The following is a 72,089-nucleotide window of genomic DNA, read 5'->3' as shown; positions in this document are numbered from 1 at the left end:
TGTGACCCATGGGACCTCTGAAATTGTTTTCCTGCTAGCAGTACAGTGAGGCAGGGCAGAGGAAAACCAGGGTGGTCCTAGCAATGAGAGGGTCTTCTAGCTCCTCAGTCCAGATCACAATCCAGATACGAAATCTTTCCCCTCAAAGTGTCATGTTTCCTACCACTGGGCAGTTACTTTGAGGATGGCATGGGACAACTTTGATAGAAAGGTAAGGGGGAAAGAATTAGATACCACCTTCTCAACCCTGATTCCCCAGCTCAAGAACCCCCTCCCCTGAGCTGCTTTGAATTTTTAGTAAACTGTGGAAGATCTGAGATGGATTGAGAGATTAAAGCAACTCTGGATCAAGTAGACCCAAGCAGCCTGTGTAAAGCAAGCAACATGACAAGTTGGCTGAGCTTGGATCTGGGAGATGAAGACAATCGGGTCCTCCTGACCAGGATGGTCCAGGCAAGCAAGGTCAGCTGTGGTTAGTATTTGGATAGCAGAGCATCAAGGAAGTTCAGAGTTGCTATGCAGAGGCAGGCAATGGCAAGCCACCTGCGTGGGGACCAGTAGTCACTCTAACAGTGGTAGGGAACTGCGCAGAAGTTCTCTATCATTGAACAGCACGGAACGGCCTGCAACAGCTCTGCGAGAGCTCACCCTGCCAGTGGTTGCCCGATCTGCCCAGAACCCATATGGTGTCTGTGTGGCCATGCAGCCATGCAGCTTACAGGGAATATTGGTGGAGACCCTTGACCTTAATGTTTCTACTGTAGATGAAGACAATTGTTTTGCATGTATATACCAAAAATTGGGGGGACAGAATGGCAGTTATGCCTCCAGCACAACATTTTTCTATGGTACTTTGTTCTGCTTGCAGCAGTCAACAGTGGAGAGAACAGCAAGGGCCTTAATAGTTGACAGCTTTTTATCCCTGTGAGTGTGCCTGTTGCCTTCTTCTCTGCCAAAATCAATATAACATGATACTTAGTCCACAGTCAGAAGTGCTCTCATGTACAGAGTTCCTTGGTAAAATAACAAAGGAATACTCTACAAGGATAAATAACCGTTTCATATCCAGTGAACATTTTCATAGTCAGTTCTCTACCACCATGCATAGCAAAGGGCGAAGAGGGAGACAAGTGGAGCTTAAATCAGCAGCTGTTAACTGGAACAAAATGTTATCTAGGTAAAAGGTTACAATAATATAATCTGGCTGGGTTCCTTGAAAGAATGTTAATAGTTATCAGGGATCAGTTAACTATTCATATATGCCAGTGTGCCTGGAAGGGACAAACGGCCACCTGACCTCTTCTGATTGGTGGAGATAATCTGAGCTTAGAACTGGGGGAGGGAGCCAGAAAGAGACAAACTACAGGAGGTGATTTGGAATATAACGTTTCCTCTCCTTTTCTTGAGCGTCGGGTATGTGTGGCCAGGGAGCTGCCTTTACCGTTAAGGAAGTGCCTTTTACCCATTGAAAGGCCATGAAGTCTTCTCTTGGCAAAAATTCTGTTTGATTTCTTATTACTAATTGCTTATATCTTATCAAATCCTTAGACCAATAGGGGTCAACTGGCTCTTTAACTTAGCAGGGACTTGGCCACAGTCCTGGAGGGCCACTGGTGACCAGGAGCACTCAGCTAAGCTGGTATCAAGGGCTTGGCTCAAGTCAAGCAGCCTCTCTGATGTTGCCAGCACTTCTGGGGCCACTGGGCTCAGCTTGCTCCAGGGCTGTGTTTCAGTCCACTCCCGAATGCCATCAGAGGCAGAGCTGTGTCGTGTTAGAGTGTCACATTTGGCATCCAAGAGATGTAATTAGCCTAAAATAAAATATCCAACCCTGTAAGCTTCATGGGTACACAGCTGCACGGCCACCATACTGGTGCTGCACAGAAAAAGGGCTGTCCGACAGGGGAGGAATTATTGACCCCATCCCATTGTATATCTGACAATCTCAATCAAGATGGGGAAGGAGTGTGGGGGTGTATTGGGGTCCAGCCAAAGGAAAATGGATCCATGATTGCCTCAACCAAAGGCCCTGTGGAACATCTCTATTTTACAGGCCCTGCAGAACTGCTGGCTCTGATGTCAGCTGGGAGGGAGTTCCACAGGCCAGGGCCAGGGCTGAAAAGACCATGCTCTGGTTGAGGCCATTCAAATGTCCTTGGGACCAGAGATTATCAAAAGTTTACCACTGGAGAATTAGCATCCTCCAGGCAATATGGAGAGATGCAGTCCTGAAGATACGAGGATCTCTGACCACACAAGCATGATGCAAAGTGCAGACTGGGCCTCCTGTACACAATCATAAAACACCATTATAAAAGCCCTTTGGCTCTTTTGAGGTACCAAACAAGACAACCTAAGAGCAAAGTAGGGAAATCTCTGCATGCTTACCTAGAGAATGCTCTGAGAATGCTGTTCTATAGATCATCCCCTGCTCCTTGCCAAATATAGAGTTAGCAATGCAGAGAAGGAGGAAACTGTGGTATATTGATGTGGTTGTTTTAAGAACAACTCCCAGAAGATCTCTAGAATGAAGAGGTTCAGGTCTTGTGACTATAACTAGAGGAGTCACAGTTACCGAGCCCTAGCTGTGGCCTGGTTTGTTAGTTGGCTGTTGTGTTCCAACAACTACTTAACCACTACTGTCTCCAGAACTAATCCTTTCCTTCTATAAAGGCATAACAAGGACCTGGCAAGTGGAAGCCATGCAAGAATTGTTCATGAAACATCAGTTTATAAATGGATTATCAGGGGAGTTTCAAAACTTGCTGGTTAAAAAAAAAGTCCTTTCAGATAAACCAATGGACTCTGATCTGGAAGTGGAAATGGGTGTTTTCTCAAAGATACCTGCTTTTCATTCCAAATTCCAGGGTGATTCTTTTATGACACCTGAAGCATTCTGGGGACAATCTGCCACAGCAGTGGCTCAGCTGCTGGAGAAGGCTCAGGTACAAACAATGCACAAGCACGCTTGGGTGAATAAAACCAAATCCAATTTGCCAAAGAAGTGAAATTATTATTTGTCAATAATGTAGAAGAGCAAAGGAAAAATGAACCAGGGAAACCTGAAGTTGCAGGTACAGAGAACAACGTTCAGATTTTTCTTCTGATTGTAGGTATTAGCAAATTTGGACCTATGGAAGTAGCAAATCAGGCAGCTGGGAGGCCTAGGTCATACTACCACCATTATATAGTCAAATGTTAGAAAATTATTAACTATGCAATGCACATTTCAGCATCCAGAGTTTGTTCAATTTACCTTCATTTTTCTAGTAACTGCAAAGTTGGGCTGTTTGGAGGCTGCCTGCTTGTTCACGAATTCCTATTAAAATAACCATAACTCTGAGTATGGAACACTTTATCTTCTAAGGTGTAACAAACAAGGAACAGCTGCCCCACATAGTAGCTCAAAATAAAGCAGTTGTACAACTCAGACACCACATCCTGGTAACTCGGAAGGTACCTTGTGTTGAATGTGCAGGGAGGTCTCCAGTTGGAGCAGGAGACGTAACTGCCCTAATGAGCAGGAAGAGCAAAGACTGATAGCTTGCGGTGATCTGACATTAAGAGGAAACTACTGTTCAGCGACAAAACTAGAATGTTTGGCTATGGTGTAGGCTCTTTAAATTTTATTTGCTGAGTACAGGATTTATAGTGTACGTGACCACAGTGCTTTTCAGTGGCTGCTTATGATACAAGGATAGCACTTGACATATAAAGTGTCTTACCCTGGCACTTGTGTCAATAAGGATACCTGCTGTTTGCTACACATGAACTGATCTTTTTGAATTAAATTGTAATGTATGAGCATTAATCTTACTTCTTTCTTACTAGAGTTCTGTGTCTTTCCTCTAGTATATACCTAGTGTTGCCAACTTTCTGGAGTCAAAGTCCTGGCCCTTTAATGTAGACTTAATGGGATGTTATTTACTAGGTGTTTACCTCCATACCATGAAAAAGTTTCAAGTGCTCATTTCCACACATTAGGCGTCTAAGAGTAAGATATTTTTCTTCAAGTCCGTTGGCAACTGCAACGGACACCCCCTTCAATCTCCTATATCACCTAGGCAGGGAAACCACTCACTTTTATTTGTCCCGCCTTTTTCCTTCAGGGTCTGAGGTACTTCAGAAATAAGGTAGTGTTTGTTTGAAAACACTTTCCCTCAGCTCTGTTATCACACACCAGAAGACGAAGAATGTCTGCTGACTTTTATTTTTCTTTTCTTTTCTGAAAGGCACACTAAAATAAATACTTGAGGCAGATACAAACTTAAACAGTAACACAAATTTATTTAACAGGCAGGGGATGGTAAAGGTAGCAATATTAACTTGGAGATGGATGGATGGATGAGGCAAATAAGGCAAGAGGAATAAATTTATATTCAAAAGAAAGCTTGGAATAGAGATTTATAGTTTTTGTTTTTTTCAGCACAGCACTTAAAATTACTTAGTTCAGGTTAGCTTAGATGTTTCAAAGAGATTTCACAGTTTGTACAGTTCCTTTGCTTAGATGTTCTGGCTAATAGTTAATCACATACGGGGTCCTAACATAGGCTAGGTACAATAACTCAGTATTCTCCCACAGCCCTCACAGTTAGGTGAAACCCTCAAAACTAAAACATAAACTCTCTACTGAGGTAAACCAAAGCAAATCCTGATATGTCAAACCCATTGGCACACTAGAACATTTCTCTCCCTGGAAGACACTCCCAATCTAGTTTATAAAGGCTCTTCAGCTAGCCTATTAGTAAACGTTTCTCACCAGTACAGTTTGTCTGTGTATTTGATTGCTTTCACCCACCATGCAGGCTGACAACAATAGTTTCTGTTACACACTTTGACAGGACTATCCCCTCAGAGATGTTTAGTTTTCACTCAGTTAAGACAGACAAGTCTTAAAAGCACAAAGGATTCAGACCAAAAGCCTCTCAGCTTGTTGTAACAAGGAGTTTAACCTCCTCCCTTTCTCTGCATCATACTGTTACTTGCACCATCAGCATTCAGGAGGCCACAGCCAATCAGGTGGCTCCTCCTATTCTAGACCTTTCAACTTCACTCTGAAGGTAAACAATATTTCACTTTAACAGAACTGCTCTTCATAAACATTTCTACTGCAGTCTGTCACACCAGCCTACACTTTTTATCTCCATTGCAGCTCCATGGTGAATTGGCTTTTGTCTCTCATCTTGTGCCTGGGCAGGGTTAGAGTGGGGCTGACTTTCATCTGTCTCTGAAAATTACCAACTTATCTTTGGAAGGGCTACAGTGAACAATTACATGACTGGCTGACATTCATCAACTGCATGTTTTCCTCATAACGCAAGTGCCAAAAGAATAACTGCCATATAAAGTTGGTGACTCTCCCATTTTTCTAGGAATTCTCCCAGACTTTAGGAATTAAACTTTCAGCACCTTCTGATGATCTTATATATATATATAAACCTTTAATGGCATAATTAAAACAGCAACAATATACCAGAAAAATGGCGACCTCAGTGTAATGATACAATCTCCAGTACAGTTATAACCGTTTGCTGATGACAGAGCACAAAAAGTTAGCCAGCGCTTCCAATACACTTGCAGAACCACAATCCAACATCGTTACCACAATTGATAGATTAATATTATCAATGGGGGGTTTTAACCAACGGGTTTAGATATTTATTCCGCATAAACTGTGTAACGGGTAAGGTGTAATATCAATGCGTGGTTGGATTGATTCTTTCTCGTAAGCTGGAACTGCAGGGACAAAATCTTTCATTAAAAGTTGGCACTTTCTGGGTATTCCTGCCCCTGAGATGGTAGCTGAAGGGGAGAATATTGCACCTGGCAAGGCGGGTCAGGGGCTCGTCCGCGAATTTGGGTTCTAAGACCAAATGGAAATATCTCTTTGGTTGGCCATGGTATAGGGTTTTAAATGGTATACCTAAGTGCAAGGGAATAAGCAGCTGCTTATTAGCTTGCTGCATCAGGTGACTATACTCGAGATCATACAATCTCTTTCTGATAGTCAGCTTTAGCTCATTGGCATTCATTAAAACCAATGCATCCAAGGATAGACCCATTTTCATGGATTTTCACCAACAAAGGACCACCACTCGGTTTTGGCTATGAAAGAAAGAGCCCAGGTAAAAGCTTTTGTGACAGTTGTTAAAGCACAATCGTGACATCCAGAATTGGAAGGTCATGCACCATGCTCTTGTATGGAGTAGATGTTGGCCCACCTCCAAACAGACTCGCAGCATATGGGACTGGAGTGAGGTAAGCCGAGTATACCTATAGGAGAAAGCATGACTGAACTCCTTTCCATATCGCGAATGTATTCCATGCTTGTATCCACAGTGGGATTCCGTAGAGTAGTAATTGCATGCAGTGATTTTAGGCGATTAAAATGCCTTAATGGCTGCAGGTACAAATTCATGACCTTTGGTGCGTAAAATAATGGGCTAATGGCCTTGCAACTAAGTTTGTTTGATTCAATGGCCAATTTCCTTTTGGTAACTCCAAGAGGAGTTATAATTAAAGTGGAGACTCCAGGTATTTAAAAAATGTTTCGGACCTGTTCAAGCTGTTCATTATTTATTGGCCATAACTAAATGGTCTCCCAAGAACAAGCTGTAAAACCATTATTTCTTTGACTTTGCAAAAATTACGCTGCCAGGGTTATTATGACTTCACAATATTCAACACAGCGTGCCAGTACAAGCCGCTTCAAGCCAGCTTTTGTACCGGGAGAGTAATATAGCCATCAGCATACAAAAAGTAAAGGTATGGTCATATGATTCTGTTAAATGCAGGGCAGTAAGCGAGGAATCCCTCCATCAAAAAAAGGAAGCCAGGATCACTTAAAAAAAAAAGATTAAATAGGGTTGGGGCCAAAGTTCGACACCCTTGCTCTTTGACACTCCCCTGTTAATCGGTGGTGGTATATAAGGACTCAAGTATGTACTCATCAGGAGGAGCATTTCTCTGACTTTGACAGGGTAGTGTCATGATGTAAGGCCATTACTAGTGTAAGTAGCCTTCTGTCAATTCCTAGATTAACAAGTTTTCTCCACAGTAGATCTCTGGAGACAGGAGTCAAATGCCTTCCTTTTAAGTCCGCCAAAAAAAAGGCCACAAACAGGGATGATTTGCTTCCATTGGTGTATTTTGTGACGAGTCCCAAGGATCAAACATCAATGATCTAAAGTAGATTTCCCATGCTTGAAACTTCTATTTGTTCTGGGCCAATACCGATTTTGTTTTCTGTAATCCATGAAGAGAGTTTATTGTGCAAAATATTTTGCATATACTCTTGCCAGTGATGGACAATAAACTGATCGGACGGTAATTGGAAGGGAGCAAAAATCTCCCTTTTTAAAGACAGGAATTATAATCAAGTGATGGGTCCAATCTGATGGTACAAGAGCTGTTTGATTTAACGGATGTAAAGAGCTGCTAGTACCGGGGACCACCAGTCAACAAAGTTCTTAAATAACTCTGGGGAACCCGCCCGGGTCCTGGAGCCTTGTGGTCCTTTAATTTAATTTGGCACAATTTCACGCATTTCTTCTGCGTACAGACAGGGGCCACTCTGGACTGTCGCTTATGTAGGCAGAAACATGCAAATTAGGAAAATGGAAGGGTCTCATTAAAAAACGCCAAGGAAGTATTTCTGCCAGATATGACTGGGTATACTAAGCTGGGCGTGGAAAACTAAGTGAACTCTGAGTCATTGGATACAAGGGACCAAAAACTTCCTTTGGAGTCGCTACAGTTTCATTGCCTGTGTACAAGTTAGTTCCCAGTGATCATTTAGTAGTATCAATTTTTACGCTCTTTGGAGAATACTTCATGGAAGTTGGTTCTTTAGGGAGAAGTATGTAAATTCCAAGGTGTTACTACAGGAGGTAGGTCTCTAAAGATTGCATATGTCTCCCTGTGAAGAGTCTCTCTTTGCGATAGTATCTACCATTTAGTACTAGGGTCATGTCGACTTCTTGATTTGGTTCTTTTCCATACGATGACTGGTGGTCGTAGTAGTGGCACAATCTCCCGCGCTAGGCTCTTCAAATGTGCTGTGAAAACACAAACAGGATTAATTAGTTTGAAAGAGTGAGTGATCTTAGGGCCATGAGCTTCATGGGAATAAAGTATGGTGCTGACTTCCCAGTATTATTTTTAGGCCAACTCATTCTAACAATTTGTAACGGCTAGGCTGGTCGAAATTAGCCTCAGAAAAGGAGAGTGGTTTATTGATATGGTGGATAGTTAGTGGTAGATGATCGCCTTCATATGATTAAAACCAATCTGAAATTCTTTTAACATGTTTCCTGATCTTAGAGGATACTAGGACTCTTGTCAGGAGCACTGCACCCTTTGAGAGATATGTAAATTCACCTGATCCGCTAAAAAATTGGTCAAGTTTCATTTAAAATAGTCAGATTAAAAAACTGATACAAAATTTAAAACAAAATAAACTCCAGCTACATTAATTGTCTTGTCTTTAGATATCTCTAGGATAGACAGCAGCCCCTCTGGTAAGAACTCTGGGTCAACCCCAACAGCATCATATAGGCTCACCTGTTCATTTCCCCCAGTTCTGGCATTAAAATCTCCAGCTACTTAAGTGAAGTCAGCTGAGGGGAATTTCACCACTAACTCTCAAAAATAGTTACTAAAATCATCCCATTGTTTGGATAACTCGAGTCTATCTGTAAGTGGAGGTAAATATACATTTGTTAAAATTGTGTTAAAATGTTCATTAGTTAACAGAACAGATTGTGCAAATTTGGAAGCTGCTGGGAGAACCTTCCTTCATGGACATCAAAGTTAGAGTTTAATTAGTATTGATAGAACCTTGCTTTGGGCCCTTCCTTTTAAATTTGCTTTAAAGGCTGGGACACAATATGATAAAAAACCCGTGAGAAAGATCTGAGATGCAGACTCAAGTCTCCTGCAGCAAGATAACATCATAGTCTGCTAACATTTCCCTAAACTCAGGTCTTGCAACTTTGTTGTTCCAACCCGCAATGTTCCAGGATACTAAACTAATTTGGGAAGGGAAATTGGCATCGAGGCCTGGCGCCAGTCCAGTTCTATAAGTTTCTTCCAGGGATTTATATGGCATCTAAAAAAACGCAACAAAGTTATTTGTAGCACTTGGATCTGGAGTCTCCATTATTGTGCACTTCAATGATCTCCGCTCTTCTATATCTCCATCTGGTGAAGCATCTAATTCAAGAAGCTGAGGGGTGAGGTTTCTCCATCAGTTCACTCAGCCTCTTGGGCCTCCAGGTTTTTTCCCTTTGTATCCTGTTGAGATCCCAATTGCAAGTCTTTAAAGAGATGAAAGTCCAACTCATAATCCATCTGAGGTGTAACTCTAATGAATGTTGAGGAGCCAACTGAGAAGGGGATACATGAGGTCTCTCCATAACAGTGGGAGGCAGGCAGAGTCTTAGGAGGGCAAATGTATAGTTCTTGAGAGATTTTGTTCCCATAAGGCTCAGAAGGTGTTGTCTGTTCTAAATTAGTTTGTTCCAAATGCTGCATTCTTTCTGGTGTGGTCCCATTTCCCTGGGCTATGGTTAAGATCCTGTGCCATAGAATGAAGAGAGAGGGATCCTTTGGGTTGACTCCTCAAACTGAACTTCCATCAGTTTCCTGTTTGCAGATGTATCGGGCAATTCCAAATCAGGATTAAGTCTCCTTTTTGAGAGGTTTGGAACTAATGGAGACATCCCATATAATATTATGAAAAACCCGCGGAGGGGAGAATGCCTTTGCTCTTAAGAGAGTAATCCGACCGCTTCCACAGTTCTTTGTAATAACTGGTGAAACAAATGTTAGTAGTACTCTCTGATGGTCATTCAGGTAATTTGAAGCATTGATTGATTCTGACTCGAGATCAGATCTATCTCCTTGCTCTGGATTTTAAGTAACATTACTTCTAGGATGGCGCTTCTAGCTAGACTCAAAGAGTCTCCAGACAGGCAAGCAGCCATTATAGTAGAAAAAATATTGAGACAGATTTTATTGTTCTCAAGTATCAGTTGCTTTCGATAGTTAACATGCTGGGTATTAAAGGTACTCTGAAAATTGAGCCAGGATTTGTTTGCATTTAAGGTGAATGGTGCAGATGGTTCTGTCAACTTTAGTTCACACCTTTGTTCTCTTGGTCTCTGTGAGCTGAATCCATAGCATGTTGCTCAGAAGATTGTTTTACACAATGAGTCTAAGTTCATTTGGATCTTTTAATTTCACTGTACATGTTGCTAAGAGTTCTAGCAACAAGATTGCAAAGAGAGGCAGTGTCAGACACACTTCTCAGACATGCCTTGCATGTTATAATCTCCTTCCCTGAGGTGTGGGTTGTGATGTCAGAAAGCCTAAGCTCCTCTGAGTCTAAGCTAATGGGGCTCCTCGTGGTGTAAGCTCAAGCTCTGAGACAAAGCATTGTTAGTGACTCCCACTGTTCCACCCTTCATTTTCAGAGGGGCAGAGGGGTGTGTTTTCCTCCAGAGTCAAAGGGGAGAACCGATTTGATGTTGAAATAGTAAATGTAAGCGGAGTCTCACCCTGAGGTAACAGAAAATCGTCTATTTTTTGTTGCTTGGACGAGGGAGGGCTCAGCTCCTCTGTATTTCTTGTGGCGTTTCCTAGCTGCCATTAGCCCAGTCACTTATAGGCTCCACCTAGGTAGGATGGAAATCCTGTTAGTTGTTGAGTAATTGCTTTAAACACCCCGGCCTGTCTAGAGACCAAGAGAGCAAAGTGTGGGGGTCTCAAGCTGCAATCACTAACAGGCTGCCCACACACAATCTTTTAAAGACAGACACTCAATTAGGCTCCAAAATTCCACAGTTGTCCTTGACACAGATTCAAGCAGCTCACAACTGCAGGCACTTGTTAACTACACAGTCAAAATTATTTAAAACCATATATAACAGCAGCAGAATCAAGATAAATTTACGTTTTTTTCGTAGCAGCACAGCTAACGTCTTTCCCCAGTGTCGCCATCTTGGATCAGCTCAGTTAAGGCTATAGTTCTATGATGATCTTATAGATATCAAATGATTAAATGTGGAGAACTAGGGGCAGGGAAACCCCCTACTCCCTGCCTGCTTGTTGCAACAAGACAAAAAAGTGGCGGCAGCAGCAAGATTCTGCTTCTGGCACTAGTTGTTTCAGTAGCTTCTTTATGCAGGAAATGGCTTCTGCCTCTTCTGGCTCCTGCTGTGTTGCCAAGTCTAAACAGCTTCCTAGCATGTCATACATGGAGGGCTTGGGAGGACCAAAGGCAACACAAGTCAGTCTGAATTGTCGTCTGTCAGCCTCCAAAGTCAGAATCCTTGTACAGTACAGATGACTGTGAGACACCCTAACTCTGAGCCACCTCCTGTACCCTCTCTGTTACAATAACACCACAAAGCCTGATTGAACTGTGACAAGGGCAGGACAACAGAACTTATTAGGGCAACACTGAGTGGGTCCAGTCGTCCCATGTAATTCAGGTGGCTTCTGTGCAAAGCACTAATGCATGCTTAGGTAGTATGGCAGTGTTATTCCAACCAGGTTACCCATCTCTGGTGTTTAAACTCATGTAGTTGCTTTGTACAGGTAACAAGTTCAACTCAGTTTAAACAAGTCACTTGGTCTGTGCAAAATTGTATTGGAGACTTCTTTTGTGCCACTGGCACCAAATTTAAGATAGGATTAAGTCACTTAATTAGGGGAAACTGCTACAGGATAGCTCAGCTCTCCCAAGTTCCTTGGTGATTTTGTTTTAGGTGAATTTTGAGAAAAACACTAGTGAAACTGACGAAAATTTGGAAGGTGAACAATTATATGATGATATATAGACATGCTGGGAAAATCCTCTACTGGGGTGGGGAAGAGAGAATGTCAACATGGGTGCCATTTTGGGAAAGGTGCCTTTACCCTCATATATTAACACAGTTAAAGAGAAGTTCCCAAATCTGGCAGTTAACTAGGTTCAACCATAATTGTATTCAAAAATGCTGGTTTGTTTATGGTCTCAGAACAAAATTTTCAAAACCAGGGAATTAACTATCTACTCCTCAGAGGCAGGACTGATGGCAAATCTCCACATCCCTTCATGACTCTAATGAAGAGCCTGGTTGAAGATCAAAATATTATATGATATCCTCAGGATACTGGATCTGCTCCAACAGATTAGAAATTCTAATAAGCTTCTGCTTCACAGATGCTGAGCACAAGAAATGCAAAGGAGGAAAGGTCTTCTGAAACTTAAATAGCACCAATAATCAGGTGAAGTTTTCTCATTCTTAAGCTTATTTTATTTAAACTTTTTTAAGCCCACCTTTTCCCCAATGAAGTTGGAATCAAAGGCAGGTAAAACCAGAAAATAGTTAAACGCATATACCAGGAGATGCCAAACTTTTTTTTAAGATGAGAGTTACTACTAAGTAACTCTCAGTTCCTCAGTGTGATGTAGTAGTTAAGAGTTTCAGACTAATATCTGGAAGAGCCAAGTTCTAATCTGCACTTGTGTCCTGGAAGCTGTCTGACCTTGAGCCAGCTGCACTCTTTCAGCCTAACCTGCTTCATAGGGTTGTTGTGAGAATAAAATGGAGGAGGGAAGAATGATGTAAGTCAACTTGGGTCCCCATTGGTGGGAAAAGGTATATAAGGTATATAAGGTATATAAATAAATAAATCCCAAGATATTCCCCTCTTCCCAACAAGTTACTGAGTTTGGTTCTGCCCCAGAAACAGCACATGTACCTAGGAGGAATGCCAGAAATAAAACTATATAAAGGAGCCTAAAGGAAAAAATCCTATGAAATAAAAGTTATAAAATAGAGCAGATCTTCTTAGCCTTTTCCTGGGTTTTCTGCAACAGGTTATAAGCTAACTGTCCCCACCCCTTCAATTAATTAACTAGACACAGCTTTAACAAAGGCAAGTAAACACTACCAGCAGAGACCCAGAACAAAGAGATATTGATGCCATGGCAAAGATTTACATCAGTTGGGCATGTTGCTCCCACTTTTCCATGCAGTGACCTCCAAACTCAAATTCACCAGTCCTGCTAGTAACTCTTTTTATGCCAAACAGGTCCTGCCAAATCCACCTCTCTTCCTAATAATTAAAGACATGTTAACCCCATCTTTTCTTGCATTGGATCATCTCAGGAATAATCCTGATGTCCCAGGAGGGGGCTGGGCCAGGCCAGGCAAACCTCTCTGAATATCATTGGTGTTTGATATGGTTTGAGATGTTTTGTGGATATACAAGGCCAGTTTGAAGTATACAAGCTGTTGTGTGTCCAGGTTGTGGCCGAAGGTACAGTTTTTCTCACAGGCAACAGCCATTGAAGAAGCAGCAGTCAGATCACTTAAATAAAATAAGAGGCATCACCTGGATTTCTATTCAAATTACTAATTAGAACATTTTTTAATGCAGTGAAGCAGCTCCTAAGGTTTCCAGTTGTTCAGAATGGTAAACTGTCTTGGCATGCTGTCGTGCCTTTAGAAAAGTTTGTTCTGCAGAAATTAACAAGTGAAGCTTCTCACGCTTCACAGAAAAGCCCTTGCCACCTGCTGCAGCATATGCATCAAACTGCTGTTGAAGGCATAGCGACAAAGCTGGTTGAAAAGTTGGTGAAGTTGGCAAGCCAAGTACTTCCCAGCCTGCAAAACAGAAACCCTCTTACAGTTCTGGAGAATTCTTTTGAATATGAAACACAGAACTCTTTTTTTCCGGACTTGGACACTTCATCTCACAACAGCCCTGTGATATACTGTGTGGCCGATGGGCTTCCCTGGTAGAGTGGGTTTTGAACCTGTGTTTCCCAGATCCTCATCTGACACTCTTTGCCATGAGTTTTTAAAAACATAAATAGTAGAGAATCTGCTTTGCATGCCGAAGGTCACAGGTTCAGTCCTTTGCAACTGTAGTTTAAAACAGGATCAGTTAATAGGCAACTTGGAAGATCCTCTACTTGAGACCTTGGAGAGTCACTGTTGGTCAGAGTAGACAATATTGAGTTTGATAGGTCAGTGGTCTGACTCAGTATAAGGGAGCTTCATGTATGAAAGTCAACATTTGAAGCCAACATATTAAGGAGAAGTCCAACATCTGCACATTTAGCCACTCATCTACGTCAGTCCTGTGTGTGTGCAAGCGTATGCACACAAGCGCTTCACATGATTGAAAAGCTGCAAAAAGTCCCAGTCATGTGGAATAGCCCATACATAAAGACTGGAGCAGAATGGCTAAATCTATTGATTCTGAATTATGTATGGTGTTTGACATTACTGCAATATGCCTTGAGAGAAAAACAGATTACAAGTGCTCAAAATATGTCAAGTTTAGAGGTTATAGGTATCCTTAACATTCTAGCACATTATTCAAATTGCAATATTATAATTTTCCTCTCAGGCACAAATGATTAAAGCAGTACTCTGATGTAAACCACAACAGAAGACTTGCATTCGTGAGTCAGGGGGATATTAAGAATTCTGGAAACAAGTCAGTATTTGCCTGAATTATTCCATACAAGTGGGGACAAATTCCTCCAATACTACAATTTTTATTGTGGGATTGGCTCACAAGTGTAGTCCACTGGGGGGGGGGGGGAATCACAAAACATCAAAGGGCGCCCTTCGAGGTATTTGTGTTCTTTATTGAACATGTTGTCATTAAATAAGAAAGAAGTATTTTATTCAAAACAAGTAGACTCTGCCAGTAGTATTATAAGCTTATGAAGAGTTCTTGATTTTATTTCTTTCATTTTGATCTGTAGGAAATAAAGATAAGGCAATATAGAAATTTCTATATTGCCTTATCTTTATTCCTCACAGATCAAAACACACAATCTGCTGCCTATGACGAGCGAACTTGGTCTTAATCAGAAGTGGTTTTAGAGATTTAATCAATTTATCATCTAGAGCCAGGGCATTATCAACATCTTAAGCTACAAGTATTCCATCTCTGAGTTCTAGAAATAATTAAGTATTTGGGGATTGTTGCACTCTATTTCAGTCAAGTATTTACAGTAATTTCTCTTGCAGATATTGGTAAAGTTCTCTCAGTTCCATCATAAAATACAGATGCAGTAATAACAGAGTTGTTGTTTCAAGACTATTTTTACACCTCAAAATGGAAAAACGTGGTTCCTCATGAAAACATGGTACCTCAAAATGGGAAAACGTGGTTCCTCATTTGTAAAGCAGGACAACTAAGTTCTGTATGTGCCCACTGTATGTGTCCTATCTGTGAAATGAGTAGGCTGTCTGCGTGAAGACATGGTTGTTGTTCTGAGTACTGTATGTTAAAGATCTATTCCTCTGCCACCACAGTCCTTTATATATTGAAGATCAAATCTTCCAAAATGTTCTTGGGTAGTGCAATCCATGAGGAAGGCAGTTTTGTAGTGGCTGGAGATGGAGCCACCAAAGTACAGCTGTGCAACCTCCCAACAAGACTGGAGAGGCACGGAGAAGACAAGAAAAATAGAAAATCCCAAACTCCACAACTCACTTGCTATTGTCATGTTGTAAGTCCTGGCAGATGTAGACAACGTTCCTAGGCTGAAAGCCCTGTGGAAGCCAACTAAAGTTGGCTCTGCCCCTAAGAACATCTTTGGAATGCTCCCACCCATGCTTGTGTGGGGTCTGGTACCAAAGGACCAATGATGACCAAGAAGCTTCCACGTTTGGGTGCTGTGGAGCCATGTGGTGACCTGCCGCTGGCATTATTTATCATTGTGTCAGCCCTTGGACCACATCCACAAATATTTCACACACACACACCACCCCGTGGATTGCACTTTTAGCAGCATACTTGCTTAATTCCCTAAAAAAATACTGAGTATGGGTTTGTGTCTATATGGTGATTCATTTGCCTTTTGCATTCAGTATACCCTTTATTCATTTCCACTTCCTTCATGGCACAATTGTAGTATGAGTGATGGTGCCCTTGGTACAACTTGGCCTGCCAAGCCACATTCCCATCTTTCTCCTTATGCTGCTGAATACAGGTATTTATTTTCATTTCTAGCAGTGCAGGATTGGAGTTGCTCCCACAGGGTGATTTGGTCTGCAACTTCCACAACTCATTCAAACCATTATAAAGAATGAAGATCAAGATATTCTGAACTTAACCACTGAGCATCCACAAATTGTAACACCCAACATTCACAAAGCAAAGTGGAAAATCCTTTCACAGCTATCATTATAGATGTCATTACCAAACCACTGCTGTCTAGCGGTTTCCATATTGTTCTCTCTTCTTTTCCAAAAATGGTTGGAGGGAACATTTTTGGCTTTGAACAGAACTGCAGCGCTAGCCTGTGCAGTGTACACCGGCAAAGGAATAAGACTGTTAATGATTGTATAGCATGGTTGTTACCTGCCTTAAACCTGACTTTCACTGGGGAAAAGTGAGGTAGAAATTGAATAAATAAAATAAATATTGATGCAACCGGCAGGGCAGAGTTCGGGTTGGTGACATGGTTGTCTATGCCCTGCAATCCTTGGTTGCATGGCCATTTTAAAATACCCAGCAATACAGTACCATTCTCATTATTTTCCTACAGCTGCAGTTTCAAAAAGGAAAAGAAATCAAGAAATGTTTGATTAAATACTGTTTATGGGAGGGGGCGAGTGCGCACTTGTAATTTTCTTCCTTATTTTGCTTGTTTAAAAGAGAGAGAGTTCTGCTGGTGTGTGACAATGAAATAGTGCAGCTGACAAAGCAATTAAAAATAAAGAGTGGGATTGCAAAGAGGAAATGAGATCAGGAAATGATTAAAGGGCTAATCATATGAATTATGAAGAGGAAGAAGGTTTTTGGGGCGGGTTGCTTCAAAATCTCAGTCTCATTGATACTCCGATCACTTTGCAAAAAGGGCTCTATGAAACTCCATGAAACTGGCTGGAATATTTGAAGAAGAAAAGGTAAAGTGTTTGGGCAGTTTTTCCCCAGGAGTTTGCATCTTTGCAAATGCGTGGGGGAAAGAGGCAGGCAGGTTTTCTTATCTAACATCTGAGCTAATTTATGCATGGACTACCTACCCTGCAGTTCTTTGCTATGCAGTGGAGTTTTCCTGCTTTTTTTTTTTAGACAGGGATTCTCTCAGTGGTGGTATTCAAATAATTTAACAACTGGTTCCTGTGGTGGTATTCAAATAATTTAACAACTGGTTGTTTACAAGCACCACTGGATTCTCTCCCTACAGTGCCGATTTGCCATTTTGCCTGCCCCGTTTCCTCATTGTTTTCATGCAACTACAATTTGGGGAGGTTGCCTGCCACCTTTTTTTTTTTTATCCTGCCATCTTTGGTCTAGGTTTTTTTTGCTAGACCATGACAATTTCTTGCCAATTTCACTGGGTCCATCACTTCAGTGATAGACCTTCAGCGTAAAAAAAGCCTTTCTGATCCTTCTGAAATTGTAGCCTGAAGAATGGGAGGAACGGATGTGGAGTGGGTGGGAAAAGGCAGGGAGAAAAACCAAAGAGAGCTAAACATATGCTGATCTCCTTTGCTTTCCCTGTGAAGCAAGAGGAAAAGTTGCGCTTTCAGAACTTTTAAAAAACTTGGGGATTCTCTGATCTGAAGGTGGAGTGACTGCTGAAGAGGCGGAAACATATGCCTAACTTAGACTCCAACCCAAAGGGAATGTATATTCAATGCAAAGGAGACCCCAATTGCATAAGTGGGCTTGGGGGCAGTAATGGGATTATTACATTTTCATCCATCCAAGGAATATTTTATTCTTCCAACTAATGGTGGGTGGGTGTGTGTGTGTGTGTGTGTGTGTGTGAATGGCTAGCTCAAGGACAACCAAAAGCTTCATGGCTTGGTGGGGATTTTAACCTGGATCTACACAGTTCTAGCCTTGCTATACCACACTGGGTGTTTGCAATGGGCATGGGCAAAGCAGGACTGTAATGATAATATGGTTCTATATTCAGTGCTGTGTGGAATCCACACTTAGAATTTTGTTTCCATCTAACAGATAAAAGATGCAATAGCAGTGTGAAAACAGCCTGGTGTGGAATAGATTTATGTTGAACTTCAGAGATTTCTGCAAGAGGCACTACTAACCACTTAACCCCTGAGCCCAGGGAACACTAAAAAGAATACTTTCCCCACCTGTGACCTTGCACCAGCACTGCACACTGATTAGAAACACAGAAAAACCATGACAGGATCGACAAAGTGCCAGGCATTAGGGAGGGAGCAGCTAGAGCAAGGAGTTCCCTTTCTGTGGTGACCGGAGGTCTCCTGAGCCTGCAGACAACAGGCAAATCAGCTAACAAGCATAATCATCATTCTATTTAAATGTACTGAACAGACCAAAAGGTATTTTTGTTCTTAACAGATTTAACTTTGAACAGCCTACCAAGATAACAAATGTACATAGAAGCTCTTAGCACGTTGTTCACCTTTTGCACATATTCCACTCCAAAAGTGGGAAAAGAAAACATAACACCTTCCTTTGCCCAAGGGGAATTTTCAATGTCAGTTATGTGTATAGGAGGGGCCCAGCTGGCTCAGGTCCTAAGCAGAGACACTCAATAGAATTTTGATGAGATGAATTTCTGGAGGCTACACAGTGCAGCCTTTATATATTTACTCAGAGGTAGCACCTGCTAGTTCAATGGGCACACCTCTAGTAACTGCCAGTAACTATTCTAGTAAGTGACAATTGTTCTCTAGTAAATTCTAGTGAGACCTAGTGTTGTATAGTTGTTGGAGTGTTAGAATAGCACCTGGGAGACCCACATTTGATCCCTACCCCCTGGCTCCCACTCTCCTATAGAAACATGCTTGGATGAACTTGAGTCAGTCACTCTCTCACCTACCCTACTTCACAGTGGTGATGTCAGGAGGATGAAAGGGAAGAGGGAAGAATGTTAAAAGCTGGGTTTTAGAAGCAGTGGCTCATAACATCAAAATGAAAAAAGCTGGGATCATAAATGAGGAAACAAACATGATTCTGGAAGATCATCTTCCAGACAGTTTTTATAGGCCAATAACTGCAGCAAAGGTCCTGATTCCGATCATGGCAGCAAGTGGAGAGAAGCGGTTTAACCCTTCTACTCCCATGCTGTTTGTAGCTCCTGTCCAGAAAAGGGACGGGGGTGGGGATTGAACAAAGTCAGTGTAGAGCCAAGAACAGCCCAAGGGGGAGTAGTTTCATTTAGTGAAACTATTCAGAGAGGAAGGATTAACCTCCCTCAGTCACTCTAAGTAGGCTACTACTGCGTTCTAAAAAGGCCAGGAGAGAGCTGTTCTCAGAACCTCCAGTGCCACATCTGTTTTGATTCAAAAAGATCTTAAAGAATAGCAAATGCATCATTGCAGAAGCTTCTGTGACTAAGGGTGCTGGGCGGAGCAACATAGTAGGGGTCCCAGTTGAACAAGGCAAGGTGCTGCTGCTGAACACCTGAAAATTAAGCGGCCCCGTGACTGAAGGGCCAGGAGGGGTCACCTCTGTCAGTACCACACATCTACCTCATCTTGATTTATGTTGGAGTATGACAGGGAGGAAACCCCTGTTCAGCCTTGAAGTTGGTGGGGGAATGTTGGATGATCATTATGTTTCAACCTAAATAACCTACCTCGCAGGATTACAGTGAGGATGTCATGTAGTGTGAAGAGTCCCCAGAGAAGCTCTTTGTCTGAGGGGCCCAAAGTGGCTCTTAGCATTCCAACATGTAAACCAAGGCCTGCGATTTATATTCCAATAGAAACATTTAAAAAATTAATCTAAGTTGCAACATACAAACACTAAGAATGCTGAAAGAAGCAACTGAGGTATATTTTTTTCTGATAAGTTTATATTTTTCTATTCTGGCTTGTAGCAAGCATGCTGACTATCCAAACAGAAAATGTTTGGGTACAAAATGCCTCCTCCTCAGAGAGCTGCAGAGCCAATGGCAGAAACATCAACATTCACGCTCTCTCTGCTGTTACTAACAACAACAGCACAATTGACTTAAAATAGAGCAGAGTTGTGCCATCAGGACTCTCAAGCAATAATTTGGGTGCACCATTTCCTGGAAAGGTAAGGAGTCCATCATGCATTCCACAGGTGTAATCATGCCTCAGTTGAAGACAATGGCCATGTTTCCATTGATTTATCAGAGCGTGGTTCCAAATACGTCATTTACTGTGGAAAAGGGAGGGCATCATGTAGTGGTGAGATTCAAATAATTTAACAACCGGTTCTGGTGGTGGGATTCAAATAATTTAACAACTGGTTGTTTACAAGCACCATTTTAACAACCGGTTCTGTCGAAGTGGTGTGAACCTGCTGAATCCCACCACTCACATCATGTGAGTATTTCTATTCACACCTTGACCATTTAGAATAAAATAGCACCAGAAAAATCCAGTGTTTGATTGGAATTCACAATGAAAAGGGCTAGATACTTCTTTTTAAAATGAAAGCTGGGAATTCAGAGGAGGTAATAGACCATGGCATAGTAGTAATGGCAATAGATCATATACTATTATGCTATAGTAGAATAGCAATTATGGTTTCTTTTAAAGGTCTGATGGTGTGGGAAGAAAATGCTCTGTGTGTGTTTGTTTGTGTGTGTGTGCGCGTGCGCGTGCAGAATTGGGTGAGGGAAACATTGTCCATTTGAGTGGGATCTTCTAAAATGTTCAACTTTGTGCCCAGGTGGCTTGCTAATGCTGTTGGATAGGATCATTTCTGGAAATGTTATACCATATCGGATTTGGGAAAGAATATTCCAAGGGTGGGGAAAGCCTGGAAAGTGGATAATTAAAGGATGATTTTGTGTGGATGGTCTGAAAAACAGCAATGCTATAGTTTGGAAGACAAGGTGGGGGAAAAAAATGGTGTCGATGCCTGCTTGTGTATTCTTTTTGTGGACAATACATTTTGATATCCTCTGCCTTCAACAGGCAATAGTAATGAATGGAGTGTTTAGAATAGGGTACCCAATACTATCAATAATGAAATAAAATGAAACAAACCAGCATAAAGCGCTGAAACCCTTACAAGGGATGAATAGGAGGGAATGTCAGATATCCATATTTGCATTTTTCTGAAGCTGAGCATAAAGACTGCTTGGTGAGATATGCCACCAAGAGAAAAAGAGGAGTTTTTTTTTTAAGCAACTAGATTTTTCATGGCAAGTTGGCAACTATAGTGACAGACCTTTAAAACAATTATAGTCAGTTTAGAATACCATTTAAATAGGATTTAAAATAGCTTTCTGTCATCTTTCATAGTAGGCCATATGCCCATTGTGCTGTACAAATTCATAGGATTTGGGGCATTTGTTGACCAACATTTCACTTATCTGCACAAGAATATTCATCTGTAGATACTTCAGTATTACTTAAGATCCCTTAGTTGGCTGGAGTTCAAATGGGTAATACATTGGAGCATTAGTACTACAACAGATACATGATGAGTCACCTGTCATTCAAAGAGAAATAATTTGTTATTGTGTAGTCCAATGCTACAAGGAACACCTAGAAAGCCATTCTCCTACACTCCTCCCTAGGGAAACACCTTCAGGAACTGAGAAGTAGTATTTATGCATTACTTGGAAGGTTTTTCCACGTGTCAAACACACTGGATCAGTACTTGACCAGAGAGATTAGAACCTAGCTGGGCTGCAGGATGTGAACTGTAGATTCTATACTATACTATGCTGATTCCTCTTCCTTGAAGTACCGTTATACCCATTTCCAACATTGTAAGCATTGACTGCAATGGATTCTTCTCAGAACTGTGCTGTACATTAGCTGTGAGGGAAGCGGTTTTTAGAATGCAGTCATGGAGTCAGTATCTATGGTGTGAGTCAGAAGAGGCACAGCATGATTTGGCTGTACATGGACGAGTCTTGCGCTTGCACGTTTCCCTTTTCCCCGCTCATCGTCTGAACCAGTTAATGGCTTCTACTTCAGTGCTCAGCTTGCTGTACGTCTGAACTGGAAGACCCTGTTGGGATTTCAAATTAGAATCAAACCATAGCTGCTTTGGATGAGTGGCAAAAATGAACATTGCTTGTCTGTTTAGATGAAGCATCAAAATATGGTATGTGATAAAGTGGACATTATTAATGGGTTCTGATGACATAGGGAAGGAGGGAGGGAACCCAGCACTCATTCCTATTACATCTAAACCCTGCACAACAGGGCTTACTCGGGCCTATTAGTGAAGGGTTATGCCGAGTTTGCTCCTGGAAAGGATATGGTATATGTTTCCTCAAGGCTTGTTTGAGATTTTGGGCTTGCTTGAACCTGAATCTTAAGATGAAGTAAAAACATGTATGAGCTTCACACAGCTTTCTGGTTGTTGGTTTAACTACATTAGTACAACCAAGCATCTTTAAAAACTTGATAGTGAAGGTACAAGGTATTCTGTGTAGCACAATGTTGCTTACTTTTAAAATTATGAGACAGATTAAATAACTAATTTACTCAGCACTTATTTTTAGCCGTCAAATGTCTTGCTAAGGATGCTTCCATAGGATTATGATTCTCAAGGCTGGCCCGAAGGCTTTTGACCCCCAAGGTCAATCACAAGCTGGGCTCCTCCTCTCCAAACCTGATATCCCCTCTTCACAGCTCAAGCACATGTAGAGCCACTGCAGCCCAGGTGCCCAAGGGCTCAAGCAGGCAAGGAGTCACAGCCATCCCACAAGCTGGGTGGGTACAGAGTAGCAGTAGGCATGGTGGCCACTAGCTCTTCCCCCTCTTTCATGGGGGCAGGAGAATGTAGGACAAGAAGGGAATGCAGGCCAGATGAGCTATCACCTGAGTGGGCAAGGTATAACTGTTGTCCAAAGGTGTACTAGGAGAAAATGGTGCCCAGCGCAACACCTGCTGAAGCCACCACCACCACCACCCCGCCACTTACGGCAGCCAGTACATCTGGCCCGGCCCAGCTGGGCTGCTCCTTCACTGAGAGGAGGAGGAAGGCAGTAGAGTTACCAACCTCCAGGTAGGGGCCTGGGTTTCTCCGAGAATCACAGCAGATTTACAGACAACAAAAATTAGTTCCCCTGGAGAAGGTAGCTGCTCTGGAGGCTTGACGCAATGACATCATACCCTGATCCAAACCCCACCCACTCCAGAAATTTATCAACTGGAGTTGGCAATACTACCTGGCAACGAGTGCCACCACCAATCATGCCATGCAGCCTTACTGCCGCACTAGGCCTGGGCGGGGAGGGGAGGGGGATTGCTAGAGGCTGCTGCTGGCCACTGCTGGCCCTTTTGCATCCTGGTGCTCTAGGCAGTTCCCTAGGACTGCCTGTTGTGTAGACCAGCTGTGAGGGTTCTCTGTATAGCGCTCAGTGCTGCAAATGCATAGGCGTTCACAGTGGCAGGAGAGCGTCCACATGGCAGTTTCCTACACATTTCCTTTCCTCACCTGTCTATCACACAGGTCTTTAAAATGATCTATAGTTCCACTGAATTCTAAGCTTTCTTGCTGTTTTTTTTTTTCTCAAATGGAAGGTTCCTTTCATTGCAGAAGCTCACGTTTTATAAAGTGGAAGATAGGAGCTCAGAGGACCACAATGGCTAGACAGAGCAAGCCAGCAAATACCATTTTTAAAAGCCCCCAAAGTCCTCTAGTGGCATGGGAGAAAATGGCAGCCGTTGCAGCAAGGAAAATAGTGCCAATATATGCAAAGGTTTTAGGACTGCAATTTTTCCAGAAAATATTGACTCAAACCAGACATGGCATAGATTGCAGCAAAGCAGGAGAAAAACTGCCGGAGTGTACAATTCAGCGACTATGTCATATGAATGCTAAAAAAAACCCACCACAACCCAAACTAGATGTCAAATTTCTGTGTAGTAGCAACCTAAACATAATGTCCTTGACAGAAAGATCCTCAAGCTTGGGCACAGTTTGGGATGAAGACCATTTCAAAGTCATACTGCAGTCAACTTAGGAAGCACATTCTCTTATATCAAGCAAAAAAAGACACTTTTTCTAATCTCTTTCTGTAGGTTTGGTTAAAGTTGGATCAAACCCATGACTTATGAACCTGCTTGAAGGATACTGCAGACAGCTGGGTGTTGTGGTTTGCTCTGGGAGTAGGGATGCCAGCCTCCAGGTGGCACCTGGGAATCCCCACACATCACATCTTATCTCCAGACTGCAGAGACCAGTTCCCCCGGAGAAAATAGGTGCTTTGGAAGGTTTCCTAACCTGGATATGGAAACCCGACCCCTCTCCATCCCCTACCAGTGGCCAGGGGGACCTGGCAATCCTGTTTTGAAGTGGGAACTATGCTTTTCACTATCCAATGTAGTAATGCACTAAGGCTGGACCCAGCAGCACCATTGAGTAGAAACGCTGGGATCGCCTTAGCAGGACTCCACGGGCCTTCTGAGGTCGCGACCGCACTCCCCACTCCCCTCATCCCCCCCCCCTATGAGTCACGGGTCATGAACTTTATCTGGCTCAGTCACCGAGGCGTCCCAGACAAAGGGACAAATGATCTGCCCCCCCAGGTGAGGATTGAGCTCCAGACAGCTGATGCTCCCTCTCCGCGATGACGTAGCATTGCCAGGTGAGATCATGCATCACATGATGATCTCCAGGTCTCCCCGGTCTCCCGCCATTTCCCCTGCCCACCTCCTTTACACGCTTCCCACAAGGAAACCCTAATACAAAGGTGCGAGAGACCAGCCTGGGACAGAGTTGTCAGGATCACGTAAACTCGCAGCTTCCCTGTTGCTGACAGCTCTCCGCCAGATGAAACCTCCTCCGGCTTCTAGCCTATTCCTTAGCGGCGATGCACTCCCTGCGCGGGTTGGACTACAAGCTGGTGCCGTAAAACCCGGGAATCCCCTCGAACCTCCCACCCTGCTCACCGTCGCCTGGGAAGTAGACGCTGATACTGAAGTCCGGCTGGATCGGGCGATCCAGGGGACCACCGCTTCGGTGCATCACGCCTTCGTCCTCTGGATCGGCTTGCATCCAGAGACACGCTGGGCCCTAGGACACTCTCGTCCGGACGGAACACCCGGTGAGAGTATGCAGGAGCTTGCAAAAGCAGGGGCTTATGACAAGCACGTTGGCCGAACTGAAAGCAAGTTAAGCGAAATCACGGCAGGGTCCCCGTGAAGAGAAGGGAGCTAGCAAATTGGTTGAGGAGATTGAAGCTCAGTGTCCATGGTACCCAGAGGGGGACATTGAATCTCTTAAGGACTGGAAAGCATGGTGCGACTCTTCACGACAGAGCCTGTAGCGCTACGATGTCACTACTACTGGCGTGGAGACACCGTTGTTATATAGCCATCCAGCCTGCAGACCTATAACCCTTGCTGTAGGCCGCCCTCCTTCGATCTTTCACCTTCAATTTCAACCCCGGAATTTTCTCTATCCACTAAATTGGGCGCTTCCTGTCCTCCTTCTGCCCCTTGCTCCTTAGCCCATTTCAAACTTCTCCTCATAAGCGGCAGTCAGCCGCCCTCCCTTGCTCCGCCTTCATTTTTTCCGAAGCCATCTGCACCTCCGTCCAATGCGGTAATGGCGCTTCGGGTTTCAAAACTCTAGGCATTATTAGCCCGCGATCTGCAGAAGAAAGAAACCCTGGCCGGAGGCGATGCCGATATTCTTGCATTGTGCCCTCATCCATTTCACAGATACCGAGGGGGGGGGGGTGCGTCATTGACGGGTTAATGCAGTCCACCGCCACTTTAAGCTATATAACATCCTCACTTTCGAGTCTCCATGAAAGCGTCATGCGAGGCAGTAGGGAATCCACTAGCCCCAGTACGCAGAGGCATGCTGGAGAGCAATCGTGAGGAATCACCTAATGGTTCGGGACGACTGGAAAACCACCTTTAAGCATGCTCCTGAGGCCCGTGCAATTTGTGATCTGGGAAAGCGAAGTTCCGCCAGCAATGCATCAGTACGTGGGAGCCGCCCGGGCGGTAGCCTACACAACCAGCTTCAGCTTTACGGTTTGATGCTTTCGGCCAACCCCAGCGTATCAGATTGTCCTGCCTGAGGCCACCCTCTACGATTAAGCCTCTGAGTGAATTAAGCCTATAAGGCATTTGTATCAAAGTCCCCAATGCCGCTGTACCAATAGCCCAGAGAGTTTCTCCACCATCCTGGCGAAAACCCCCAAAGAGGCCCTATGCGGAAGTTTGTGAACAGGCTCCAGGAGGCCCTCAAGAGGCAGGTTGACAACGAGGAGGCCCAGAGGCGAGGGAACTCCTTAAAGCGCCCTTACCAAGGAGAGCGCCTCAGCTGAGTGCCGCAAGCGATCACTGGAGCTCTAGGGAAGGAACCCCGAAGCTGGCCCGACATGCTCAAAGCTTGCCAGGATATCGGGTCTTTAAGCCCATCAAGCTGTAGCCTTCTAGCCGCCCGCCCTCTCGCTGCCATGAGACAGCCCGAGGACCAGATGTCTCCAATTGCGGCAAAACCAGGACATTTCGGGAGGAATTGTTAGGCTGCCCGGCGGGGGCCTACAACCCTGGCGGGAGGGTCTGTCTCTCCTCAGAGGGCGAAGACCCCCCAGGAAGAGTCTAAGACCGGCGCCTCCCAATGCCAGCTGGGGGAGGCTCAGCGCCAGGCATCTCCCACAACCGGAACCAAAGATCCGCACCTCAAACCCCTTCTCGGGAGTTCCCATGAGATCTTAGCATGCCCCAGCTCAGTATAGTGATCCCATCCCACGAAGACCATTGGGCTGGCGGTCTTGCCAGCTTACCCCCCCCCTTCTGTCTATGCTTCCTGCTCTGCTAACCCCTTCTACTTCAAAGTCACCATACGCCACCAATTGCTCCCAGAGAATGGCACGCATTTCTAAAAATCTCTGCAGAGTCCACAGTCACTGAATTGCAAATAGAAAGAAATGCTGGCCAGGAAGAGGGACTGCCGTTTTGAACCTCTCCTCAGAATGCCCCATAGCCAATCTACAGGACACAATGAGGGCGCTGGAAAGGGGAAGATGCTTTCGCACAATGGCCTTAAAGCCAAAGTCCTTTCTTCTGTTAAGAAGCAAGAAGCCCTCCCCTTGGCCCCTCTCCAGCTGTGAGGTTCCGACCAGATCTCATAGCCTCTGAGCCTGTGCAAAGCCCTAAGCTCAAAGCTCCCAGTGGCAACAAATCATGCGTTGTTACCCTCCAGAGAGCAAGATCTCAAATCCAGAGTGTAATCCTCCTCGTTACTTTATATGTGCTCTGGTATGCCTGTGTATGTTCTGTATGTCTTGCCCCCCTTTCAAGAGACCCCTAAAGTTTTTTCCCCTCATAAGAGGGATTTTTTCCATTAACTTCTAAGCTATGCTCTTGTGCTTCAATTAAAGTTTTGCTCCTTCTGATTATGTGTGCCAATGCCTTGAAAGGCTTAAGCCCATTACAGCATCCGTAGCATTTAAGCGTGGACACAGCTTCGTATGCGTGCTCCCCTAGGATACCGATGGGACCTACTTCAAAGCCGCCTCCATCTTAAGTTTAAACCTTCAAAACTCTTCTTCAAACCTCACCTTGAGAACCTTTTCCTTCGTCCATCTGAGCCTACACTGCCACATTGGCGTTGGCGCCAGAAGTGTTTTCATGCTCCCACATTTCCCTGGGGTTGAAGCCCCCCCTGGCTAGGGTCGCGGTGCCGGGGTCTCCCAACTCCACTCTATTCACAGCCTCCGCTGTGAAGGTGGGAAGCGAGCTCAAACCGGCCAAATTCTCCTTACAGGGGGGGAAGGTAGAGCTGACTTCCAAACCCTTCCCCGCCTTCTTTTCTGCACACCCTCTCCTCTCTCTCATGGGCTGGACGCTTTCCCACCTCTAGATCTGGGATCTGACAAAAGGTTTTTCTTACCAAGCCCTCTCAAATTGCTACGTGTGATCAAACCTCAAGCCCAGGAACTGTTTTTCTTTGCATCTTTCTCTAAATCTTTCCTATGAATGCTATATTTACAATATGACTATAATTGTGAATTGTTTTTTTAGAAGTTGCCGACCTGGTTGTGACCTCTCCCTTCTCCTCTAAGCCTTCGGGCAATTGGCTGCCTTATAGTATGCGCCTTGCGTGTTGCAAGCTTGGCCAAAACAAGCCAAAGAAAGGGGAGTAGTTCCCCCCCTATTGACCCAATCAAGGTCTCATCCAGCAGACCATATCAAAGTGCTCTTCTCTATTCTCTATCCAAAATTGCCTGCCCCCCCCCCCCACTCCGGAGACCGAGACTTCTCCATTGTCATCTATAAGAACTAACTCAGCCAGCTTGCGCCAAAACTCCCTGGGGGGAAAAGCGTGCAGCTTGTTTTTTTCTCTTCTATACAGGGAGTCCAGCTTCAGCCATGCCAGGCCAGCCCCATCCCGGAGATGGAGCGGGGCCTCCCCTGGAGGATCCGACCCGCCCAGCCCTGTTGAGAGAGCCCGATCACCCCCCAGCCTGGGCCAAGATGGGAGGGACCTCTCTGGAACCAGTACACCCATTCTTCCACTGGAGATCGCAACCCCTCGCCCTGCCCCAGGGGAATGGCAGCCTGGAGCCAGCTTTAGTTCAAGCTCAAAGGTTGGACGCTAGCGTGTCGCTACTCCCTCATCTACAGCCATACATTCTCCTCTCCCTCTCTACCCCGCCCCTGGCTGGAAACTTGGAATTGCAGCCAGGAACATTCCCTATTCGTTAACCCTTGGAACTCTCCGGCTGTTTCCAGCCCGGCTTGAATAATTGTTGGAACACGCCTTTCTCTCACAACCTTGCTTTCGTGAGAGTCACTGAACTTCTACAATGCTAAGAGACTATCAGTAGCTCTCCCTAAACAACTTGAGAAACCCATGGACTCCTAGCGCCAATGGCTCTGTAGCTTTGGTGGTCAAAACAGCAAAGAGCCATGCATTGGACAATTATGCAAACCATCGGCTGTTTGCCTTCCAACTCACCCACATCTAGCCTATGTACTGTTTAGCTATGTTTATTGTTTCATTTTATATGATGTAAGCTTCTATCTACAAACATACGTAATGTCTTTGTATATATTGTTATAGCGCGAATGTCTGATGCCTTTGCCCCTTGCTATGACCATTGGAGCCGACCTCAAGGGGAATTGTTGAGTACTATGACCCGACTGATTATTGAAGTTACTGCATGCCTTAATTTTTAGAAGTTATCGTTATTTGCTGTTGTTGCATTCCAGCCTATCTGCCTGCCGGGACTCTCTACCGTCTCACCATTGTTTGCATCAGGCTTCACCTGCAGGCAAGCACCGGTGCGGCCTCCGCCCCTCCCTCGACCCCCCCTTTTGCGAGATGACATGGCGGCTCTAGCCAAGCGAATTATGTTTCCTGCGACTCCCCTTATTGGGAGTCCCGGTTTGTTCATGTAACACTACAAGACTATGACCCGTTCTGGCCTGTGCCCTTCGCGAAACCTATCAACTCTACCTCCACCGCTCTGGATGCCACAGCCTCCGAGCAGCAAGAAGACTTTCGTCAAAGCGACGCGAATAATAGATTACGCTATTGATTGCAATGATGTTTGCATCGCAAGGTTGTGAAAATAATACGTAATATGTGTTGCTTTAATCTCTCTGATAATTAATTGGATTCATATGAAAGTCGCGAATTGCAGGAGGTTGTATCCTAATCTGAAGGTATGATGTTTTGCCCCATTGGTGGTCCCAGCCCTCTGGAGCTGGCTGCGGAGGATGGTTGAGTGCTATTGTACAGCTCTGCATTGGTTTAATTGTATGCCTCATTATGGATCTTGTTTGGTTCAATGTATGTCTAATATTGCCTGTAGCGTGTGTAAAGCCCTCAATTTCTCTTACCCATAACCAAGTTCTAATGTTACACAAACGCTTTCGGTCAACGACCAGGCGGCGGAGAGACAAGCGTCCCTAAATCACCCATAGCATTTCGGTCCCCTTCTAAAATGTGGAGGAGATGTAGTAATGCACTACTTGTGCTGCTTACCGTGGTAGAAACGTTGGGGCCATGCGCTTGGACCCACTGACCTTCAGTGCTACCGCACCCCACTCCCTCATCCCCTATGAGTCACGGTCATGAACTATCTGGCTCAGTCACCCGAGTCCCAGACAAAGGGACAATGATCTGCCCCCAGGTGAGGATTAGGCCCAGGCGCTGATGCTCCTCTCCGCACGTAGCAGCAAGGGGAGATCATGCATCAAATGATGAGCTCCAGGTATCCCGGGCTCCCGCTCATCTCCCGACCCACCGCCTTTACAAGCCCACAAGGAAACCCTAATAAAGGTCACGAGAGACCAGCACAGGACAGAGTTGTCCAGGATCAAAGAATCCAGCTTCCTGTTGCTGACGCTCTCCGCCAGATGAAACCTCCTCCGCGTCTCGCCTATTCCTTAGCGACGACCCTGCGGGGTTGACTACAATCCAAGTGTTTAACATGGAAGAGGTGACTGCAGACAGTTCCTGTAGTTTGTTCGTGCTAAGGAGCAATGCTTGCGGGGCTCTTGATTGTTTGCATACATTTTTTGTGAACCATTAGAATGAACTCCGCTCTGCATACCATCTCAGTAAGTAGAGGCTGTGGAGCTTCTTTACACTGGTGCTGTGAACAGAAGTATGTTGCTTCATGTAGGCATCACCTTTTGCACACATGCTTTGTTCCTCTGCTGGGAGGGAAGGCTAGACCACCATTAAACAAGAAAAGCCACAAGGGAAGCGCTCCTCAGAAGTGTCTCCTTGAAATACTGGCCAGCTTCTTTCTCTGCTTACAGTTCCATTTCGGATAGCCACTTGGGAAAAGTCTAGTTGACTTTGTCTTAAACCAGCCCAAAGGTCAGGTACTCTTTATGAAGAATTGGGTTTGTTCCAGTCTGCTGTATTCTCTTTGCACTGGTTTGAAATTTAGGTTGAGCAAAGCAATTGTGTAACAGACCTTAGCTGAACAAAATAGGTCTGGACAGGAATTCACTTACCCAGCATTTCCCATGGAGAGTTGCCAGTTCTTGAAAGAAGATGCCAAAAACTGTTATAAAATGCTCATGTACCTCATGTTATTTTAATACTGAGAAGTAGGATTTCCAGTTCTGGATTGGCAAATACCTGGAGATTTGGGGAATGGGATCTGAGAAGGGCAGGCAGGGGAGGGATGTAAATGGGACACAGTGCCACCTCCCATGCAGCCGTTTTCTCCAGAAGATCTCCAGACACCATCTGGATGTTGGCAACTCTACTGAGAAATAATTAAAGACTATATCATTTCCCAGTAATATACTCTGGGGGCCATAGTGGTCCATTGGAAACACAAATGACAGCTTAATAGCTCCTAGGTCAGTGATGGCCAACCTTTTTGAGACCGAGTGCCCAAACTGCAACCCAAAACCCACTTATGTATCTCAAAGTGCGAACATGGCAATTTAACCTGAATACTGAGGTTTTAGTTAAGGAAAAACTATTGGCTCCGAGGCACGCATTACTCGGGAGTAAGCTTGGTGGTAGTCGGTGGCTTTGCTTTGAAGCAACCGTGCAATGCTTTGAATGGGTGAATCACGACCCCAGGAGGTTTTACTCAGAAGCAAGCCCCCCCCCACATTACAAACTCTGTGCATGCGTGCCCACAGAGAGGGCTCTGAGTGCCACCTCTGGCACCCGTGCCATAGGTTCACCACCACTGTCCTAGGTCCTGGTCTGTAAGCACTTTTCCCACCATGGAGCTGCTTCTGTGGTAATCACAAAACAACCTCCCCCTTCCCAGTGAGCTGATGCTACCCCATCTGGGCCTGATCAGTCTGAAAGGGCTGCCCTTGAGCATTGCATGCAGAGGAGGAAGCAGTAACCACCTGGCCCCTTCATGGTGAATGAGGGAGAGGCACCTGTCAGATTCTCATGCAGTGTCTCGCCCTCATTCACCATATTTTGTAACATGCTAACTGATTGACTGAAAGGTTTTCTAATAGCATACTTGTACTCTGCTTTGAGTCTCAGTAGGAATGCAGGATTTATAAATGAAAATAATAAATAGCCTTCCTTTTTTAAACTACTTTGCTTTGTAATTTTTGCATACAGCACAGTCCTTAGGAGAGTTACGCCATTTTTCATTTCAATGAATTTACACTGGAGTAAATCTTCATCGGATTGTCCAGTTCATTCTTATGCTGTGCTTTTGTTTTTAGACTTTTGGTGGTTTGTACAAACATAGTGCTATTACACTGGTAATTGAACGTCCCATCCTGTTGATGGGATAGATTCGCTTTGGGTAAAGTGTCTTAAGTCCAAGTAAGAAAGGTTGAGTATAAATAATGTAAATATTAATAAATAATATGTTGTTTTCCAAGTCTTCTCTTGGAAATTACAGAAAGACTGATCAATTGTTCTTGTATCTTTCCAAGTTTAAACTTTGTTCAGCTTACTGCATGCAGAGGATTTCCCAAAAAGCTGTTTTGCAATTCCTGAAGCCTTCCTACTTGGGCAAGCATATCCAGATGCAATTCAGGAGCTTATTTCCACGGCACAAGCTTGACCAAATGCTTACCCAATAAAAACTAGACATATTGCAAAGTGTCTAACATGGGCTTGTTTATCCTTTGCTCCATTAGGAAATGCAACGTTTCATTAAGAACTACAGATGAAATTATGCCAGAAGGGTGTAATTTACTGTGTGAAAGAGCCATCAAGTAGCCTCTGGTGTCTGGCAGACTCATGAATTCATGAACTCCAAAATGTCCTACTGTTAACAGCCTTGCTCAGGTTTTGCAAACCGAAGGCCATGGCTTTCTTTATTGAATCAATTAATCTCTGTGTTACAATGGAGTAACGAATTAACTTAAGTAAGCCCAAAGAAGCTCAAGCCGATACAGAATAAAATCAGAGAGATCTTTATTCAGCCAACTGCAGGCAAGACAATATCAGGGGAGCCACACTAAAATGGCGGTGTGTTCTCACTTTTATAGTATTAATGACAAGCTACATCAAAATGGCAGCAAGGAATACACCCCAAAATGCCCACATCATCAATCAATCACACAAAAGGTGGAGATTTCCCCTGTTCCCACAGCCCTTTGGGGTTGTCCAAAATCCCCATTGGAAGATGTCAGTATTTCACTCTTTGACGTTACATGAACCCAAAACCCTTGTTCCTCTTATCATGTATGTTTCAAGTTGCCCTATTTCTCAGACAAAGAGCCTGAACTTTCTCATAGGCTTTCCTATTGTTCTCAGGAAGAGGGCAACTTTTAAGGTATCTCTTGGGTACAACGGGATCTCAAAAACAGTTTAGTTTGCACATTTTGTATAATTGTGAACAATGGGACCTTTTTGGAGTTATTAGGCTATGCTAGCAACAGGAAAGAATAGGTTTAAGGCCTGCATGATTTATTTGGTCAGCTGCATTATGGTTGCCATCTCTCCATTATAGGAAAAATAATGGAGGGAAAGAAGAAATAACCTTTCTTGTTAAATCCAAAACCTTTTTCTCTTTCTCTACTTTCCCTTTTCTTTCTGTCTACATTCTTTTCCCCCTCTTTTCTGCTTTTTTTCTTCTGCGCCTACATTTGTTTGGGCCTTCCTCTTTCCCTGCTGGCTTCTTATATCCCACCTTATGTCTCCATGTCCTCCTGATGGCGCTAAAGCAATCCACAGGAAGTGAATTAGACATCAAAATGAGTCTGATCCATCCAGTTCTTGGCCATAGTGTTAAAGCTATTGTGGTCAAGCCTGTATGAATGAGTGGGTTTGGATATTGATCTAGCTCAAGGGCAAGATAATTAAGTGGTCCCACTGGGCTGACAGTCAGAAGCTGCTTAGGCCAAACCTCAGTGATAGTGATGCAGAAGCCAGGAGGTAGCGACAGGCAAACTCAGTGGGCAGGTCTAAGCCAAGTGCCCCTACACTACTGGATCTGGCTCTACTGGGCTAAGGTCATCCATAGCTACCGGTAGCCAGCAGGCAATGGTCTACCAGGAGCTTTCAAGGGTTAATCAGCCTCTGTGTTCATGTATGTTTAGAAAATAATTATAAGTCTTTGTGAAACAGCAAAAAATGAAATACAAATAGTCTATATTTAAAGATACTGATCTGCTACCATGTAATAAGTAATGTCAGAAACATTTAACCATATGCCATGTCCCTAAGACCTTCATTTGACAACTTCTACTGTGATGGACACTTGCATTTCTGGTTATAAAACCCTTTGATTATTCCAGTTACAGAATCCTTTGATTGACAGGGAGTTCAAATAGAATTCTGAGAATGGCAGTTGGAGAATTCTGACAGTTAAGGAATGACTTGGAGGGGAGTGTGAGCTTGGAATCGGGTGTGTCAGCTGTAAGCTGTCCAATGCCCTGCCTACGGAATGACAGATAACTATTGCCCACATTCTTAAGAAGGTTCTGCCCTCAGCAAAAAGTACACCCTAAATTCAGCAAAAAATGATTATTTCAATGTGATGAAAATAATTAGATATACTTATTAAACACAAGGGGGCAGCAGCCAATACCAAATGTCAAGTTTTTCCATTAAAAGCCATACCATTTTTCTTAAAGCAGGAGACAAATCTATATGTCTTTGGACACCTAAGACTTTTTTTTTTGGCATTGTTCTGCTATCACTGAACAATGGTAAGAAAAAAATATTAGACCCAAGCACTTTGTGCAATTATTTACAGAAGGTATTGGTCAAACTTTAATATAGGATTCTGATCTAGGCTGTCTTCCGTGAAGGGCTAATGTTGTGATAACGATGGTAGGCTGAAATCTTAAGAACACTTTCCCAGGAGCAAGTCCATTTGAATTGTACAGGTGGACCTGCACAGACCTGTTTACGATTGTTCCCTCAACTATTATCTGTGTCACTTTAAGATTAATTTCATTCTCTCAAGTCTTTAGTTATCAGGAAGGTTAGCTTTTCATTCATTCAAGTTATTACCAACTGCCTAGAGATATTACCAACTGCCTAAGATTCATTTCATTCTCTCAAGTTATTACCAACTGCCTAGAAATAAAAATGTCCTTGTCCTGCTCTTTTAACAGAGACTCAATGGGATGTTATTTAGAAGGTAAGGGAATCACGGAATTGTTTTATTACATTCTTGGTGGGCTTTGTAGACACTTTAGTGTGAATTTCATGTAAATGTTTGTGTTCTGCAATTTTCCAGACTGTACTAGTGAATATATACCTTGCCAAAAAGGTTTTCCCTGACCTGGATAGCCTAAGCTGGGTTGATCTCATCAGATCTCAGGAGCTAAGCAGGGGGTCAGTTGTGGTTAGTACTTAGATAGGAGTCCACTAGGGAATATGCAGCGGAAGATGATGGCAAACCACTTCTGACACCTGCAACTTGACAGCACTTTACATATCTACACACAACTATTTTAACAGCACTTCTTTCCTATGTCTTTGGTAGCAACTCAACCAGCTGGAGTTGGCAGATGACTCTTATGCATTATCAGCTGCTAATTTTTACACACCACACTCCTGTCAGTTGATTTCTTCAGAGCAGGATAAGATAGTTGGGTCTTCATGAATAGGATAATAAAATAGGTGGCGCATTTTGGCATGTTGTTATTATCATCTGTAAATTGGTTTTTAACCAATTGAAAGTTCTAGTAGACTAACTCACAATGTATTAGTTACCTTGGAAACAATCCTGTGCACAGTTATATTATTTAAAGCCCATTAACATCAGTAGAATTTAAGACACTTAACTGAATATTCCACTAACAGTGTGAAGAAAGTGAGGAGGCAGCCTGAACTACTGAGTTGAAGACAGAAGTGCCATTCTTCCTTTCCTTGTAATGAACACTTCCAGAAGAGGGCTGAGGCATCAGGATACCATTAGCAAGCAAGAATACACCCCTCTCCACTTCCTTGCACAGAGGAGGTGAAAGAGATGCAGTTGCCCCAAACTTTACTTGCCCGTTTTTTTTCTAGCAAGATGAAGCCCTGCCAGAAAAAGTATTGAGAGTAGAGCTGACAACAAACGATATGGGGGGGGGGGGGGCCCTTTAATAGTGGCATAATGTATGGAAATAAGCAGTTGGAAGTTTTCATGGCACAGAGGTAAATACAGAAATGTGCATTTTTAAAGCCAATACAGCAACAAACCAAAGCAAGGGTAAACTTTCCCACAATGTCAGTTCAGAACAAACATTGCATAAGCTAGTGGTGTATAAATGTGCTTCCATAATGTTGCAACCAGGCATAGCTGGAGTCTGCTCTCTTTCACCCAATTTCAATTCACAGACTATTTTATTTTCTCCTGGCACCGGAAAAGCAGACATACAAAAAAAGATGGCACAGAAGTAGCTGAGTCAAAAACAATATGCTGTTTGCCAGAGTAGGATCCCAGCCAAACTGACTGTGGCCCTGTGAGTTATATTAGGGAGCAAAGTTACCAATTGATCAACACTCTGTTTGGCTGCTGCGCCTTTAACACCAACAAATTGAAATTATGTGTCTACCTGCAATGTTTTAGTTGAACTCTCAGGATAGGACAGTTCTTGTTTTCTCCCCAGGAGAGAAAAACACTTGGCCAAGCTGCCAGTTTATCTGAAGCAGGTATCAAGGCGAATAATCTGTGGCAGCAGAAGTTATAATTTTATTGCATGAATTGATCTGCAGCAGCTAAAAACACTGTCCATTTTTCATTGCACCCTACCTCATCAGCTCTCTCATGTTGATCACACATAACAGCTCTGTTAAAAAATGGAAAACTGAAGCAGCTGCTGGGGAAGGCAATAGCCAGACTCCCAGGGTAGATTACTAGAAGCTGTCATATAAATCAGACAGCCCCTGTTTTACTGTCCATTCTTATATGAACCTGAGAGCAGCCTTGTATTTGTGGTTCGTTCTCCTCAAATAGAACAGATATTTTTTTTCATTCAAAATCAGAGCACAAAACAATATGCCTAGTTGACGCAAATCTCCAACTATGTATGTGTAAAGTGCCATCAAGTTACAGCTGACTTACGGTGATCCCAGCAAGGGGCTTTCAAGGCAATTAAGAAGCAGAGGAGGTTTGCCATGGCTTTCCTCTGCAGAGTCTTCCTTTGAGGTCTCCCTTCCAAGAACTGTCCCTGCTTAGCTTCCAAGATCAAATTCATACAACACAACAACTTTGAACATGCAGAAAAGAACTGATTTGCAGAAATCCCCCAATGAGAGCCCCCCATCTGTTCCATGGCATAGGGAGTCATAACAGAAAAAGAACAAGATTTTTCCAAAGTGATGTGAAAGAAAGAGAGAAAGAGAGAGAGAGAGAGAGAGAGAACGAACGAACGAACGAACGAACGAACGAACGAACGAACCTTGCCAGGGCTTACAATAGTTCAGTAATAGGCAGCACCTCTGCAGAGTCCCAGGCAGAAAAAGATATTCCCACAAAATGATATTTCACAGCTGGAGATGCCACGTATTGAACATCTTTTCCAACAATGCTTCAGCTCAACTACTAAGCTGCAAACCTTTCTAAGGTGGATTGCAAACCAACACCTGGAAGCAAGTAGTTTGTGATGCTATTTTAAATTTACTTAACATGATGTGCATAATACCCAGGCCATCAACAGATGAACAGTTGCATTTTGCACTAACTAATTATCTTCAAGGTCAGTCTCACAAATGCCAAGTATGGTCAGTAGACTGTGCTGACAATCACTCAAGAGTCAGAAACTATGAGGAAGGCAAAATCGTCTGATGCTAAAATGGTAAATCAGGGCTGGATAATAACCACCAGGTGGCAGTATGACCAAGAATCCACAAAGGGGTTTAGATTTGCATCAGTTACAGAAACTAGTTGGAAATGAAGCAAAGATTGATAGAAAAGGACCCCCATGAACGCACATGATTAGGATAGGCCTTTTGACGTTTCTACCTGCTCCTGTGCCTTTAATAGTAGCTAGGTCTTCAGTTTTCAGCACAATAGCTTTGTTTGATGACTGCTGAAGATTAAGCAGTTGTTAAAGGCACCACAATAGACTGGGTTGACTTCTTCTGGAAATTTGGTGATTTTAAGGTATAATTGCCAATTACCTCTCACTGCCTAGAAAATGCAGTTTTCCTGTTGCAACTGCATGTAATCCCACAAAAATATAGGGTATGTAACCTAATTAAGAGACTGTTTTTACAATGACAAGAATATATAGCTTTGATTTAGGGATATGTGTTTGGAAATTCTCCAGTACAAGCCCCAATGAAACCTGTTAATGCTTTGTTTTCATTTGTATATATCTTATTGGTACAGTGCCTTTATGCCAAGGAGTGCAGGGTGGCACATGCAAAATAAGGCATCCCCCACCCATTTGGTGCTACGCCACTGGCACCCCCACCCCTTAACTGAAAGCCATTTTAACATTTGTATCAGACAGATCTATCCAAATATCAGCACTTGGGAAATCATAATGTATCGAATGTCTGGCCTATAGGAAACATCCAAGGCCTACCTTTAATTCCTTCCAGTGGCTCTGATACTGCCCTGGTGCATATGGAACATCCTTGATCTCCTGCTTTGGGGAAGAGGGTAGGAAGACTTTACATTCTTCTCCCATGAGTGAAATGCCATGCTGCAGTGCTACACCTGCACAGATTTTAATGCTACCTGTGGTTTGCTTAAATCACACTTTGCATCGATGGTTAGAAGCTAGTTTGCAAACTCTGCTTTCAGCTTAAGTTACCAAGTATCTAGAGGAGCAAAAAATGCCCTGTCAGTTTAACAGATGCTTATTTATGTACCTCAATACCATGAAAAGTTTCAGCTGCCCATTTTCATACATTAAGCTTCAATTATAGGGAAAGGACATGTTTTCTCCAGGCTTATTGGCCACTCATGTTTAACCATCAATCATGTTACACTTCTGCAAATGTGACATTCTGCCATAGATATGTTTAGGAAAGAAAGGGTGGAGAGAAATTTCACATATATGTGCAGGGTGGGGGTGGGGGTGTGTGTAAGGGAAACAAAAGTGTGTCTGTGTGTGACTTATTAACCATAGTTGAAGTTCAGGAGATCTGCCAGCAATATTAAGAACTGGGTCCAGCCAGCTTTTTGGCTTACAAAAAAGGAACAATTCCCTTTGACCACCCTATCCTTGGGGTCACAGGACATTTATGTCTAAAAGCCAACTGGGTTAGAGGCTATGGCAAGCAAGGGGGTTGAATGAAATTGAGGGGGAAAGCTGGCTGCCTACAAGAGGCCCCAAACTTGCTTAACTCCCATAGGGTTACCAGCTCTTTTCAAGGCAGAGCGCCTCTGTTATAACTTATAACAGTTGCAAGACAGGTAAAGAAGCCTCCCCACCACCAAGAAGCCCCCATTTGGGCTGAACGGACTTAGGCTGCCTTTTTGACAGGATACGTCTGAGGGCCAGACCACTGGTGTCATGCCAGCAGAGACCAGGGTCTCCCCTGGCTACCCCCACCCCCCACCCCGCTACACCAGCAGCAGCGGGGGGCCTGGGATGCTGGCATGGTGTCCAGTGTCGCATTCCAGTGCTGTGGAGGACCACAGTCACTACACACCTGCGAAATAGCTCCACTTTTGGAACAAGTGCTCAAGGAAGGGCAAATCCACCGGCACAACCGCACTCTGCTCCCATGAACGGATTTACCCCACTTTAGATGAGGCCGTAAATGGGATAGCTTATCTAGGTGTAACCCATATGCTAAGAATGGTATGACCCAGAAAGGGGTGGAGTCTGAAAAGAAGCAGAAGACTACAGAACTCATGAGGTTGGAGGAAGCAAGGCTACCAGGCTGGGACCTTGATTGAATTTTATAACCCTTAACACCTTGTTTAAGGGGTTTTGTGTATGTAAATGGTGAGAGTTTTTCTGGGGACCTTCAACATCTTGAATCCAGTTCACCCAGCCTCTGGCGTCTTCGTGAGCCAACCACCAGCAGGAAGAATGGACTTGGCATTATCAGTCTGTAATTAGAAGGACTTGGAATGAAACTTGAACAGGAGCTTGAAGTGTTAAGTTAAATGTTAATGTTTGATAATTGTCATATGTTAAAGAAAGTAAGCCATTTTGTTTAAAAAATTAGTTGTTGCAAACTTCTTCCAAGTTCTGCCCCACAGAACCCACAAGCTGAGGTTACATAGGCAGCTAACAGCATTACTTCCATCACTAGCATTTGCAACCCCTAGCATTCATGTCCCATGTGATATTTTGGTTCTTCCCTTTAGTGTCTATCAATTCTTCCTCTTGCTTGCTTCCAAGGTTTTTTAGCTTGCTGTGAAGAAATAGTCTTGTTTTAAAGAAAAAATAGTTACTTTCAAAGTTTAGGAAGAATGTTCATCTCCAAAACACCAAGCAGTTTGAAATGTGATCTGAAAGTAGCAAAAAGTCAAGGGGCCAACAACCTGTAGGGAAAAAATCTCCTATCCCTTTAATAGAGGCTTACACTTATGGAAATGAGTATGTGAACAAAGGCATGTCTAGGGTAAGGCAGGCAGGGTGTGTGCCCTGGGCATCTCTTGAAGATGCCCAGGGCCCTGCATTTGGCCACCCAGCCCCCTTCCCCCAGGAACTCCGCACCACCTTGTACTTGGCAGAAGTTTGCCAGCCTCCAGTAGCTAGCAGTCTCACATCCTAGTGCTGAGTTGAGGTGCATGGCTCAACACTGGGCTCCATCTCACTGGGTCCAGCTTTAAACTGTGAGCTCAACCTCAGAAGCTCCACCTCCAAAGCTACGTGGACTTTAGAGGCAGAGCCAACAGTTTAAAGTTGGTCCCGGCCGGGCTGAGCCTGCAATTTAATGCTGGACTTGGCCTGGTCGGGTCTACCATTGAACTGTGCACACTGCCTCTGAAGTCTATGTGGACTTTGAAGGCACAGCCCACAGTTGAATGCTGGGCTTGGCCTGGCTGGGTTTAGCATCAAACTGTGGGCTCTGCTTCCAAAGTCTGCATGAACTTCGGTGGGTCATTCAGTTGAACACTAGATCCAGCGAGGTTGCAGGTGAGGGGCGTGGGGAAGAGAGGGGTTTTCAATGCTTGCCCTAGATGCTGTTTTCCATGTGAAGCTTGAATGGAGTTAAATAACACCATGTGGTACATAACATCCTATTAAGCCTCTGGATAGGTAATCTTTTCTCCAGACTGTTAGCAACATTAATACAGAGGCATTCCATCCTTTACTCTTAAACCAACGCTTAGTTAATCATCCTCCAACATAATTTTGTAAAACTTGTTACAGAAGTATCAATCACATACTCACTTTTCAGGTTTTTTTAAATCTGGAGGTTATCATGCCAGTTGAGAGAAGGTTATGGATCTGAGGTAACTAGCTTCCTGGAGGAAAGAAAGCTGTCCTTCCCAGAGGTGGGATCCAACCAATTCTCACCACTTTTCTAGAAGTGGTTACTAATTTTTTTCTGAGTGCCAAGAAGGGGTTACTAAAGCAACCTCCCTGCCCAATAGGGACTGGAAGTGCGTGTGTGCGGCAGTGCCACTGTTTGAATCCCACCACCATCAGAACCTGTTATTAAAATTTTTGGATCCCTCCACTGGTCCTTCCCCTTTGAGAGAGGGTTAATTTGATTTTAGTTACCAGTTGATGTTATTTTCCTCCATGCTATATGGAAGGCTTCAACTGACTCTATGCCATGAAAAGCTCAAACCATATTTCTACATATTATGCCTCTGTTAAAGGGACAAAACCTGTTGGTAACCCCAGTTGTCAAATCTTCTGATTTAGTATAAGACAGCTTCATATATTCAGTAGCGGTGATATTCCCAATGACTACAGTTCTAAGGACACTTTCTTAATAACATGGTTCCATTAATAACATGGGACTTACTTCTGGGTAGACCCACTGAGGTGCTTTCCCAAAGTAATTTCCTGGCTATAATCCAGTCAAAAAAAAACCTTGAGCATTTTAAAAATACTGGTGGTGATGGGTTTTCCAGGCTGTATGGTCGTGGTCTGGTAGATCTTGTTCCTAACGTTTCGCCTGCATCTGTGGCTGGCATCTGAATCTGAAGATGCCAGCCACAGATGCAGGTAAAACATTAGGAACAAGATCTACCAGACCACGGCCACACACCCCGGAAAACCCACCACAACCAGTTGAATCCGGCTGTGAAAGCCTTCGACAATACATTTTAAAAATACTTTGAAAGAGTAGAATAACAAAATATGCATTGATTTTTCTTCCCGTGGCCTATATAAGAATAAAATTGAAACAGCGCCATGATTTTCCATGGACTGTATAAGTTGGTGAAGTAGACAAGATACTTCAAAGTGTGTGGCCTTCCACATCTAGTCGTGCCCCTTGCCCCCTTGGTCAATAATATCATGCTGAGCTGGGTTGATTCACTGGGTCCAGGAGGTAATAATAAATGCCTCTTTGCATAGAGTTGTAATTCTGGCTGCTTTAAAAGAGGCAGTGGTGACACCATTCCTGAGGAAGTCATCCATGAACCCCAATGACCCGAACAAGTGCCTCAGTAGGCACTTGTATTCTGTACCTTAGTAAGTATTCTGTACCTTAGTAAGGTGTGAGTGGGTTGAGGTCTTGGAGGAGGTCTTGAAGGAGATAGATTATCTAGATCCATTTCAGTCCAGATTCAATTCTGACTTTGGGATGGAACAGCCTAGGTTGCCTTGACCTTTGCTGGAACTTGGGGGACCATAGACCTATTGGTTCTGCTGGCTTTTGATATCACTGACCATATTATCCTTCTGGAGAGACTGGAAATAGGGAGCACCATGCTTTGTGGTTCTGCTCTTATTTGACCTTCTTGACCTTCAGAAAATGGTGCTGGGGGACTTCTACTCAGCCCTGTTGCATTTGTGCTATGTGGTCTTGAGGGGTTACATCTTATCCCTCATGATATTTAACATCTATATGAAACTGCTGGGAGAGGTCATCTGGGGATTTAAACTGAGGTGCCACCCAGCTCTATATCTCCTTAACAGCTAAGCCAGGTGGGTCTTCAAAAGTGCTGAACAGGTGACTGGAGAAGGTAATGGGATGGATGAGTCCAGAAAAGACAGAGGTGCTGTTGCTCAATGAGGAAGCTACCTGGGAACTGTTCAGTCATCCTGTTGTAGAGGGGAGGGTGTTGCACTCTTTTTAAAGGAACAGGTTTATAGCTTGTAGATAAGACCAGATCCTGGCCTATGGTTAGAGGTTCAGGTCACCTCTGTGGAATGTACCACCTTTAATCAATTCCAGCTGGTTTGCCAGCTATACTTATTCCTCAAAAAGTGTGGATTGGACACAGTGATCCATGGTCTGATCACATCCAAGTTAGATTACTATAATGTTACGTACTCTATATGGGCTACTTTTGAAAAGGGTTCACTAACTTCAGTTGGTCCAAATTATGGCAATTAGACTACTATTGGAGTCTGTTACAGGGATTGTATCACCCTTGTGCTGAAAGATCGCAGATCTGTTTACCCACCTGTTTCCAAGCACAATTCAAAGTACTGGCTCTTATCTCTGAGGCTTTGGAACCAGGATACATGAAGGATTGTCTCCTCTCATAGCATCCAACTTGCTAGTTAAAATCTGTTTCTCAAGACTTGCTCTCTATGCCCCCACCTTCAGAGGAGAGGTACATGTTGCCTATAAACTATGGCCCCTTCCGCACACGCAAAATAATGCATTTTCAAACTACTTTCACAACTGTTTGCGTAGAGTTGGGATTTTGCTTATTCAAAAGACTTTTTTAACTTTAAAAGAGCATACCTGAAAGCAGTTCTGAAAGATTGCATTATTCTTCAATGTCTTGGCCGGGAATGAGCCTACGTGTTTTTAATACTGTTTTTTTTTAATTTTAAGCCACCTCAAGTAGGACTCTGAAAAGGCACCATCAAAATAGTCTAAATCAGTGGTTACCAACCTGGGGTACATGTACCACCAGGGGTATATGCCAGAGCATTTGCAAAACAATTATGTAATGGGTTTGCTAATTTGGGGGTACAGTTTTATGGAAATAGGTTGTGAAAGGGTACATGAGTGAAAAAAGTTTGGGAAATACTAGTCTAAATAAACTGTTGTAAATAACATCACCTGATAAATAACAGGCCATTAGAAATAAGCATTTTACTTCATTTATTCTGAGCCCTTCTCCCCAGCAGGGCTACATTGTTTTCCTTCCCTCCATTTTATCTACACAACACCCCTGTGAGGTAAGTTAGGCCAAGAATTTTGGATCCCCCCCCCCAAAGGAATAACATTTCCACCCTAAGCAGTTTTACCTTCTAAGCCACTGAATTTAAGGGGTTCAAAAGTATATAACTCTGCTTAGGCAAACAGCCCTCTGTGTCCCCCTTCCTCTAAAAATAAAGTGAGAGAGCAATCCTAAATGGACTTACCTCAGTCAAAATGGAAATAAATTAGCTTAGACTGGAGTAACTCTATTTAGGATTGCACTGTATGGGGCCAGTTGTGAGCAAATCTACTCAGAAGTAAGTCCCAAAGGAAGTAGGATTGTCTGGAAAAATATGTCTCGCCTTTTTTAAACAGAGGATTAATGTGTTGGAATGGGAAGCTGAGGGGTTTTTTTGGCATGGTAATAAATAACATCCCATTTATCTCTGTGAAGGTGTAGGGGTGGGGGGACTTTTTTCCCTAGAGAGCTGGCAATCCCTGACTGGGAGTACTGCGTGGGAAGCGAAGGAAAAGCACACTTTCGTATGGATCCGTGCATGTATAAAGGCAAATATGTGCATATTATATATTTGTATGTTATAACACAGTTTCTGAAGAAGATTTTGAGTGCAACTTTGCAGGTTTGCATCTGTGTGGCAGTGGAGGGCTCTTGCATGCTCAAATGTCAGGGGTTTCTGCATGACATATGTAATACATATGGCTACGCAATGTATAACACAGATTATGGGTATGTTTCTCTGGGTATGTTTGTACTTTCAGTATGTTTGTACTTGTACTGGGTATGTTTGTACTTGTGCTCAATTCTAAGTATATTACTCAAGAACCACAGAGTTCAGTAGTGCTTAATTTGATCACATATGATTACAACCTTTATATAAAAGATAGGGTGGGGTCGTTTTTGTATTTACTGCCTTGTTTCTAACACAGTTTTTGTTTGCAATCCATAGTGAAGAAAACTTTCAGAATCGTATATATATAATCATATATATTCCCTCTAAAATGCCTACAAGTAAATTAGACTCCAATGGATTTTTAAAAAATGAAATCCTTGCCATTGGAAGGAAAGGAAGAGAGGAGATCCCTCCTCCCAATCTCCTTGCACCATAACCATGCACACCCCACCCGTGCTTGGGACAAATAAAAGAGCATCGTCTTGGAGAGTTAAAAGATGAACGCTCTTATATCTCAGCAAGCCTCCGCAGGGAAAGTGTCAAGAGCTTTCCTAAAGCAGCTAATAACTTCTGTCTGGCTCTCCATTGTTAGTCTGAGCAGAGATGCAACGTTAGAACTCAGAAGTAAAAGCAAACATCTCCTCTTAATACGCCATAACGCTTCCAGCACTCTCGGCCCCATCAGCCCTGTCATATCCACTTTGCATGTGTCCTTTCGAGCTTTCATTGTCAGCCTGAACCTGCACCTCATCCCAGCCTGTCCTGGTCGAGACACAATCCTCCGACCGAGAGAAAGCAGCAAATAAACAAGGCGAGTTGGTTTAAAAGAAAAGTTTCCTTGCAGGTGCCCGCAGCTGGCGGTTAACACAGACAGTAAGAGGATCAACTCCATCTCCACTGGCTGGAGAGAGAGAAAAAATAAAGCTCTCACATTTACTATTCACAGTTTAGTTAATTTGGATGATAACGGTTAGTTTCTAATCCCATTGTGCAAGAATGAATATACTGAAACCTACAAGCAGTCTGAAAGAGTACCTCTGGCAAGCAGGACAGCCCTCCGGAGCGTCCCCTGGCTGAACTATGCAAGGCACGCAGTGTTGTGTGTGTGTGTGTGTGTGTGTGTTTTAGAACATTGTATGGAGTTGTTTAGTTACCCATCGGGTTGCAGACAAAACAGAACGCAGATAAAACATCAAGAGGCCAATTTTTTTTTTAAAAAAAGTACCGCCACGAGATAGGAACCCGCGTTTGCACTCCCTTCAGTAAAAAAAAGTAACCAAAAGCGAAGCAACGCTTAAATAGTGTCATTTGCAACATATAATTAAAATAATCATAATTAAATTTGGGGAAATGTGTACTTTATAAAGTGAGTAAGAATGTTCGCGAAAAGTGCCCCTGAAACTATGATGCTGAAATCACTAGGACGGCCCTAATATTTCTCCACAGCAGGCACCGTTTCCAAGAGAGAAGTATCAACGTTTTGGATACGCTGGCACGCATCTCCAAAATCCACGGGATATCCCCCCTACAAACGTGCAAAGCAGTGTCACATTCCAACGTACATTTGCGATTCAGTTCGGCCACGTGTAATTTAGGCTGGTTTGGGGGCGGGGGAGGTCCCCCTGCCCCAACTTAAGGAGGTGCCAAGTCAACTTGCAAGAGCCACCGAAATGCGCTCCGAAGCTTTGGAGAGGCAAGGAGCCCTCCTCTTCCCCCCTTTTAAAGCTAATTTCCTAACGTTCCTGTGGCTGTGTTTTCGATATTTGTCTCCTCAGGCCTTTGAATGCATAGCCAGCAACTTCCCCCGGCTCCTCGGTTCCCCCTCAACCCCCCCGCGGGACAACTTTGTTGCCCCCCCGAAAAGAGAATCCCTTTGCGCTCTTGAGGCGAGAAGCGCGGCTGCCAGAACAGGGGCCCTAGGAAAGAAAGTTTAACAATGCTGTGAAAATATGTTTGCAGAAAATAGACAATTGTTGGATTAGACGTATTCAAGTATGAAATAATGCCTTTTTGTGTAAAAACTTCAGCAATGTGCGTGTACAAAAGTTCCCTGTGGCAGTTACTTGCTCCCTTTGTGAGCGTTGCGCTTTGGCGTCTCCACTTGGCGCATTTCACTCCCAGCCCCCTTTTAAAACGCGATTGTTTCTTTCTTTCTAATGACATTTACCGGATCAAAACATGCTGTTAATTCGATCAGAAGGCTTTGCCCTCCCTCACAATGCCACAATAATTTCTCCTGAAGTTTGTTAAATTGACCAAAATTAGGCAAATGAATAGGGAGCCTGTAGGCGCCTCTTCTCGCAGGTGACACCGCATAAAGCTCTCTCAGACCAGCTGCGATCCTCTTTTTCTTTCGCCCCCTCTTTTCTTTGACCCGCATTATTAAAATTTAGGCCCAATGAAACCATTCACCCTTTTCAATGGGACATTTTCCTATAGGATAATAGGCTACAAATTGAGCCTCTCCAAAGGGGGGGGGAGGAGGGAAAAATAACAACCTCGAGACACACACCCGCACAAAAAGGACTGTCGTGTGCCAAAGGGTTCAGAGAACCTCCCTGGGTCTGCTGAGGGGAGGAGAGAAATTTTAAAGGGTGGTGGTGGCGGGGGGGGGGGAATCTCGTGCCAGCCTCTAGTCCCCACACCTGCTGGGGTGTCCCCGCCACATAAAGCGGGAGAAACAAAAAAGCCTCGCTGCCACCTCTCATAAAGATGGACGTGTCACCAAGTCGTGTGAGAAAAGCCGGAGAACAAACGGGCCCACTCCGTCTCCAAGGGCTCTTCCTTGAACTGGGCGGAACAGCCTATTAAGGGCTTACTTAATTACTTTAATGACTCTGGACAGGCTTTAAAATGCAGTCATTGCTTGGGCAGGGAAGGGGGACGGGGGGGCCCTGGGATTTGTAAACAGGCGGTCGTGTGAGAGAGCCCGGCCAGGCGTTTTGGGCCTGAAAGAAGGGAGGCCTGTGTGCTCGCAGGCGGCCTGCGCGCCACTGCGCTCGCCTCTCGGGCTCTGCGCGGCCTGTTGCCATGCAAATGCTGGGGTGGGGGAATCACGTGTCCTTTGAAGGGCCACGTGGAGTGACAAAGCTATTCCAGCCCCCACCCACCCCCTTTCCTGAGAGACCCCCAAACATACACACATTTTCCAAAACTGATCTTTAATGCATGCCTCCCCCGCCCCTTCATACTGCTTTCCCTAATCCTATGGATTCAGCCAGGCCCTGAATATCCACAGGCACCCCCCACCCCCCACCCCACCCTTGCCTTGCCCTCAGCAATCATGGCTTTATAAACCGCCCGTGCGAGTCAGGTCTCTGCAATCTAGCTGGGCCGCTGGAGGAGGGACGGTGGGTGCCTTCTGCTCCGCCCGCCAGGATGGCCTCTAAACTGAAGGAGCGGAAAGTAAGTTGGGGATTTGCCTTGCGCGTCGCGGCCGGGCGCAGCCTCCCGAGCGCCTGGGTCCTGGGGAGGCATCAGCCAGCCCTTGACACCGCTGAAGAGGCGCCCCAGATGGGCAGCGAAGGGCTTTCATGGACAGCTCCTTGAACCCTGCAGAGAGTTTGGGGAGGCACACCCCCCCCCCCCCGTGCCAACAGGGATGGACTAGGATCCTGGGAACTGCAGCATCCCTGGCTTCTTGTAGAACAGACCGCTGGGAGACTGCCCGTCGGGGGTTGGCAAAAGGGCAGGTGCCTGGGAAAGTCATAGGTGAATTAACGAGCAAATAAGGGCCCCGGGGCATTTTGCGTTTTGGTGCCGTGTTCCTTTCCACCCTGGCATCATTGCCTATTTTCTGCTGTATGTGTTTTCCAGAGGATCCCGGTTTCCCACAAAGTGATCGAAAAAAGGAGGCGGGATCGGATCAACCGGTGCCTGAATGAACTTGGCAAGACCGTACCCATGGCTTTGGCGAAACAGGTAGGTGGACCCGCTTAGGAAACGTCACCTCTGCGCTTTGTCATCTGGGTGCAGGAGGGCAACCATGATCGCAGGAAAGCTGCTTCTAGGCTTTCCATGTGCGGGGTAGGGGAATCCGGAGGTGGGATCATGATGATCGCAGTTGGCGACCGGTGCATGAGGTACAAGAGGAAACAAACGGACATCGATCTGCCCTGTTCCCCGCAATGCCCTCGTCACTCACACTGGATCCATAGGAAACCTTCGTCCCTCCGTCCAAGGGAAAGGTTCCTCACATCTGTCAATGTATGTTTTCCAGAGTTCCGGCAAGCTGGAGAAGGCGGAGATCCTCGAAATGACCGTCCAGTACCTGAGAGCCCTTCATTCTGCAGATTTCCCTCGTGGGAGAGAAAAGGGTAGGCGCGTCATTCCCGGTTGTGCGTTTTCAGCACTGGGCATGCAAATGCAGAGAGAAAACTCTCCTTTTGACTGCTGGGAAAGGAACAGGGTGGCTTGAACTTTCATGGGTGGCTCTAATTTTCACCTTGATCTAGAGAGGAATGGGAGTTCCCTGGCTAGGCGTTGGGGAGAGGGGGATAGGGAATCTGCCTGTTAATGAATATCAACCATTGCAAGCCAAAGGAAAGGAAACCTCCCTGGTTAGGAGCAATTGCTCTCCTGGCTAGTGAACAAACCACCGGAGATAGCTGGCTACTGCTGGCAACAGAACACTGAACTAAATGGTTCTTTAGTGTGATCCAACAAGGCTTATGGAGATAAACAGTCAAATACTGAATGTTGGAAACCAGTTCATTATGGCACTAGAATCCTCTTCCTCAGATGCTTGATCTGACACTGATGCATACACTCACAATACACACACACACAGTTATCAAAAACGTCTGCTGTATTCAGTTTGTTCTTAATCAGGACTTGAGGCTCTTCCCAGTTTGGATATTATCTGGAAAGAGAACTGTTCCAGAGGGTAGCTGGGTTCCTTTGTTGCCGCAAAGATTGTTTTAAACAGAATAGACAAATTGAAACAGGTCTGCTCCGATGATCTATTTAATGGGGCTGACACTAATTAATTACACTGTAATTATCTTTTTAGAACAGTGATTGTTAATGAATGGCCTGCCTTTTCTTAGCATGGTTACAGTTGAGCCTGCATAGAAAAGTCATAAAGCCTCACATTTCATGGCCAATAGCTCCTTAGAGATCAACAAAATTGGAGGGGGGGGGGCATGATCTTTTGAGAGTAAACACTCTCTTCATCAGATATAAGTAGGATGAAGGAACATATGACTATCAAAAAATCTTACTGGTCTCCAAGGTCCTACTGGACTCTTCTGCAGACTGGAACAACCACCTGCTGAAACTACCTTTCCTTTCATGTCCTGGTGATCCTACTGTTTACATTTTTTTTCTCTAAATCAGTGGATATGTATGTTTGCCAACCAAGGATAACATTCCTTACATCTGTTGAAGTATATTCTCGTTCACAAAAGCATAAGCCACAACAAACCTGTTAAGCTTTAAAGTACCCAAATGCTACATTTGCTTTACCAGACTAACATGATTACTTCTCCCAGTTAAATAATTTGCCTTCCATTTAGTTGCTTGGCTCAAAGTAGATTGCTGTTGCCAAATGGGAGACTGACTTTTTCTTTTCTTACTTCAGAGCTATTAGCTGAATTTGCCAACTACTTTCACTATGGCTACCATGAATGCATGAAGAATCTCGTTCACTACCTGACCACAGTCGAACGAATGGAGACCAAAGATACCAAGTATGCACGGATACTGGCTTTCTTGCAGTCCAAAGCTCATGTTGCTACTGAGCCCATCTTTACCTCCCTGGGATCTCTCCCGGACCCAGACTTCTCCTACCCACTTCCGCCAGCACTAGACTGCCTGGGTCACAGCCCCAATGACTCCGTTTTCCAGCAGGGCTCTGGACAAGGGCCCATCACGTGGCACAGCTCTGCAAGAACCCCCCCTATTCCTTATCTTCCTAATACTGCTATGCCGCTTTCTAGCCCTGGGCAGCAGCGCAGCACTTTCCTGTCATCAGTACAAGGTCTGGACCGCCACTACCTCAACTTGATTGGCCATTCCCACCCTAATGCATTCACCCTGCCTGCCAGCCAGCATCCATCTATGCTATAGCCTGCATCTGGGATTGTCAACTCATTATCCAAAGAGGGTCCCTGTGCCTTTAACAGCTGCACAGAGAAGTATATGGATCTTGTCTTCTGAATGCTATAGTGACAAAAGGAACCATATCACCAAAACTCTTCCAGCCACGTCGGTCTTAAAGGCACAGATGACCTTACAAAGCCAGGTGGTGCTAACCTCACTGGTACACTGCATATTTATATGATCTTAAGAGCAAACTAGCCTGAACCTTAGGATCCTGCCAACAAATGTAGATAGATATGAAAATAATGGTGGAATAAATGGAGTGAAATAAAAATGAACCACTGGTCAAAGGTCAAATTGTGGCCAGACTAAAATATGTTTGCTGTTTTTATTTATTCAGTGTCCTGCTGCCTTGTTCTTCCAGATGTTTACTTGTGTTGGCACAAATAAATGCAATATGCCCATCTTGCCTGTTTTCTGTTAAGTTTTGCTGGGGGGGTGGCAGGATATAAATTGAATAAAATTTTATTAGCTAAGAATTAATTGGGCGTGTGTTATGAGTATGTCCACTTACTATGGCGTGTTGGTTAGCAACTAAGACAAATTAATTTTACACTATAATGTTTATTGAAACTTAATCCACTTACTATAATTTTTTCTTCCTGGAACCTCTCAGAAGAATAAAGACTCTGAATCTTATTACAAGCCTTGGCAGCAGCTAAACAAATAACTCTTCGAAGTGGGAAGCAATAGTTACTCCACACATGGAATATTTATAGAATAAAGCAGTGTTAGACCTTGAAGTTAAAGAAACAGTAGACTTTAAAAGACAAGAAAGCGGTGTAAGATATCTTTATTGTTATTATTTGATTTAATACCCTATTCTCTCTTACTGAAGCAGGCTTGGAGTGGCTTACAACATAGCTGTAAAATTATACAAAATGCCAAATAAAATATTAATATAAATACATAATCTAATAAATAATATATTGATGGTGCTAAAAACTTAATCAAGGATGGGACAACTTATCCTTCATTCCTGATTTGGTTTGAATTTGTGGATTTAACTGGATATTACATTAATTTTTAAGAAGAGGAAACAAATGCTAAATGGAATGAAAACGTGTAACCAGATGTGGGAGACGGCTGTGCCATAATGGATGAGGCTGAAGTTTTGCTCTATTAGCACGCCTTGGAGTTTTGCCACTGACTTAAGAGAAACCCTGTTGTACAAAATGTGCAGTTTGATACAAGACAGGAAAGCCCAAAATGTGCTCTTTAGTGCAAGACAGGAAAGCCTGAAGCTCTTGCATCTGTTTGGTGCCTTTTGTGGTTGCAAACTGGGTCCAAGAGGCAGCATGTTGTAGTGGTTAAGAACAGGTAGAACTTTGGTTTGATTCCCCACTTCAGCTGAGCGACTGACTCTTATTTGGTGAACTGGATTTGTTTCCCCACTCCTGCATATGAAACCTGCTGGATGATTTTGAGCCAGTCACCGTTCATTCAGAACTCTCTCAGCCCCACCTACCTCACAAGGTGTCTGTTGTGGGAATAGGAAGGGAAGGAGTTTGTAAGCCCCATTGAGAGAAAGGGAGTATAAATCCTAACGTCTTCTTTTTTTACTGCCACATTTCCTTAGGTGGAAATCTCAAGCTAATCAATCTGAAGAGACATGGATGTTTTATAATTTGCGTGTCAAGGGTTGGATGGATCATCACAGAGCTCCGCCTGTGGTTTACTGTGGCCAGATCACGTGCTTGTTGACCTCCACACAATAAAATATGTGAATGCTTGGGACTGCTGGTCAACTCTTGCTCTGGCCCTATGGAGGTAGCATTTGTAATCACCAATGCTTTAATGAGAAAGGAAGATATGCCACGGTCATGTTCTGCCTTATGGCAACAACTGGGAAAAGGGTAGCCACCATTGTTTAAATCACAGCAGCTGTTGAGTGCAGTCCCCACACTGTGGTGCCAGTTCATACAAGTGGGACCAAGTGATCTTGTTCCAACTGTGAGTGAGCCAACAGCTTGTGACTCCTGCATCCCTAACGTGTTAATTCTATCTTGAGTAGAGATGTGTGGACAAATTTTCTTAGTTTCAGATCTGGCTTACTTTGTTGATTCAAAATGTTCATTGTTAAAAATTATTTAATACTGTTATGCCAGGTGTTAGAAGTCATCATTATATTCAGTTGACAACCAACTGGATTCAATGGAAGACATATTTTTGCCTGTAATCATTTTGGCTCCTAACCAAGATAAAATTCTTAGGGACTTACCCCTCACTGAAAGAATCCACATTTATGCCAGCATGGCTTAGTAGCAAGAGTGTCAGACTAGGATCTGATGATCCCTCTGCCATGGAAGCTTGCTTGGTGGTGACCTATAACCAGTCACTGTCTTCACCGACCTACCTCACAGGGCCATGCAATGAAGATAAAATGGAGGGTAGAATGACACTATAAATTGCTTTGGGTCCACACTGGGCATAAAAGCAGAATATAAATATTGGAATAAAGAAATGCAGACAGGAGAAAAAAGTATTCCCATTCCAGAAGCAATTAAAATTCTCATATAATTCTCTGATGAGATTATATCCATAAAAGGAAAGAAATCAGGTAAGAAGCAACTTGGAGACTTTCATGTTGTAAAATTTTGGATTTGTATATAGCTGCTTCTGGGTTTTTTTTCCCAAATGGCTATTGTTCAAAGTGCAATCTTGTTTGCATGTATAAGCAGTTTTTACTCACTCTAGAAATTAATTACAAGAATAACAATTTCAGCCTTTAAACGTATGTGATAATAATTTAGCCATTTTTAGCCAAGAACAGTAATACTTAGGTGACTATTCACTAAATGTTATAAAATAGCTATGATCAAAATTATCCGTGCATAAAGTAGACATTGTTTGATAAAGTTTGGACTTCTGGATCTGTGAAGGCAGATTATTCCATTTAATTCTACAGGCTTCCCGGAGATCTGAGTTGGATTGTTTACTGAGGTCACAGAATAGGCTGACCCACAATTTGTGAGGCATCCTCCCCATTATCCCAAGACAGACAAAAAGATCTTCATTACAATAAGTATAAAGCTTAGTGTATTTCTTCCATTTAAACTGTAAACATCGAAAACCTGATGTAGCAGATTGACAGGAGAGGTCATATTGCTGGACAATTTGAGGAAGGGAGGAAATAACAGTCTGTTTTGTCAAGACACACTTAAGACTCTAAATCCAAAGGAAGGCAGTAAGAAAATAGCTTTGATTGAATGTCTGCAGGATAAAATATATGCAGCAGCGGGAGAATGGCTGGCGCCTATTATTGGGAACCATGTCTTACACTCATTTTCATCATCCCTTGAGGAAGAATATAAAGAAAAAGCCTTTGACTATTTTCCTCTCTCCCGGCACTAAGCCACACAGAATATCCTTCGGCACTGAAGCATTACAGATATAGTGTTACCCTGGAAATATAAATTATTATTAATTTATTCAACATTTTGTCCACTGTTAACCAAATTAGACCAAACTCACACACCCCTCTTCCCTGCTTTCCTTTGCTAAGCAGATATTCTCTGTGGGATTAGTACAAGGCCACCATAGTCAAAACTTAGGTCATTTACATATAATTTTGCAAATTTCCAGTGGGCCATGACAGTCTTTGTGGCTCAAACGTTTCTATTCTTGATTTTTCCCCTCATTCACATTTTCATTCCACTGAGGATAAACCCTACTTTAGACTTACAATGACTTTTGGATAAAAGTCTTGCCCTCTGCCCACCCCCACCCCCAAATCTTCCTCTGACTCTCCAAGTCTCCAGCTCTGTAGCAAAGACATACCCACCCACCCCAAATATCTATGCTCTCCAGTAAAGACCAAGTGTCAAATATTAGGTGGTTTTTATTTCCTTCTCATGAGGTGACTGATGCACATTTATGCTGAAGAAAGAATAAATTGAGGCAAATTTAGAGTTCAATATGTTCCCTTCCCCCCCCCCCCCAGTCCTCCCACAATGCTTCAATTCATGCCGCCTTCTCTCATGTGCGCTCTTTTTAAGTAAGTTGTTTAGTGCTGGTTTCCAAGAGCCCCCAGGAAAACACAGAGAAAACTTCCCAGTGGTTTGGAGGTGATCCATTGTATTGTCTCTGAAAAGGACAATATCTTGTTTCTTGGGCTTCATCCTTGAGTGGGCAGGAATAAAAATAATCATCCCCATGAAATCAAAGGTTCTCTCTACACATGGGAATGAGGAGCAAAGCCGTTCACCACAGCTAGGCCTCAGTCTCCTTGAATCTGGCTTGGCTGCCTGAGGAGCTTTGCAGCTCAGATGGGTCCACCCAGTGCCCAGCAGCCTTCTTAATACAGAGGTCACTTGGGCTTTCAAGCATTATTAAACAAACAGATTCTTAAGTTCTCCTCACAGGCTTACTAGCTTCAGACCAGCCCTTAAGCACATAACAGAGCAAGGTGGCGGGGGCGGGGGGGGGGGGGGGAAAGAGTAGTCAGGAGTCATTGAGAAGATGGCAGTCATAGACAGGGTTCAAAAACACTCATGGATAAATAACAAAACAGTGGGGTTCCTCAGAGGGAACCCACCTGGCAGACCACAAGGCAAAAGTAGCCAAATGCACAAGACAGAAATAGAATGGCGAAAGGGACAAGTTGCTACTTGCTTTGGAAATTATCAGTCATTTCAGGATGAACGTTTCTACACCAGCTCTCCTGAAAGATTTAAAATATAGTATTTATTATAATACTTTCCATATACAGAGGCATGTCATTTACTATTATAGGTATAGTTGACAACAACCATACCTTAGTTAATATCTCCATATGGGGGACTGAGAGTGACCTGATTCAGTCTTTCTCAGTGTGTTGCTGGCTTGAACTGATTGTTTCCCAGATAACAGCTCAATTGCTTATACAGCGTGCTATACAGATAAAAACCACCTCAATATGCAAGCAAAGCAGCTCTAAGTTCTACTATGCACACAGTTGAGACAGATTCACACATACAACATCACTCAGTCACACCAATTCAACTCTGTATGCACAACATAATGTACAGTCAATACATGTAGAACAAGGAAAGGGATTGCATCTATTGGCCTCAGACACCTGATCACAGATAAACAAATAAAACTGCTTTATATTGAATCTTCTCATTGGTCTACTTGAGGTTATTACTGTCTACTCTAACTAGACATGGATCTCCAACAGATGTCTTTCATGTAATTTACTTCCTTCATTCTTTTAACTGGACATGCCAGGGACTAAATCTTGAATCGTCTATGTGTAAAACAGATGATCTACCACTGAACCCCTCCCCGCTTACCTACATTGTAACCTAACATCAGCACAGAAACTTTGTGCATACAAATTGTATGCACATAGATTTGGGTGGAGCAAGGCCACTGGGCATGATCCTGCTCTCCATTCTATATTCATTGCCTTGTGCATCCTAATGGCGAATGCACTGCTCTCTGTGTGAACTAATTCCATTAAAAAGCACTTTGTTTGAGGTAATAGATTTCTATATGAATTGTTTAATATATGATGGAACTTTCATTTCTCAAACCATCATTTAATGTGGCAGTCATTATGGCTACCAATCTTGATCCTCCTTTATCTGAGATTGCAAATGCCTTAACAGACCAGGTGATCAGGAGCAACAGCCACAGAAGGCCATTGCGTTCACATCCTACATGTGAGCTCCCAAAGGCACCTGGTGGGCCACTGCGAGTAGCAGAGAGCTGGACTAGATGGACTTTGGTCTGATCCAGCTGGCTTGTTCTTATGTTCTTATGTTCTTAGTCATCACATGATGAACCTGGAAGTCAAAGCTGTCCTACATTCTCTTTTCTTTTCTGACACCTTCAGGAAGTGTTCATGGACACTCAGATTCAAACTAGAATTGATACAGGGAACATTCTAACATTTAGAATGTGACCTAGATTAGTCTGCCCTGATTGATCACAGTGGCCATGGATCCCTTTTTGAAAAAAAAAACCTGCCTCATTCTTCTCTGAGATTCTCTGATCTGCACTTCTAGCTGTGCACCATTTTCATTGCATGTTGGAGAATCATTCCACTGTGAATACGTTCAGTGCATTTCCTTCAGCCCCTTTGAATTTGGAAAAGTTTGTACTCAAAATGGCATGATCCACCAGTTTGCACCACAAATGGCTAACAATGGTAAGAGGAACTGGTTGGAAGGGAGGATGGGCTGCTGCAAGGAAGAGGGAACATTCTGTGTGAAATTGACAAAGCTGCTCAAGTCCAGTCACTTTGCTTCTCTGTCTGAATATTAACTTCAGGAGCTCTATGTGAAATTAATAAAACTGCTCTGATCCACCCAGCTTCCTTGCTTCTCTGCCTGAACATTAATTCCAGCAGCTCTATGTGAAATTGACAAAACCGGTTTAATCCACCCTGACACTGGAGGAGGATGAGGAGAAAATGCCTGAAGGGGAGGTTGGGTGACTACATGTGGTATGGATAAGGGTCAGGGGTTTGATGGGGTGAAGAAATAAAGACCAAATCATTATGAGCATACACTTAAAAATAAGCTAGCTTAGAAATGAATCTGGCAAAACATCACAGTAAAAGTGTTCATGAAAACAATGTAGAAAAAATTAACTGGAAACATTTCTGGAATCAGAGAGAAAACATGCAGAAGTTGGGAGGATGTAGAATTTGCTGGCAGGACAGGTAGTACATGTCTTGTGCAGAAAAGCCTGGATTTATGGGATATATTTCCTATGCTCACTTACCTTGGAGTTAACTCCACTAAATAAAGTAGGATTCACAGCATGCAACAGATTACATGGAAATTGACTTAGGTTTTAATTTAGTATTACAACAATATTTCATACACTCACTTTTTCAGTCTTCCCTTTATAGAATGAATTCCTTTATGAGTGTTGGGAGACCCTTGCCCTATTTTGTACATACATCATGAGCAGGAGGAAGAAAAGTTGCCCATCCACTTAAGCAGCCCCAAGTTCTTCCCATTCCCGAAGTATATCCTGGAAGTCAAGTAATGCTCTTTCTCACTAAGCAGCTGGAAAGTAGGGGCTCCTTTCTTGTTCAGGTGGTGTAGTGGTTAAGAGCAGCAGACTCTAATCTGAAGAACTGGCTTTGATTTCCCACTCTTCCACATGAGCAGTGGAGTCTTATCTGGTGAACTGGATTCGTTTCCCTGCTCCTACGCCTGAAGCCTGCTGGGTGACCTGGGGCCAGTCACAGTTCTCTCAGAACTCTATCAACCCCACATACCTCACAAGGTGTCTGTCATGGGGAGAGAAAGAGAAGAAGTTTGTAAGCCACTTTGAGATTCCTTACAGCTGAGAAAAGCAAGATATAAATCCAAATGTCGCTTCTTCTTCCACAACAACTACTTCTACTTCTACTTCTACTTCTACTTCTACTACTACTACTACTACTACTACTACACTTCCTAAATTCTAACTTCAACAGCTACTTAAATATATGTGTCCTCCAGCTAGGAGCAAATCAGAAAATATATTAGTGGGCCCCAGGTGATGCGCCAATCTGACAGAACGTATCAACATTCCCCTTATGAAAACTTGCTTGACCTTTGCTCCAAGGGGCAAGAGTAAATATATCTGATTTTGAACATGGCCAAATCTGCGCATTGACTTGAGTCATAAACAGAGAAAAGACTCAGGCTTGCAGAAAAAAACTGAAATTTCAAAGCAAAACACTGAGGAGGGGACCTTTAAGAAACAGGTGCTTTCTCAGTGGCCATTTGAACATTGCCAGCCAACCACAACGTTTTGCTAGCTTTCATGCCTTGTTTCTGTCAGTAAAAGGCAGGGGAATAGGCCAGAATTTTTGTGACCTTCAAGGGAAAAGTCATCAGGGCTAGGCCTTGTAGCAGTCACCAGAGGACTTGATACCATGTGACTGGCATGACCCACCCAAGACTGTGTGCTTGCTACTGTTCAGTGGTAGCTGCTCCATGCAAGTCAGTATGATGCAGTGGTTAAGGTTTCCGATCAGGATTTTGAATCACCACTCTGCCATAGAAGCCCACTGGACTTTGGAGCAGTGACACATTCTCAGCTGAACTTATCTCACAGTAGGGTTGCCAGCTCCAAGTTGGGAAATAACTGGAGATTTGGCCACATGCCTAGCTAGGGGGGCATGAGGGGGACAGGGGTGCTGTTGAAGGCTGATGGGCACAATTCGCCACATGAAGATTGGGAATGGGGTCAGTTGGGCTCACCTTACTCCCCCCCATTCCCAATCTATCCCCCAAGCGCCACCTGACTAGAGGTGGTGCTTGGGGGCAGAGCCAACAGTAAAAAGCAAGAGGCTCAACAGCAGCCAGCTTCAGTCTGAGCCTAGCTGATGCCAGCTCCAAGTTGGGAAATAACTGGAGATTTGGCCACACGCCTAGCTAGGGGGGCATGAGGGGGACAGGGGTGCTGTTGAAGGCTGATGGGCACAATTCGTCACAATTCGTCACGCTGGCCCCATTCCCAATCTCCATATGGAGATTGTGGGTAGGGCAAGTCATGCTCTCTGGCCTTCAAGTGCACCTGTGTCCCTGCAAAGACCCAACCATGGGAGTGGTATGATACCAGGTTAACTCTGGACACCATTTTTAGAAGCTATGCCCCTGGAGCCTGGGAAGGGATGGGGAGGAGGGGAAGGAACTTCAATGTAGTATAATGCCATACAGTCCACCTTCCAAAGTGGTCATTTTCTCCAGATGATCTCTATCACCTGGAGATCAGTTGTAATCCTGAGAGATCTCTAGCCATCATTTGTAGCTTGTTTATAAAGATAAAAAGGAGGAGAGGAGAATTGTGTAAGGTACTTTGGCTCCCCATTGGTCAGAAATGCAGAGCATCAATGAAGTAAATAAATAATTAATATTGCTGAAGATGGAACAAGGAGATAAGAGGTAGGTAGGTTGGTCAATGGGAAAGAGAGAAGGAAGTAAGGAAAGGGAAGGATATGGCGGTTTTCAGGAGAGGGAAAGCAAATAGTGCGGGGGGGGGATGTTCGGGGGAAAGTGTGGTGCAGCTGGCATTGCACACTGGCAGATAGAGGCTGCTGGGCGGCGAGGAAAGAGAACTGTAGACACAGGGAACAGATAAAGTAGGTTGCTCACTGCTGGGAAGAAGAGAAGGAAAGGGGAAGTTTTCAGGGAAAGAAAACCTTGGGAGGTTTTCAGGGAAAGAAAAGAAGGGGAAAAAACATGATTCCCTCTCCAAAGTCCTTATGAATCCACCGTCATATTTCACAGAAGCACTTGCTTGCTTATTGGAATAAGATCAGCAGTTACCTTTAGACAGGCTTTCAGAACACTGCAACAGAATAAAAATGGCAAGGAACAGATAAGAGCCCTCCTGCAGGGAAGATTTTCAAAGGTTTGAATGACATCCTGGGACCGAAGAGGCTTTCTGTCATAATCTCATCAACAACCACCTTGCTGAAGCCAAGGTCTTAAGTTAGCCAGGGTAGAGACAACAACCAACAGGCTTAGCTAATGCAGGTGCGAAACCATCACGGACATCCATAAAGATATCCACGGACATCGATGGCACAAGATAAATTACAAACAATAACAATAAAGCTTAATATAATAAAATGTATTCTCCAGTCCCAGTTATGTACAGACCCATGTGGTTAGGACCTAAAGACGAGTGAAAGGAACATTCTTCCAAATAACACACCCCTCCAAAAGTGTTGGGTAACTTTAAAACAAATGTGTTTAACAGATTAAAAGTGAATTACATTTTTAAAACACTTTATCTAGCAGCTGGCAACATTGTTTATCAAATGTCATTCATCAAGGCGCCCCTTTCAGAATTAATGTCTATAATATCCCTGTTTTTATGTGCATGTGTACTTAGCCTGCTCTAAGTTCTTCCAAAAGAATTCAAGGTCCTTGAGTCAAGACAATTTAAAATTTAAAAAAGATGCAGGCAGCCCATGTGGTCGGCTCAACTTACAGTCCTGCAGGGTTAAAGGGGTGAATGTTGAGATTCATCCAAGACCTGAGAAACTTGACATATGCAAACCTTACATGCATTGCATACAGAGGCCAGGAAGAAAGGTGCCCCCTAATGAGGGTTTTTTGCGCTTGGGTGAGCCAAAGGAGCTGCTTCAGAAGGCTAATAACAGAAAAAGGTTCCATAGCTTTTGTTGAGAGAAATGGCAGGCACTTTCCGTCCCCTTCTTAGGAAAAAAAAGAAGGCCTTTTGGGAGTCTCCACGAGAGATGTGGATTTTAAGGGCGACCTTAGGTCATACAGAACTAATCAAGCGAAAACAATAATAAAATTAGCCTGACACTCAGCAAGTATCTGAGGACTTTATAAAAAAAAAACCCACAGAGAGAGAAAGAAACTCACTGGGAGCAAAGGATCAAGTCCGCAAGGTATCATTGTGCAAGTGGGGGGGGGGGGATTAAATTATTTATTCATTGTTTATTTATGTATGTATGTGCAAATGACTTAATGGCTGCAGGTGCTGAGAGAAGTTTCTGAAAAGGCCCAGTTTTAGAGCCAAGCCTAGAATATTGGTCCATTTAACTCATTATTTTTCCCTGAAGGCGACCAAACATTGACTTTTATCTGGGAAATAATAAGGGAAACAAAAATGTGTGTGTACCAGAACTCCTGCAGAGCCTTAGCAACTCTAAGACTCAAAGTATTTTTCTCACATTCAGGAAGGGACTAGAGTTTTCAAGGTCCAGGAAATTAGCAAATCCATGTTTATGTCAATATGTAAATTTTTTAAATCCTCGGTTTGTTTGAACTGATGTTTTGAAGCCTGTTGGAATACGCTATGCCGAAAACGTGAGCCCAGTTCCTCTTTCCTTGGTAAACAATATATATGTTTGCATGTATGTGCATATGTATATATGTGTAAGCTTAACTTGCTTGTTCATGGGTGACCTTGCATGTGTATGAAAAAATTCAGTTGCTCAATTAGCAGAAGAATTGTGTGGTCCTGAAAGCATGCTTACCTCTTAGGGAACAACATCTAATAAGTTGATCACCTAACCCTTCCTTCTTACCCCTCTGTTGAAGGCCAATAAGAAGGCGCAAGACATCAAATGAAGCTGTCTTTAATCTCCAACTGGATGTAGATGTGTGGCTGAAATGGATAGCTATTTCAGTTTCCTCCCAATATTTATGGCATCTCCTGTATCTCTGACCCAGTACCAGCATGCCACAGTGGGGGTTCTATGTCAGACATGACCCCAGGGGAAAAGGAACACAGCATCTCAGCATGGAGGGGCGATTGCAAGAAATCACATCTTTTAAAAGAGGATAGCATCACATAAAGCTAAAGTCTTCCAAGGAAAGGGAATCCTGTGACCTTTGTGCACTTCTGTACACAAAGGCACCCAGCCTTATCTGCTAAGAAAGGCTATTAATTAAGCACCAGAACAGGATACTGCCCAACAGGAAGGTGCTGATTAGATATGGCTCATCAAGGCAAATCCTAAAAAAATCTATCCGCGGGACAACAAAAACTCTTATTTTATTTTAGAGACTAACTGTTGTGGCTCAGGCTTTTATAAGGGACTAATTGTTGTGACACAAGCTTATATATTGCCTCAGATAAGGAACAAGATGACAGATCATGTGTCATATAATAAAGCCTTTGATATGAGAAATATTAATCAAGATAAGGTTGAAATGGTAAAAAGTCAGAAAATTACAAAGCGTTTTACTTGGGAAATGATGAGCTCAGAAGAAACAGAGTTGCTTTAATAGTGAGGCGAGATGTAGCTCAGTCAGTCAGGGGCTACAATGCAACGTCTGACTTAGCAGCACCAATCAGATTTAATGGAAAGCCTATCAATAGAACCATAATTCAAGTTTGTGCCTCAACTACAATGCTGATGAGGAAGAAATTGAATGGTTTTGTGCAGGTCTCTAGGAAGGAATTGGTTATACACCTAAACAAGATGTGCTGATAATCATAGGTGACTGGAATACAAAAAAAGGAAACAAAGCAGAAATACCTATTCTGGGAAGATCTGGACTAGGAGCACGAAATGAAACAGGAGAGCAACACATGACATTCTGTGAAGTCAACAGTGTGTTCATTGTGAACACACTTTAAGCAACTGAACAGGCAACTGTATATGTGGACATGACCAGATAAGCAATACAGAAATCAAATGGATTACATAATTGGAAGCAGAAGATGGAGAAGCTGTACTCTCTCTGAAAAAACAAGACCAGAGCAGATTGAAAAAACAAGACCAGACCATGAATTGTTAATGTTGGAAATTAGAATAAAGCAGAAGAAAAACACCAGAATACTCATACTGCCAAAATAAAATCTAAACAACATTCCCAAAGAGTTTAACGACCTTGTTAAAAACAAATTTGCATTACTAAGTTCAAGTGAACGTGAACCAGAAGAACTATGGGTTGAAACCAGAGACAGTATCAAGGAAGAATGACCAAAGGCTACCCCTGTGGCCATAAGAAATTAAAAAACTTGATGGACGACTGATATAATTTTAAAATTGCTAGACAAAACACAAAAGTAAAAGGTGACAGAAATTGAATCAGAAATCTAAATGCAACATTCCAGTGACTCCCATGTAGAGACTAGAACAACAAAAAAGGAAAAACAAAAGATCTTTTCCACAAGGTTCAAGAAATCAAAGGAAATGTAAAGTACTGTCAGGCATGAGAGAAGACAAACATATAGTAACTGAACTGGACAAAATAAAGAAAATGGGAACAATACACTGAAGAATTTTACAAAAATGATGAAAGGATAATAGATTCCTTCAAAGAAGAAACTTTTGAAGAAAAGCCCACAGGTTTTGAAAGGGAAGTAAAAGTTGCATTGGAAGAAACAAATCACCAGGGAAATCAACAGAATAATTCCAAGCCACAAAAATAGAGTCAATCAAAATCTGAACAAGAATTTGAGAATCAATATGGAAAACAAAACAATGGCCCACAGACTGAAAATTGTCAATTTACATTCCAGTTCCAAAAAAGGAGACATTTAAGCCTGCAGCAACTATTGCACCATTGCATTAATTTCTCACATAAGTGAAATGATGCTCAAAATCTTACCAAAAAGACTGCTGCCATATATGTAAAGAGAAATGCCAGATTTTCAAGCTGGCTTTAGAAAAGGAAGAAGTACTAGAAATCTTATTACAAATTTGCCTTCGTTAATGGAGCATATGAGAAGATATCAGAAGAAAATTAGCTTGTGTTTCACAGATCACAGCAAAACATTTGACTGTGGATCATGAAAAGCTATGGTTGGTTTCAAAAGAAATGTGTGTGCCACAGCATCTGTGGCCCACGGATTACTGTTAGGACAGAACATAGAGAAATAGAATGGTTTCAAATTGACAAAGGTGGCAAACATGGATGTATTTTCTCTTGCTATCTCTTCAATCTAAAAGCAAAAACCTATCATAAGGAAAGTTGAATTAGATTTAGATCAGTGGTAGGGAACCTGCGGCTCGAGAGCTGCATGCGGCTCTTCTGCCCTTGCACTGCGGCTCCACGAGCCGAGCCACTGGCCCCATCCTTGCCTGCCCTGCAGGTGTGCACCAACTGCCCGCAGCCGGCTGGGCCCCGCCGCGGGCTTCCCCTCTCGCCTGCCCCGTTGGAGAGGGCGAGCACTTTCCCGGCGGCCGGTGAGGCTGAGCTGCTGGCCCCATCCTTGTCCGCCCTGCAGGCAGCAGGGCGGACACATCCATGCGCTTCTCAGAATGAGCAGAGTAAAAGGTAAAAAAACCCCAATATATACAGTGTTATCTTTATTTTAAATGTCAAAAATTATTTGAGGCTCCAAGTGTTTTCTTTTCCCATGGAAAACGGGTCCAAATGGCTCTGAGTGTTAAAGGTTCCCTACCCCTGATTTAGATGAAGGTGGAATGAAAACTGGGGGCAGGAACATTGACAATTCAAGATGCAGATGACTCCTCATTACCAGCAGAAAACAGCGAAAACTTGAAATGTCTGCTGATGAAGGTTATAGCAGAAAGTGCTAAAGGAAGATTACAGCTGAACACTAAGAAGACAAAAAAAAGTTAAGACTATTGGGGAATGACAAAACTTTAAGGTTGATGAAGAAGTTGAAATTGTTCAAGATTTTCAATTCCTTGGCTCCATCATCAACCAAAAGGGAGACTGCAACCAAAGAAGGAGATTGAGACTGGGATGGCAGCCATGAAGGAACTCAAAAAGATCCTTAAGGGTAAAGATGTGTCAGTGATGACCAGGATCAAGTTAATTCATGCTGTAGTATGCCCCATTACTATATATGGGCATGAAAGGTAGACAGTGGAGTAAGTGGATTCATTTGAAATTTGGGGCTGGAGGAAAGCTTTACAGATACCGTGAACTGCCAAAAAGATAAATATGTGGGTTCTAGATCAAATCACACCTGTCCCTAGAAGCTTAAATGACAAAATAATGTGACTTTGGTTATGATGTGAGAAGACAAGAGTCTCTGGAAAAGACATATAATTCAGATGTCTTTGAATTAGCAGCAGTGGCATATGGTTAAGAGCAGGTGTATTCTCATCAGGAGGAACCGCGTTTGATTCGCCGCTCTGCTACCTGAGCTGTGGAGGCTTATCTGGGGAATTCAGATTAGCCTGTACACTCCCACACACGCCAGCTGGGTGACCTTGGGCTCGTCACAGTTCTTCTGAGCTCTCTCAGCCCCACCTACCTCACAGGGTGTTTGTTGTGAGGGGGGAAGGGAAAGGAGTTTGTAAACCCCTTTGAGTCTCTTATAGGAGAGAAAGGGGTGTGTGAAAAACAAAACAATGGCCCACAGACTGAAGGATCCTCTGAAGATGCCAGCCACAGATGCAGGCGAAACGTCAGGAGAAAATGCTACTAGAACACGGCCATACAGCCCGGAAACCACACAACACCCCACTGTCACTAGCATAGCCAATCAGCCATTTTGCCCGCCTGTCCACCTCGTTTCCATTCAATCTCCATTTGGGGAGGGGGGGTTGCCTGCTGTAAGTGCCATCTTTGACTTATTGTTACTTTGCTACACCAGCCTTGTCAATTTCACTGGGTTCACCTTCTGATTGTTCTGAAATGGTGGCCTGAAGAGTGGGAGGAACTAATGTGGTCACGGGTAGGGGAAGGTGAAAAGGAGCATGAAAATCAAAGAAAAGCTAAATGCATGGTGATCTCCTTCACTTGCCCTGCAAAGGGAGAGAAAAGTCACACATAAAGAGCTTTCAGAACTATGGGGATTCTCTGATCTGACAGTGGGGATGAGCACCAAAAAGGGGGAAATGAGTGCATAACCAAGAATCAAACCCAAGCTATATATATAGCTTGAACGCACATACCCATCTAGCTCTCTTACACCGAATCAGTCCATTAAGGTCAATATTGTCTATTCAGACCAGCAGCTGCTTTCCCAAATCTTTAGTAGCAGTTTTTCACATTACCAACTACCTGATCCTTGTAGCTGGAGACTTAGCCCTCCCTACTCCCTTCTTGAAGTGTAGTGTGTTGGTAAACCAGAGGGGGGGAAGAAATATAAAACAGCTGAATAAAAATTTGTTGTTTAGTTAATTGCAGACTTGTTTGTAAGATACAAAAGATTGTGATGACCAAAAGAATACTAACTTTTTCTCTGCTTTCTGCCCCAGATTGTTATAATCTGTGTTTCTTGCTTCCACTCAAAAGAAACACTATGTCACAATCTGAGGGGAATGTCTTTGGGAACAGAACTGTCCTGTTTGTTTCTTTTACGTGGGTTTCCATCTACCATGTGTAAAGGTTTCTGATTTTTATTACCTGGCCTTGAGACATGGGCTCACAGCTCACAATATGGATTCTTTCTGATAGGTTTTGCTCAGACATATACTAGCTAGAATTTAAACAAATTTTAAAGATCAAGTGCTTTGGCATGAACAAAGACTGTTTCCAACAGGGGCACTTATTACAGATGTACTAAATGTAAAGACAAAGTTGGAAGGCTGAAGCTGATGTGGTTCAAATGACTTTTTAGAAAACCATCCACAGGAAATGTATTCTCTGGTGTTCAAAAATCCTCTATATTTACATTCTGCACTTTTCCAGGGAGGCTGAAAAGAAACAGTCTGAAAAAGGTGATATCATACCTATATATTTGGGGGAAATATTCCAAGATTAAAGCCTTGTACACCTTTCCTTTTCTGCAAGCTCATTTAGACTTATTTCTGAGTAAATGCAGGAAGGTTAGGCTTATTGCAATCAACAGAAAAATAATTTAAGAAAAAGAACATTTGACACATTTTGTTAAACTGAATTCATGTGTACAGGAATGTGCAATCCCATCTTCTTCTTAAAAACTACGAACCATCAACAGTTAATGCACAACACTTACATATTCTAATATGATAGCTGCAAACTTATAGCTTATCAACTAAGAATTCCATACCACAATGCATTGTGAAGTGGTTACAGAGGAGGCATTGCGCCCTCTGCAGACGTAGAAAGGAAACTTGTTTCTCCAGATTACTTCATCATAAATATGAAAGTTAAGTGCCTTTCAAGGTATTTTACTTTCCCCTAGTAAAATAACATTCCTTTTCTAGAAATGTACAATAAGACTAGAAATGCACTGCATATACAGTAATATTATAAGCTTGGATCCACTGGATGGAATTTCGTGGATGGAATGATTTCCAAAAGCAGAGTACAAATTTTCCAATTCCCCCCTCTCATTGCAGCCCCAAATGCCCCATGAAATGTAGCATTTCAGGAAGCATTTTGAGCTGTACTAGGAGGGCAAGGGGAGAAAGTCACACTCTGTTGGAAATTGTTCTTCCCACATAAATACTCAGGTGACTCCAAGCCTCTATCTGCAAGGAACTCAAAGTATATATTCTAATAGTTCTGTCACCCCCATCCACATGTAAATGATCAAATGTTGAAAAATTCATAAGGTTCCACGGAAAATACATTAAACATGCACAGATACAGGTAGATATTGTCTTCTTTTTTTTAGAGCAGATATTCTAATCACAAGTTTTAAATTTTCCAAGAAAAGACACATGTGGAAATGGAAACAGTGCTACTAAATTCTTTCCTATACCTTGTCATAGAACAGATATTGTAATTGTAGAAAGAATGGACAAGAAAGAACTTTTGGCCCTTTATTAATAAGGAAAAGACAGCAAAGATAGCATCGTCTGGCTTTCTGTTCAGGCCTGACTTTCTAACCCAGGGCTTCAGCTGCTGTGACTGGGGGTCAAGTGATATGTCACTCTGTCAGATCACACAGAGAGGCAGTGGCTCTTCCCGGATTAGGACTCTGCCACATGGCCTCTGTGAAAAGATTTCTAAGAAGTGTCAGCACTGACTGTCCACTGCTTAAACCTTATGCTAAAAGGTCTTAGACATCTCAGTCAAAAGGTATTATAAATACGGGGACAAAGCTGTTAAATTCTGGTCTGTGGGATTTTAATGGTGGGGAGCTGGACTCCTGGTCTCAGATAAACAAATGCATTGACTAAAGCTTTTCTGTGGAAATATGAGTACCATGTCATACTGTTCCTTAAATACTAAAATATGGGAGGAAAATTTAAGTTGCTAATGAGATCAAATATGTCACTGCTCCAGTGCAGTATTGCCTTTCAAAGCAAGTGCTTCTGATGTTGTTAAAACAAATCTCTCTCAATGGTTAGAATATTCATTTCCCATTTTATCTCACATGGCACTGATTTTACTACTGGTTTGCTAAGAGACATATGATTATTATAGAGTCCACGTGTCTGAAGCTACTGAATTGTGTAAGAGACTATGCTGTGGCTAACAATGACGTAGGTATAGATTTTTAGGGGTGGGTGGGGGCAAGGCCACGCCCTTACCTGCCCCTGGGGGTGTGGTCACACCTCCCCAAGCCCTGCCCCTGGTCTCAGTGCTTATAAAAGCAGCTCTCTGAGGTCAGAGATGGCAGACTCCCCTGCCCTGCCCTGCCCTGCCCTGCCTGCCCCGCCCCCCCACCAGCTGGGCTCCCAGCTGGTAGCCGGCAGTCCCTTCTCCCTCCCCTCCAGTCAGAGGGGTAGCTAGGGAAAATGGACCCTGGTGCAAAACCTGAGGTTTGCGCAACCCCCCCCCCCCATGGGTGACTGCTGTGATGCTGAAATCCACCCCCAAACAGCATCACTTTCAATGGTGTTTAAATTAGGGAGCCCAGATTCTCCTTTTAAATCCATCTTAAAGGGAGTATCTGGGGTCCCCAGTTAAAACAACATTGAAAGTGATGCTATTTTGAGGTGGGTTATCCCCCACCCTGAAGCAGCATCACTTTCAAGGTTTAATCTGGGGACCTCAGATTCTCCCTTCATGCCGAAGGGATTGGATTCAAAAGGAGAATCTGGGGAAATTTGGGGGGTGCCTGCTGTCAGGGGTCAATTGTTAAGCTAGCATCACCAAACTGTCAGGGTATCTTTAGGAGACTCTCCTGATGATACCAACCAAGCTTGGTGAAGTTTGGTTCAGGGGGTCCAAAGTTATGGACCTTCAAAGGTGTACCCCCATCTTCTATTAGCTCCTATTGGAAACAATGGGGGATGTGGCACCCCTTTTGGGAGTCCATAACTTTGGACCCCCTGAGCCAACCTTCACCAAACCTGGGTGGTGTCAGCAGGAGACTCTCCTGATGATATCACGTAGGTTTAGTGAAGTTTGGTTCAGGGGGTCCAAAGATATGGACCCTCAAATGGGTAGCCCCATCTAACCAAATTTCACCAAACTTGGCTGGTATCATCAGAAGTGTCACTTGACGATAGCCTGAAATTGTGTTTCCGCTAGCCTAAAAATGCACCCCCTGCAGGCCAAACACCGAAAAAACACTTTAAAAGATAGAAAAACCCACAAACCGGCGGTGGAGCTTCGGACATGCAATGGGGGGGGGGAGGTTGAACCCGAGAAACCCCCCCTTACCTATGTCCTTAATGGTGTTCAAATACACTACAATCTTTGCAATTTCATCTTTTATACACAATTTCATCTAACCTTTTTTCATCACAGATAACAATATGTCTGTGAAGGTGCTGAAAATGTTGAATCCTGTATCTATTTGCCCGTTTCAAAAGTCCTCTTTCTACCTACAGGATACATTTGTAACAAGTTTTTGTATCAACACAATGACAACAATTTTGAGTGGTTGATTGTAACATGATTCTTTTCAACTTTTCTTCAACACAATTCTTTTCTCCAACTATTTTAATGCCTTTTGTTGGATGCCTATGCTGGAATTTGCTGCCACAGGAGGTGGTGATGGCCACTAATCTGGATAGCTTTAAAAAGGGCTTGGAGAATACCTCATAGCACAAAATGGATTTATGCCACACTTTTGGGTGGTCTAAATTGGATTCCTGCACCAGCAGCATTCCTGGCCCCAAAACCACTTAAGTTTGCTCCACCTCTGGGAATGCCCCCAGACCACTTCCACCCATGCCAGCATGTTTTCCTGCTCTGGCAGGGCTCGGTAATGGTGGCCACTTCTGGAGTTAGGTGCCACGGAGTCATGTGGCACCCAGCTGCCTGTGTATTTGACCCCTTTGCCAGCACACTTGCCACTTGCGCCAGAGAGGTGGGAACACACATCGGCACAAATCAATGTCAATTCCAGGAGTCCCTTCACTCCATCCCCCCCTCCCGATTGAGCTGTAAAGTTCAAAGATTCAAAACAAAACTGTAGATAGCATAATGATATTATATCATCATATATTCCAATAGCTAACTTTGCCCATCTGCAGATATTTATGTTACCCGACTGGCCTATGGGGCGTGTGTGTGTGTTTGTGTGTGTGTGCGTGCTCTGTTTTAATACAACTCAGTCTCTACGCATCCTGCCAACTCTTGGGGTGGCTAGCAGTGCCTTGCCAAAATGGGGACCCATTCTCTGCATTGGCTAGTGTACCCACAAGGACCCAGTAAAAGCTTGTCTTGACTTGCTCTCGCCCAGTATCTGCCGTGCAAAGTACATGCCTTACACCCTTCCAAAAGGGATTAAAAGAGAACAATGTCTCTGCATTGGAAAGCGTTTCCATCTCCAGCCCTGGACTATCCATCCTGCAAGGATATATTAGTCCCAAGTGTTCCTGTCAGTACTGTATTAACTCAAAACCTTCTTCCTCGGACTAATCTCTCTGAATGACCACCTTATTTACATTGCCATTTTTCTAGGTGTGATTGACTCTGCCCACCTCTGGGCATTCCCAGTTTAGTCCATCAGGCTAAACACTTAAACCATTAAATTAACAACTCAAAATGTAAAGTTGATGTCTGCCTCTTGTCTTCCCTGCGAAAGGCAAGACTGCCTTTTGCCCTGGGAGATTAAGGGCCACTCTGCATAAGTCTGAAGATCCCCTTTTCCCTATAAGAAGCCCCCTCTCCCAGTGGCCAGTGTTCAATATCTCTGAACACCTCTCTTTGGCTCATTCCGCACATGCAGAATAATGCACTTTCAAACTGCTTTCAGTGCTCTTTGGAGCTGTGCGGAATGGCAAAATCCACTTGCAAACGGTTGTGAAAGTGGTTTGAAAACGCATTATTTTGCGTGTGCGGAAGGGGTCAAAGTGATGATATTCTCCCCATGTGTTGTTCTTTTTTTCTACCAGAGCTAGTATGAGTCACTCAACATTGTTCACTGGACCTTTCTGCTCCAAGATCATGTGACTATAACCCTTATTCCCCATTTCCCTTAATCTATTCCAAACCTATACTCCCAAAACTGTTTATATTCTAGGACTGTGTGCACGTTCTGCTGCTTTGATTATCATGTGCTTGTTAAACTTATTTTTGCTCTCCTGAGAATTTCCTGAAAAAAACTAATCTTGGAATGCATAGGCAACAAAGATCTCAAGCTTTCCCAACCTTTCGCTAAGCCAAGAATCTGCTCTCACTAACTCCCCAACACTAAAAGGGACAGACTCTCATCATGTCAGGTAACACTTAAGCCTACAGATCAAGGCAAGATGGAGAGAAAGGAAGCTTTTCTGCAAACCTGGAGGAACCACCAAACTTGCAGAAAAATAAGAACCCCGATGTAAGCTCAGCCAGATACTGGCACCCAAGCTTTGTGCAAGGCAATGCAGATTATGGTACGCAAACTGTGCTCCCCTCAGTAAGGCAGATGGTAGTTCCCAACCTAGTTCCCACATGAGGTGAGGCAGATGGTGCCCACCCAGTCAAGCCCCTGCATGAGGCACGACATACAGCACTCATCTGACAGACGTACAGACGGACGGACGGACAGACGGACAGACGGACAGACGGACAGACGGACAGAAGGACAGAAGGACAGAGACAGAGATAGTGTACA

At 43.5% G+C, this 72,089-nt stretch overlaps 1 protein-coding gene and 1 long non-coding RNA gene across 2 annotated transcripts; both read left to right on the top strand.

Moving 5' to 3' along the window:
• The first annotated feature begins 24,438 nt into the window (after positions 1–24,438).
• On the top strand, positions 24,439–30,285 carry LOC125440365. The gene is made up of 3 exons (XR_007245678.1): positions 24,439–24,458; positions 26,173–26,176; positions 30,048–30,285. It is a non-coding gene; the product is annotated as an uncharacterized LOC125440365 (long non-coding RNA).
• Positions 30,286–48,027: 17,742 nt separating this feature from the next.
• On the top strand, positions 48,028–51,130 carry HELT (helt bHLH transcription factor). Its single transcript, XM_048509804.1, has 4 exons — positions 48,028–48,119; positions 48,531–48,635; positions 48,934–49,030; positions 50,296–51,130. The coding sequence occupies exons 1-4, from the start codon at positions 48,093–48,095 to the stop codon at positions 50,781–50,783; spliced, it is 717 nt and encodes a 238-aa protein (XP_048365761.1). The 5' UTR covers positions 48,028–48,092; the 3' UTR covers positions 50,784–51,130.
• Positions 51,131–72,089: the final 20,959 nt, after the last annotated feature.

This window comes from Sphaerodactylus townsendi, linkage group LG10, assembly GCF_021028975.2.
Source record: "Sphaerodactylus townsendi isolate TG3544 linkage group LG10, MPM_Stown_v2.3, whole genome shotgun sequence".
NCBI lineage: Eukaryota > Metazoa > Chordata > Lepidosauria > Squamata > Sphaerodactylidae > Sphaerodactylus > Sphaerodactylus townsendi.
Note: the sequence above shows the minus strand (reverse complement) of the source record. Positions and strands in the feature narration are given on the sequence as shown.

What these genes read in the sequence shown, in the direction of transcription:
- HELT (XM_048509804.1), top strand. Translation starts at nt 48,093, where the DNA reads ATGGCCTCTAAACTGAAGGAGCGGAAA. An exon ending in CTAAACTGAAGGAGCGGAAA is followed by an intron (nt 48,120 to 48,530) that starts GTAAGTTGGGGA and finishes TGTGTTTTCCAG; the next exon opens with AGGATCCCGGTTTCCCACAA. An exon ending in CCCTCGTGGGAGAGAAAAGG is followed by an intron (nt 49,031 to 50,295) that starts GTAGGCGCGTCA and finishes TTCTTACTTCAG; the next exon opens with AGCTATTAGCTGAATTTGCC.